At 40.3% G+C, this 60,948-nt stretch overlaps 1 protein-coding gene across 1 annotated transcript; it reads left to right on the top strand.

Moving 5' to 3' along the window:
* Positions 1-17,126: 17,126 nt before the first annotated feature.
* Positions 17,127-60,342, top strand: adamts9 (ADAM metallopeptidase with thrombospondin type 1 motif, 9). The gene is made up of 40 exons (XM_075460425.1): positions 17,127-17,494; positions 17,804-18,210; positions 19,800-19,962; positions 22,596-22,933; positions 23,528-23,611; positions 23,721-23,845; positions 24,057-24,097; positions 24,199-24,304; positions 25,299-25,445; positions 26,029-26,170; positions 26,593-26,697; positions 28,164-28,309; positions 28,716-28,897; positions 29,001-29,137; positions 29,763-29,880; positions 29,957-30,052; positions 31,701-31,867; positions 32,115-32,244; positions 33,580-33,706; positions 33,820-34,030; positions 34,161-34,325; positions 35,059-35,220; positions 36,756-36,875; positions 38,943-39,050; positions 39,133-39,300; positions 40,766-41,014; positions 42,540-42,701; positions 42,875-43,051; positions 47,705-47,875; positions 49,320-49,496; positions 51,688-51,858; positions 52,041-52,235; positions 53,497-53,626; positions 53,989-54,083; positions 54,313-54,407; positions 54,568-54,701; positions 55,083-55,174; positions 55,941-56,045; positions 57,853-57,961; positions 58,176-60,342. The coding sequence occupies exons 1-39, from the start codon at positions 17,398-17,400 to the stop codon at positions 57,946-57,948; spliced, it is 5,841 nt and encodes a 1,946-aa protein (XP_075316540.1). The 5' UTR covers positions 17,127-17,397; the 3' UTR covers positions 57,949-57,961; positions 58,176-60,342.
* Positions 60,343-60,948: the final 606 nt, after the last annotated feature.

The following is a 60,948-nucleotide window of genomic DNA, read 5'->3' on the forward strand; positions in this document are numbered from 1 at the left end:
AGTAATAACCAGGAAACCTAAACTTTATGTCTAAAGTTGCATCCCCTTTCTCTCCTCGAAGGGAAAAAAGGCACAAGGCATTACATCTCTGAAATTCTCCAAAAGATCATGATGCTCATGAACATAAGATTTGCTTGGAGGTATTTTTGTGGAACACATCTGGACTTCTCTCATTTTAAACAACACAGTGTGACCCGAGATGGAAATGATTTGTTCACAGGCAGTGTTGTCAGTCCTTCCTAAAGGTGGGGTTGGGGGTGGAGGGAGGGTTGCAGTAGGTGATGACTCCAGTGAAAGGATATAGCAAGTATAAAGAGTTCCTTTGGCCTTTCGATTCGGTTGTGCTTGAAGATGCAATCTCCTATTTAACTTCCATTCAGAGGGCAGGATGGGAGGGTGCTGGCTGTCGTTCCCCTGGGCTACTACATCCAACCCATATCTGAGACAGGCAGGCTCTCTTATAAACACTGATTAAAACACTGGAAATGACAGTCTATCTTAAAGCTTAAAATGGCAAGTTCCAGGAGAACAAGGTTTATGAAAGACCAGCCTTTAATGAAATTAAACTCTATGATGCACTGTGTCTGCTCTGATTTGATCTGAACTTGATCTCACTTTGTTCACCTTTTTACAGGTATGTTTGATCTCTGTGATCTCTCTCTTTATCTCTACCCCTATTTATTGAAAAGTCTTTTAGCTTTATTAAGAGAATATTGTGTCATGAATTGTTAACTTCATCAAAGCATGTAGTGCACGGCTGTGCTTTCCTGAGTATTTAAAACAGATGCCACAGGTTCAGAGGGTACTTCTAAGTTGATTTCAGCAATTTTATTACAACCAGACAGAGACAGACAAAGGGAGACTGATGTCTACATCTATCGCCCCACATAGAGTGGATTTGGAAAATACTTGGTCGACTGCATTACATGGTTTAATCAGGCAGCACCCAGCACCCTCTTCCATTTTCTAGTTAAAGAATTGTGTGCGACTTTTATACTTTCAGTGTTAGATTGCAGTAAAATGCAAATATGGCTCCGTTGCAGGCTGCATGTAAATATGTAAGCCACTATAGAATCATTTGGGCACTGTCTAGACCATGTCTGATAGACACAGGAAGGTAAGAGACCTAAAACACATGGCTGTTTTTTTTTTTTGGAGCACAAAAAAAAAACAAAAAAACTTTTCCAGAACCATCCCATTAAAAGTATGGAAAAACAAATGTCTAAAAGAAGCACTAAATGACCATTTGCATACAGTGATGAGCCCCTTATACGTGGAAATGCCACAATGGACACTTGAAAACATCAAAATGAAGCTGGTATAGCTGATTTAGATGTCATATTTTGAAAGTCTTTATGTCTGAGTGAGGGTGGGTCATCTTGAATGTGGATGCTGAGCTGCCCTTTTCTCGTCCGGGGTCTTAGTCCCTTATCAGATAAGAAAAAAAAAAAAAAACTGAGGGAATCATCAGGTCAAAAGCTTTAAGCTAATGAGACGGAAATTATGTAATTAGGTTAATCTGCTGCTCATTTGACGGACCAGTCCTCATGCAGCAACTTGGGCACTGTGGGGTGCACTGAGTGGAGTTTGCAAACATTAGTGGGAGAAGAACTGCTTTAAACTGAGCTGCAGTACGAGTGTTTTGTGAAATAAGTATTTTGTAATAAGCTTTGGATTTCAGCTAATAAATAGTCATCTCTTCATAACAGCTTTAAGATTAGAGTAATTCTGATCAGTACTTTATGAGGTCTTAGAAGTGACTACTTGGCTGCGGCCTCGCCGCATATTGCAGTCTTTTTGTGCATCTGATTATTATTTGATTGTTGTTGTTTAAAGTGTTTAAAGCAACTCTCAAACTGACAAATGCAACAGAACAGGAATGTTCATTTTGGACCTGAGTTTCTACCTCGTGTTTTGTTGTTTTTTCTTAATGAAAAAAAGAGGCTGTTGAATTATAGGAGCAACTGAAATACTCATGCCTGTTAAATTAAATGAACAAAGAACAGTTGGAGGTCTGCAGACATAATATAATACATTACATTCTGTGTTAGAGTTGTCGTAATGCTCTGAGGTAGGCAGCAGACTTTGTGAGGCACTTCAGGTCGAGTCAATCAGGGGTTTCTGTCCAAAAGTTTTTTTTTCTTTGTTTTTGTAGAAAATTAATTGATATGATGGACGCATTAGGGACATATCTAAATAGCGGTTTAGTCAAATTAGCTTTGCCCACCTAACTTTTAGTGCAACTTTAAGAATTTCAAATATTGTTCTTAGAAATGTTGCATGCCGGTTACTTTATCTGTGGGGACAGACGTGTGCTGTAACTACACTACATGCCTCTAATTATACTGGCTTCTCTCCAGGATTAGGGGTCAAAGCATTATGTAAAAAGTTGCAAATGATTACTGCACATCCCAAAAACGCACACACCCTCGTCCATTTGATCCAGCTGGAGCTGATCAGATCACAGCTTGTGTCCAGCTTGTTATGTGTAACTCCATGGCTAACGTCTTTCAATTTACAGCCATCCTGAGGTCCTCTCTGCAGCGTAAGTGCTATATGCATGCTCTACTGATTCTCTCTCTTTTGATGTCCACATCACTGAGGACACTGACTAATGAACAGACAACAAGATTTAGCTTCCAACCCTCCCTAGGAGATCCCTCAGTTTTCATTTAAACTTCTGACAACCTCAGATCAGCCTTGCATTCTTTGAGAGTTTCTTTCCAAAGGTTTCATCTAGTTTGTTCATACAGTTTGTTTCACCAATACAAGGTTTTCTATTTGTGCTGATCAACACAAATTCTGTCTATTTTTTACGCTTCCCAGCACAAATTTCAAGTACTGATTTTAAGCAGGACGCCTGCTTCACGAGTCCAACACATTTTGTGTGTTTCCCTGAAGGGGTGGGACCCCGAAGCTATTCATCCAGGAAAAGGATATTTGAATGCAATATGCTGTTAGAGACTTAGTTTTAATGCAAACCATGATATTTTCTTGACCTTAAACGTGTAGTTTCTAATGTGTAACCTTAACCTATTAAGTGTAAAACAACAACTCAACAAGTACCGACTGCGTAAAGATACAGCGGCAGGATCCAAAAATGATATTTCAAAGTTACTGTAAAATATCAGTGATTGGGACAGGACAGTCATGTGTTTAACTCCATCCCCGAACCCCTTACACCTCAAAATAAGGATTTTTCTGTAAGATTTGGCCATTCCATGTGACAGTCAGCTTCTACACCATGTGTTTTCTCTGTCCTCAAATCCCCATTAAAGGTAAATAATATTTGTACTCATTTTCAATATCAAACTTTTGTAGGATAGGTCTTATGACCACCGGTGGTCGTGGAGGACGAAACTAAAGATGGCTCCAGAAAATAAATGTCAAAACATCAGATTTAGCTAATTCTATTGAAATAAAGATTCAAATGTTGAACAAATAAAAAAAAACTGTCCAGTAAAGTATTTTCCCTGTAAATAATAGTCCATTAACTAAAAATAATACCATTTTCATCCAATGCAGTTGATTGATAAAATATGGTACTGTGCAAAAGTTTTGATCTACCCCTCATTTTTATTACATAAAAACTGGGAAAAGGTGCAGTGATATAATGCAACATGTGCAAACAAACACAAAATACACTATAAAAACACTAAAACCAAGTTTGTAAAATTCTAACAAGATTAAAAGTCGATATTTGGTATGAGCACCTTTATTCTTAATCACAGTCTGAACCCTCTTAGAAAATCTTCTTGTCACTTCTTTGAGCAGTCTTCAGGAATAGTTCTCCAGGCTTCTTGAAGAACTTTCGAAAGCTCTTCTTTGGATGTTGGCTGCCTTTTGTTCCGTTCTCTTTCAAGATGATCCCACACTGCGTCAATAATGTTGAGGTCAGGGCTCTCGGGAGGATTCATCACTCAATAAGATCTGTTGCCACTGGTTTTCATTCCAGTTCTAGTGTGATTTGACATACCTCAGCCTTTTCTCCCCGTTTCCCTTCCTTAAAAACAGCGTCTTGACAGCCACCCTTCTGTGGAGACCGTTTCTGATGAGGCTTCAGCGAAGATATGAACAAATCATTGTGTCTTTATGAATGACTGCCCGTAACAAAAGACACTATTTAAAGGAGCTTATTTACTTGCTCTATGACGGTCGACTTACTTCACACGGAGTTTGCTGCTGCTAGTTTTGTGCAACATGGCAGGATATTTATCAGATTTTGATGACGTGGACAACGACTTTGAGTACGATGGATGTCCTTACCGGAGTGAATGAGCTGTGCTGCAGCGGCACGCGTTGACGAAGTCATCCCACTAGACACGTGTTTACAAAGGTCCCTATAAGCCCCCTGATAGCCCCGGATAACAATAACACAGCAGCTATGAGCTAACAGTGCAATAGTAAGCGTTCATTCATTCATACGTCTTAAAGTATCTAAGAAATAAAGACAGATAATGCCTTATTTAGCGGCTTTATTGTCAATGCCCTGTTCTCTCCCATTATATGGATTTACGCAGATCTCGCGTGATCTAAATATCTTCCGAAGGACGCCGACTTTCACCAAACTGTTATCGGTGAGTAGATGAACGCATTTTATGTCAGAAATAAGGTCCAGGTTTAAAAAAAACGAACTTCCCTTTTAAAGTTGGTTCTTTGCCAAGTTTTCTGTAAAGTGTTGTCACAACGCTGGTTCATTCCTTGAGTTAGATTCCTTTTTATGCTTGAATGATTATTAGATATGTGTTAAGTGTCTTAATAAAAAAAAAATTTCAGAAAATGGACAGGTACAAGTATTTGACTGAAAATGAGTGTAAAAGCAGCCAGTGTCCAAAGAAATATTTGAAGGACCTTCAGAAAGACTAAAGTCTGACGTAAAAGCAGAACACTTAGAAAAGATGGGTGGACCAAGATTTTCTACAGCACTGTACCTTAGAAAATGCCATCATGAATAGATTCCTGTAGTCACCTTTAACATTAAAACAAGCCCGTTCACATGCATAGAATTTATGACACAAAAGGTTGAGATCTCTATTCAATCTCACAGCAATAAAATGTACATTTCACATGATTTACAGAGATGCTCTTGTTTCAATCTTCTGATATTAAAACTGGTGATGCAGAGATATATCAACCTAATGTCAGTATTGGCTGAAATTCAACTTGTTGATATTCACATTCATTTTGTTACCCACAAAAAGTTTTGTCCAATCATGTAAAGATTAAAGTGGGATGTTTTTATCTGATAGAATACAACAAAGGTTTTTCTGTTGCTTTTTTTTATTTTTACATTAATATGAAAACATGGTGCTCATTCAAAGCATGAATGGCTGGAATACTTGCAGCTTATTTTTCATATTGTCAATCCCAGCCAGGTGACACACCTGGATGAAACTTTAGAATTTGTGAAAACGATCACATTTATCATTTACAGAGGTCAGCTTTTCATGTGGTGCTTAAAGGCAAACACTGCACGAGTGCGAGAAACATTTTCATACATGGAACACACATAGAACATTACTAAATGATTTCCGTTTACAGTTACTAGTGAGAAATGGCACTTGTTCTGCCAGAAAGGATTTCCTTTCTTCTCCCCCTTTTCTACATCTTTTGTACTGTCTCTCTTCCTTCCACTTTTTATCTTTCCCGTTCTTATCACTTCCCTGAGTGCACTCAGTTAGGGAAGATTAGAAACATACTCTGGCTATTGTCCAGTATCATAACCACACTGTGAGTCCCTGAAACATTTGATAGTTACGATGAAAGGCGGCTGCTGAATAGTCCTGGAGGTAACCACTAATTACATTGACCCATTATGAGGATGATGAGGATGGACTGCTGGGTTTAAATAGATGGCAAGGATGAAAATAGTAAGTAACAAAAAATAAAAAAGGGAAAACTTATTTCAATAAAAAGCAAGCCTCAATTTTGTGTTTTTGAAACATAAAAAAAAAAATGCTAATTGCTACTGGTGAAACCAATAAAAACATTTTTTTTTTGGTCAGAGTAATTCCGTCCACAGCAGGGAGACAAAATGAACGAATTCTTTGTTGAGGGCTATACATTATATGAATCCACTTTATTTGTGCCTGTCCTCTTTCCTCAGGCCATGTAGGGAGCAGAGCAGATGCAGATGGCTTGTTTCAGGAAACCACAGGCCCAAAAGGGATCCCTCTCTGCTGTGCATTTAGTATACAAACTACAAAGGCAGGCTGTGGTAAGCACACCCTTATGAAAGGGGCTAAAATAGTGCCAGCAGGATGTCTACCAGACTGCAAGCAAGGAGAGAAGAGAGCAGAGCAGAAACCTACTGAAGGGTGACAAATTAAAGGAGAATCCAACACAAAGTGTTTTGCAAAGGTTTTGAGCAACCGCAAGAAAATTAAGTAAAGACAATCATTTTACGAATGTGTGAACTCAATAGTTGAAATGGAAAACAATTTGAAAATCAATATGAAATCGTCCCTCACACTCGTTGTTTTTGACGATAGTGCAAAGTCCAAAATCTTCCACAGGTTTCCACTTAGGTTGAGAGGCAACAACATATGATCCACATCATCTTCATACTTACTCATTAGGATGAAGATATACGTTACAGCAGGATGAAAGTAATCACTCAGAGCGATATGATATTGATTTGTACTGACCCTTCACTAAGAGATTGAGGTTTTGCTTAAATTTGTCCCCCATCTGCACTCGTGAAGGAGACAAAAGCACATTTTACACAACTAATTTGCCTTCTTCTAAGCATAGGAATGATAGAAAACAAACAAAACAAAAACAACAAACATTTGCTTTAGAATAATCCAAATTAATACGTTTTCTGGCCTCACATTGTGTGTCCCACAGCACAGATGGTAAGACCCATGTGGCCAGTTCACTTTATTTCAGAATGATGTCATGCCTGCTCTGGAAAAGTTTTTTTTACAAATTTACGAACGGTATTAGCTGATAAAATCTGCCAGTGACAGTTGGCTTTTTAGCTGTCATCAAAAAAATGAGAGCCTGTGCTTTTCTGTCCCCAGGAGCCATTGTTTATAGGAGCCCTTATCATATAGTGAACTCCATGTGTGCAACACAAGAGCGGAAAACTTGACAAGCTCAGAAACAGTAATTACGGAGGAAGACATAAAAAGGTTGAACAAGCTGATCGGTTAAATAACAACAGTGAATGCTGATCAATATCCACAAGGGCACACAAACAGTTTGAGGGACTTTTAAGGAAAGCGGGGCATCTTCCTCTGTCACTTCCCCAAGCTGTTTGATCTTACTTATTAATTGGCCTCTGTCATCACCTGGCTCCTTTTAACATGTGGCTGTTTGTCAGTGTTTTGGTCCCAAATACCTCAACTCTCTCATGGTTTCACATTAAATTGTGAGTAAATTGGTTTGTCAGCAGAACTGCTCTGTATGACACTATCTTGGCTCAAATTCACTGCACATCTTTTGCTAAAAAAAAAAACCTAAACAAAACAGTGAAGTTGTTCTTTCTCTGAGGGAGACCATTGAGAAGGCCCAGCTGTCCAGTAGCCTGTCTTGCCTTTGCATACTGATTACAAACCACCTCTCATATGGCCATCATTAGCTTATTGAAGTACACCCCCATTGGCTTGGTCTAAACTTTCATCATTGTAATAATATCTTCAAAATAATCATATTTGTGCATTTGTTATACTTACACTTGGACTGACTAATGTAAAAAAAAAAACCCAGTCCCGTTCCTCCTACACAGGCAATAACAATGCGGGCTCAGCCTCCTCTTAACTCCACACAAACACATGCTGCTTTTAACTTTTAGCATCGTCTTCGTGTCAAAAGTTGGCATTCCCATAATATTAAAACATTCTTCTGCTGCTGCTGTTTTTTTCCCTGACCTGAAAAGCTGTGATTAAGAATGTGGAGCCAAAATGAATTTGAAAATTTGACTCCTCCATGCCTCCTAAACACCACATGCGATGTTCTGCATGTTTTTTGGGGTATGTCCTCACATAACTAAAAACTTGAATATGCAATATTTCTGGAATTCCTTTAAATGCTTTTGTAGTGTAATCTGATCACGCAAAGTTGGATATTTGAATTCTCACAACAGGTATATCCCACTTTCATAATATTTGGATTTAATTGTGCTGTACTGAACTGAACTCTCTTATTCAGCCATAAAAACTGAAGTAATTTTACAACAAGGTGACTCATATTAAATTATCATTCTTAATACTAATATAAGTTGAGAACAGTCTCCAAAGTAATGTGTGATAATGTGACCTCAGCTCTGAGACGCCAACGCTGAAGTAGGTTTGAAATTGAACCTCAGGGCAACCCAAGTGGGAGTAAATGCAAAAAACACAACACAGGCAGCAAACTGAGTTTGAGCAAAGCTGATCTCTTTGTACAGCCTACCTGCTCCTATGTGTCTGTGGGCAAGTGTAATAATACACACAAAGAATGAAGCTGCAGTGATTTCATTTACAGATACAGGATATATTACTCAAAATTATGGGCACCCAAGCTGGTCAAAAATGCACACAGACATCATTTGTCATACAGTAATAACACTTCTGTTGACCTTTGTAAAGTTTTGTAAAAATCTTACTGCAAAGGCCTTACAGTGAAAATCTTTAGAGGGTTGTTTTTATTTTATTTTTATTTTTATTTTTTAAATTTTGTTTTCATTTAAAAAGTAAAACAGACATAGAGGGTTGTTTTTAGTGTACTAAATAACTTAAATCTTGCTTACAACATGCAGTCCTGTCTCCTCTACCCAATTTCCTCCATAGACTGGTCCTCTTACTTTTGTATCTGACTGAGGAATGATCATTTCCACGATATGTGACCTAAAGGAATCCTGGTCACATGACATGGGGTATTTCCTGTATCCTAAACAACAATGTACACAGAAAGATAGGTGCAGTTTGGTTTGAAGATAGAAAAACAGTAAACGCAGAATCAGAAGAGGCCTTAATAGATCTAAAATGTGAATAATTCTAAAACTTTTTGTGTTCATCATTTATGTTTTGTTTATGCGCTTTCAAAGATATAAAATATTACTCAACACTAACTTGTGGCAAATATTAAACTTCTTAACTGGCCAGTGGTTGCTCCAAGGAGAAAAGGGGACACTGCACAGACAAGTGAAGTGGGGTCTCTCAACTCTTGCAGTATCTTGTTTGCATAGCACCATGTCTGCAGTCTGTGTGGTATAGATGAATTAAATGCATTATTACAGCTCATAAGGCACATATTAGTAGTTGCACGGTAATCCAGAGCAATAAGACTGCCAACAAGTCAGACCCACACACACAACAAGAAGAGACCATGATATCTGCTCATGCTCAGACCCACACAACGCTGTACAAGAACCAGACATTACCAACATGTCGAAGGGGCAGGCCTACGTGTTAATACCCTACAGCAAACATTAAAAGCATAAACAATTCACTGGGTGGTCTATGCCTTTACGTACAACCCAGACTAGTATTTCGATCTCCAAAAAAGAAATGCAAAAGATTGTATCATACAAAAGAACTTACCAGTGAGGAACACATTACGGGCAATGTGAGACTCAATATTTTGTCAAAGAACCCTTCAATAGGGTGAGAGCTAACCACCAATCTTCTGATTATCGGATCGCCAATCAGCGGAAGGGGAGCTACAGCCGAACAAAGAAAAGGTTCTTATTACATTATGCTTGGAAAAAACTTGAAATGATTATTGAGGTGACTCACATAAGCTTTCACTAATGCAGTCAATATGATGAGGCAAAGCAAAACTAACAAGAAATTCCTAAATGTGCATCCTTTCCTAATTTGAAAGGCTACATTGTGCATGCCAAATGTCTTTTTGAATGTTGTTGGGTTTCATAATTACAGTGTAGAATACCACATATTGGATTTTTCAGAGGTTCTGTGGTTCTTCCACATCATGCAGTTCCTCTGTTTCAAGGTCTTTGAGCTGTAATCAACAAATTAACTCTACATATTTTCATACAGTTCACTCAATCATAATAATCTAAAAACATCAAAGTATTTAACTTCTCATTTTTACATGACCGTATATATGATCCAAAGTAATGGTCATTTCTGGGGTGCTGGTTAGGGTTAGAGGTTAAGGTGTAAATTGAGGTTAGGTTACAGTTGGGGGTAAGACTTTTGTTTAGGCTGTCAACATTGAATAGAAGTTATTACAATGTACAAGTACAAGTACATGTGCATGTGTATTAGTGTGTGAGTGTCGGTGTGCATATTTGGCCTTGGCCATATTTCTGCCTGTCAAGGCTGTCATAGTCTTTACTTGGTGCCATTCACCCTGCTGTGTTAAATCCATAATGCGATTATTGAGTCAGAAAATCTGATTTGAATAATTTCTTTGTTAAGTGATAATCCTAAATGGCCTCTGAAAGATTAGATGGAGAAAAATGATAAACTTTAATGAGTGAAACAGACTGTCCATTTGGCAGCTTAAACCAGTGACAGAAATATTTCAGAGAACAATTTGAAGTCATTTTCAGATTTTCAACTGTACAGCAAGGAGTTATTTAAAAATATATTTGAAATCCCAGTGATGTGACAGACCATCTGCTTTATCAGAGATTTCTTTCTGCATCTTTAAAAAAAAAAAAGATTGCCAAACATTACTCAATAGAATATTTGTGTCTTTATCTAAAATTTTCTCTGTAAGTACAAGCCCTCGTGTAAGACAGATTTCCCGTCACATCCAGCTGGGTTCTCGTGCACACTGCTGTGTGCCTGTCAGCTATAGTGAGATCGTCGGCTCCTCTTGGACCCAGATGACCCACTTACACAGTGGCCCTGCCAGCAGGACCTGAGCCAGCCTATTCTACAAACCCTGACACCCACAAAATAGAATCCTTGACCCAGAACACTAAACTATATCCAATCTGACAAAGGAGCAGATGAAGCAGAGGGGAAACAGATCTTACTGTGCAGTAATGTGTGGGCTGCAGAAAGAAAAATCCCAGTCACCTAAACTTAGGTACAGTTCATACAGCTTTAAGCTCAAGTGTCTCTCAGCCATAATGACTTACAGAGCAAATCAGCGGTCAAAAACAACTTATTTTTGTGATGTTTCAGATTTTTTTTATTATTCTATTTTTCATGTCCTTCAGGAATATACATTTTGATGTTCAAATGCATGAATCATTTTTCTTTTTCATGCACGAGAAAACACTCGGTGAAAAGACACATGTGCTCTGAATTAACATGTGGGTCCTCATATGTGTGTAAGGCTATACGACCCCTTATTAAACATGTCTGTTTGGTTCTGCATGGAACAGATGGTGAAAGAGAGCCCGAGGACCATGCCTGTCGTATTCAATGAGGAATTTTAAATAACTGTGTTTTCAGCAGAGGAAACCAAAACTTATACTCCACCCCATATAGCCTCAAGTTCCTCAATCAGTTTTTCACTCCAGCTGTGCCGTGTCCACACAAGAAATCAGGTGTTTAAACAGTATCTTTTATCTTTCTATCCTTTTGTTGTTGCTGTTAAATGTTTCTCTTACAGCTGAGAGTGATTAGACTATTATGCTGTGCTTTTGTGAAGCACGGGACGCCAAGCAAGCTAAAGGGAAAGTGTGCTGGGGCAATGGTAGAACCACAGAGATATGACACGGGGACCCTGAGAAACAATGTTCCTACCACAACATATCACTAACACAGCGAGACATGTAACAGGTTGGCTGCACTCTGTAACACAACAGCTTTCTTTGGCCCACACAGCACCCATGATTCTCCAGCCACAAAAAGTGCAGACTTTGACCTTCGCTCAATGTAAGAATTTTATGAGAGAATACATTGCCTTCTTTAGCGGTTTAACAAAGGGAGGGTGACTCAGTAAACCCACTCATCAGTAAACAAAAGAGTTTGTGAAGAAAGAAAAGCTTTGTGGAATTCATATGGCCACAAAGTTTGGTTCTCCGTTGTGTCTGGATATTTCATGGGACATTTGTACCCATGAAAAGCAGTACAACACCACTGATGACTTCCTTCTCCTCCTCCTGTCTTCAGTCTGGGGAGTGATTAATTTAGGCTCTGGCATAAAGTCAATTGTTGCCATTCCACAGAGAGCCAGAGAACCTGGGAAGCATTTGGATTTTGGAGAGACCTGCTGACAGCTGCTGTACGACTTGGGCAGAGTCCAGGCCCCTATCTTGTCCTCTGAGAAAGCTCCTCCAAAGCCCTAATTGCATTTCAGACATTGAGTATTGTTTTTTCTCAGCTCTCACCCAACATAAACTCACCTACGACCATCCTATAAAGCCCATTTACAGAGTTACCTCCCTCTCCAGCCCTCCCTTCTCTAGTAAAGCTCTGAGCTTCTGCTGTCTGCTTTGAAAGCTTAAGCTTTACCTTAAGCTCGAACATGTGTACTTATCTTTATGTGTTTGTGTGCAGTTTTCCATGCATGGCTGCAGATATGAGGGAGCCATTACTACTATTAAGTCCAAGCGGTCCTGTGCTGAAAGATGTGCAGTAATAAGTTGCCAGCCACACATGCTTTTCACCCTGAAATTGTGCTGTACTGCGGCAAAGTAGATACCTTTGGTATGACACTGATGTTCACCTTTGCTCGTTCCTAAGACCTTCCCAGCTTTTTTTTCCTCAACAACTTCCATCTAGGATGAAGGTCTTTAATCTAAATGACACTATTTAGCTCCTTCCCTATTGCAAATTGGTGTGAGAGAAGAGTCTGCAAAGAAAAAGCTGCATGTCCGACTTGTTTTCAATGGTGAATGTTCGTTTTCTTTGAGCGTTAGTTAGCCTGTCTCTCCTGTCAGAATTCCTCTTTTATTCTCCAAAGTGCACTCTCTGCCTGCAGACAGCAGCAAAAATTGGCCCGTTAATATTTCCATTTAAGCATTGCCATTGCAAGAATGTTGATGTTAGCATTTAGCAAAGCACCAGTGTCTACAGGTACAGCTTCATGTAGCCACAGCTGCAGTTAGACAATATTCTATGTTGGGCATGTCATTAGTTCAAATTCCTTCATTCATTTTGCTTCTTTGGTGTACCGTTTGTTTTCAATGAAGTTAATTGAATATCATATGTTGTAGAATATTGCAACAAAACTGTATAAATACTTACTTGCTTTCCAGTCCACAGCACCAGGATATTTCCTTGTAATGAAGCGAGTTCATCAGGCCACAAAGGTCTGTGGGGTGGGGGCTGAGGGTGAGACCAAGTAAAGGGAGATTTTGAAAGCTCAATAATTATACTGCATATCTTTGAAATCTCAGGCCAGGCTCGGCTACTTCATTCAAGTTTTCCGCTCCCCATCAGCCTTGTCTGATCTGGAGGGGGAAGTGAAGTTTACACTGCTGATAGTGACCCTGAATGATACTGCCTGCGTACAACTCGTGAAGGATGACGCTGATGACCTCAAAGGCCACAATCCATTGAGAACACGCTCTCAAACGTATGCAGGCTCCCACCGCTATACTGACTGCTCCATTGAGAAACATGGAATCAAGATAAACTCACTGAAGATGGTGGCAATGCAGTGCAGTTTATGGAAAGGCAAACATTTTCCTTGCTGCACAAAGCTTTAATATCACTAGCTGCTGAAAATGTTGCAAACACCATTGCATTTGACTGTTGCTGACTGCTGTTTGCATTTATAAACACCGCCTGGGGACATTTAAAAGAACAAACTGCAGCGGGGGGGTGAAAAATGGAACAAAAAATGGAACTGCTTTCCATAGTTTTTTTGCGGGTAACGTTTTTAAAGCATTCTCATTGTCACATGTTACAAGTTATTTTATTGCGCGCTGAGGCCATTCATTAAAAGTAGAAGAAGAAGAAAATGACACAGTTATTTCTAGTATAAAAACTGAGGGTGTCTGAAACTACAATAATACATTAAACAGTAAACTGTCCCCTTAAAGTTTTAGTTGCTGCATGTGAAAACCCTGCCAAAGCACAATTTCCCTCAAGTGGTTCAACTGAGCTGTAAAAATATTTGACTGTGAATTCTCTGAAACAGGACTAATTGTGAATGACAGGTTTCATTTAAAGTGGTTTGTGACATCTTGTCTATGTTTATGTTTTGAGTTATACCCTGAAAGGGCATTTCCAAAAAAAACACGAGGAACACGAGAAGAAGAGGACCGCTCCAACATTTTAGTGACCCCTAACATTACACTTAATTTGGTCAATCATGTTGGAAAATAAGCACTAATGGATGCAAATGAGCGGCCTGCAGCTGTTTAGTGTACAATGGCGGTTTTGTGAACAGCTACAAACATAATTACAAAAGCTTGTTTGAATCTATTAAAACTAAGTTGTCTCTGAGAGGTTTAGGACTGTGTACCATACCACAGGCCTGCACATGTAATCACTGTAATGACAGAAGCACCAGACCTTTCTGGCTTTTTTCTTTTTTTTCTTGAGCAAAGTGCCTACAGAGATGCATCATACTCTTTCTCTATTTCTCTATTTCTGAAGTTCTTGATCTGAGTTAGGACATCCTGCAGCCTTTCTTAATAGCAATGCATGTTGATCGCACACATTAAGCTGGAAAGTCATGTCCCAGCTCACTCGTCCAAGTTACTGGGGACAGAACAGAAGATAAGCTTCCATGGTTACGCCTGTATCTCTACTTTTTCTTAATCTTCATCTTCTTCTTTCGTCTCTTGCTTTGGAGTCACAGCAGCTCTGCAAACTATGCCAAAAAGTTTGGAAATTTGGCACAGAAACTGGACAGACTCCCCTGATTATTTTCGATAAACTTCCATGTCATAACCTCAACCACCCTTCTGTCACCAATGGGTTCGGGGTTGGAGATTTGCTAATGCAAATACTTTTTGAACCATACTCAATGCTGGACTTTCAGAAATGATGTTCTGGCAGATTCTTTGAATCGAGTCGAGATCAAAGTAATCTGAAAATCAGTGACCAATATTTTTCATTTATCATAGCTTTTTACACACTAAATGGACTAAATCACTGAATTAAGTAGTAATTGATATCCAAATGAATTATTTTAACCTTGCTTTACATGTTTGTGTTTTGCTTCCCATTCTTTATCATGATTTTGAGCTGGTCATGACAACCGAGCATAAAAACGAACACTTAGAGTCTCAGAAGAAGAATCCTCAGTGTGAAATTGTAAAGACTTTGAATATCACACCATCTACAATACTTAATATGATCAACAGATTTTGAGAATCTGAATGTATTTCAGTGCGTAAGGGACGCGGCTAAAATCAGAATTGGATGCTTGTGATCCTCAGGAACCTCAAGCAGCACTGCATGAAATCAGGAATGATTCTGTCATGGAAGTCTCTGCATGGGCTCAGGGAACACTTCCAGAAATCATTGTCTATGACCACAGTTCACCGTTCCATCCATAAATGCAGGTTAAAGCTCTATCAGGCAAAGAAGAAACCCTATGCAAACATGATACAGAAACAGCACCGTCTTCTCTGGGCTAAAGCTCTTTTTTAAATGGACTGAGGAAAAGTTGAAAACTGTTCTGTGGCTAGTTGACTTGAAATTAATTTTGGAAATCATGAATGATGTATCCTCCCATCTAAGGAGGACTGAGACAACATTCTTCTCCCAAAGGTTCAGCAACTGGTCTCCTCAGCTCCCTGACATGTTAAAAGAAGAAGGGATGCTACACAGTGTTAAGCATGGGCCTGTCCCCACTTTTTTAAAGACCCTTTATCTATTTTTCATGAAACAGTCAAATGTCTTACTTTCAACCTTTTACGTGATTTCTATGTTCTATTGTGAATGAAATACTTGTTGATGAGATTTGCGAATCATTGACATTTCGTCCCAACTCTTTTGGAACAGGGGTTGTAGATGTTGATAATTCAAAAAAGCATCAAAATATATTGCTTCTGTAAAAAGTGTGCCTTTCTTAAAGGCCAGCATAGGGTGCTAATTTAACTTAAGCAAATCATTTTCTGGGCACACTTTAATATCAATAGCTCAATTCACCTGTTAGGCTAAAGCTTACTTTGGTTTCAGGTGGTAGAAAAGAAAACAGTTAGTTAAATCATTGTGTTGACTGACCGTAATGTTGTTGTATATACAATATATTCTCAGAGCATTAAATGTGACATCTTGGGCTATATTGCTTTCACTCTTGATAGTTTCATGTTTGGACAAACATAGCACAGGTGAAATGAATATCTCTGATTAATGACTGCATTCTGTGTACATTCAGTCAATGTGTCGCATAGTTAACTTTATTGTTTCAAATATACAGATACATGATTCCAGGACAAATCTCCATTAGTTATGACATTGTCCGACAGTGTAAAGTCTGACTGAATGTGTCGTTATTGAATTATTCAAAAAGTTTTATATCAAGGGAAAATTAATTTCTTGTCATATAAGTATTTCTCCAAAGAGCTTATACAGACTCAGATATACGGCTGTTTGGGGATATGCCTATTTGGAATACATCACAAAAGGTGTGCTGAACAATTTCTGAATTTGTCTAGAGCTGTGTGTGTATGTATGTGTGTGTACGGGTTGCATGAATGGAGAGAGCGGCATACTGGGTAGACTGCTCTTTGATCCTCCACATAACAAAGGCACCTACAAAGGCTTCCATACAGCTCGCAGCATTGTTCTGCCGAGGGGACTATAGCTCTTAAAACATTACCATTATCCCAACACAATAACATTTCCAACATCTACTTAAAACCTCAAATCACGACTGTATATGTATATACTGCTTGCCAGATTGAATTTTGTCACTCTGTGATCCCATGAACTTCTAAGTATACAGCCATGCCCTGATTATCTCTCTTGTGGCCCCAGGGCAGGCATTTCCTATGGGCCCCACCTCACTGTCATGGTCACTGACCTGTCCTCCACACTGTACTGCCCACCGTTCTAAAAACAAAGGCAAATAAAATCATTCCAGATTGTTAAATTGCAACTTTACAACTGCATCACACATAAAGACTAATTATTAATCATTAGATCAGTTGGTCGGGGACCTTGAGTCTGGACTTGTGCATGTGCTGTTAACAAATCATGACATCTTTCAAATTGGACAAACGTGACCACCCTTGTCACTATGGTATATAACGGAAATGGCTTCACTGTAGCACCAGAGTACCTTGCAGCGCTGATCCCGCCCCTAGCTGGGGAGAGAGCTGGTTCACGGGCTTGCGGAGCCCATCGCAGTTGACTGTTGGAGCAGCCCACCCCTCTGCAGTATGCATGTTCGCCAGGGAATCCGCGAAGCGCTCACGTCCCAGCAGTGTACTTCTCCGGTCAGAGACCATCTACTCAAGAGTTGAGGATAATACAATTGGATGTGGCAGGCGGACCGGAGGCGGAAAGCCCGAAGCGACCGCAGGAATACAATATTACTACAGGAATACACGCTGCCTCTTTACTCTGAACGTGGACAATCATGCATGTGCTCTTCTGGGGCTTGGGGTTTCTACTATTCCCTGATTTCTTGAATGTAGTCGCATCCGCAGGGAGATTGCTTTTGAATTCAAGCTCAGGTAAAGTATGCCATTCTGACAACCCGCGCATTTTTTTCCCCCACTTGAGAGATCATTTTCTCACCCTGTAGGCAGAGAATGAATGAGTTTTTCTATTCTGGCAAGCACATGACTTGCTGCCTTTCTAGATTCCTAAACTTCAATGACTGACTGTCTTTTCCCAGCAGTACTGTAAAACAGAATAACCAAGAACGTGTCTAAATCAAAATCTAACCCTTAACACATCTGGACTCTTTCATTTCTATGGTTTCAGTCGGATTGTTGTTGATTCTGTAAGTGCATTATCGTTCTTCTGCCTTTATTCCGCAGTCAAAGAGGAGCTCGTCGCTTATGAGATTGTAACACCGGTGCGAGTGAATGAAGCCGGTGACAAGTTTCCAACCAGCGTGCACTTCAAGAGGAAAAGACGAAGTTTGGAAGAGGGAGCCATTAATACTACGGACCACTGGGCCTCGCCAAATATCCACTACAGGATATCTGCTTTCGGACAAAACTATCACCTCAATCTCACGCTGGATTCGGGATTTATTGCGCCTCTCTACACTGTGACATTACTTGGAGTGCCTCAAGGAGATAACACAACGGACTTTTCAGCAGATGCAGAGGGAGAGGAGGAGGAGGAGGAGGAGGACACAGAGTTAAGGCACTGCTTCTATAGAGGACATGTAAATGCACATGCACATCACGCCGCAGTCATCAGTTTGTGCTCCGGACTGGTGAGTTTTTACGCACGGTCAGAAGTCGCTTTACGTACAACGAATTTACGACCAGCTGTTTTACTTTTCCACCTTGAGTGTTCATGAGCTACTGCTGCGTACACAAGGCTTGAATAATAGCTGCCTAAACATTGCCTTGATTTTTTTTACTTCCAGCCTTGCGCGCAACCCGCTTGTACCGTTGACTGTCCAAATATCCAGATTTGCATTTTTTTATGTTGCTAGTTTAAACATGTTTGTATATAGCTAAGACTGCATAATTTCATACATAAGGCCAAACATAATACATTGTATAAATGTCCTGACCACATTTAAGTGGAATTGTAAGATATTAAGAAACATTTTAAGAAAAGAAAGCCTAATTTAGTTAATTTGATGTTGAATTATGTTGTAAGCCTCTTTCGGGGCAAATGATATACGCCCGAAATAGCAACACAGCTTCTGGCCTGCGAGGATCCAACGTTTATTTTCTAATGTCAGGTTTAATGGACAGTAGACATCTTCCATTCTCCTCCCCAGTGTCTCGGTAGTGGGTGACGTCTTTACGCACGCTAGTACAGCAGGAGTACGGGTGGTACTGACGTCATCACGAACTGGTCCAACTCTCAGGGCTGCTGAGGCATGACTTTTGGTGGGGATCAAAAGTGCACTCAGAGTTTATTCACAGAGACCACAGTGTAGTTACAGATATGAATCATGGGTCAGATCCTTCCCAAATGAGAAAACATAGAGAAATGCTTTGGATGGTCTCTGCAGGGAGCTTTGGGGAGCTGAGCTGACATTTATGGTGCATATTAGTAATGACCTTTGAAGCCACGTTTATTCTAAACCAGACCATACTGCCTTTTATTGAACTCTATTTCTGTGCATCCTGAAATGATGACCTATTATGGCATAATGTCAGTCAAAGAGTTGCTCCTTGCGCAGTGGTAGAAATTGCTTCGTGTTGATGGAAGTGGTAGCAGAAGGCATCAATTTCAGCAAAGTGTAATGATTTTCTGGTAATAACTTTGGTCCACGTTTATTATCCAGGATTACTGATGCAACTTGCCAAATATATTATACTAACAGTACAAAACTTGTATCAGCCCTATCTCTTTAAGCTGCTATGATGGTTGTCCAGTTGTGCTCGGTTTGGCATGTACCTTATCTTGATCACAGACCTCCAACTCAACTGGTTACACTAAATGTACCTCGTGAAATAAATGTAACAGGGCTTTTGGCATTTTTGCCAAGAACATACATTCCCTGAGTTTTCCGATAGACATCACAAGTGTGCTTTGATTCCTTTACTCCTGTTTAGGGATAATTCGTAAATGCATGCAAATTCACTTATTTCTTCTATTCATGAGAGTACTTCTGTCTCTGCATTGCTTATTGGCTCTCATGGTTTGTATATAAGCCAAATTCCACTGTTGCTTTCTATAAATATTTTCATGTGAAAACTACATTTCCTTAGAGTGGTATGGCAGTGGTGGATTTTGAAACTTCTCGGCTTGCTCATCTTGACTTTTTTCTTTTTAAAGGAGTAAACATTTACAGACTCTGGATTGATGGGGACTAACTGCTGTGTGTTTTTCTGCTTTCAGCTCGGCACTTTCAGGTCTCCAGATGGGGAGTATTTCGTGGAGCCCCTACACAGCTACGAAGGGAAAAACTATGAAGAGGAACACACAAAACCTCATATTGTATACAGGAAGCGTGCATCCAAGCAACAGACAGCTGAGAAGACCTCAGCTTGTGACACTTCAGGTGTGGTATATATCAAAATGAGTGCGCATGCATTCAGTTTTGAAAGACAAGTCCCCGCAATCAAACATAGACGCAGCCTTAACACCTACACATATCTGCTTGAAAAAAAACAAAACAACACACACTGTTTTGTCCCTACAACCGGTGTTATTTCAGACCTCACCACTGTAGTGCTCTCTCCAGTCAGTTGACCTAAATATCTGCTCCAGTCACCCCTCACCCTCTTACCGACACGGCAGCCTCTGAGCAGAGACCTCCCAGTGGCTGTGTTTAAAAGCAGTGTGCATGTGGGGAGTTCATGTGCATGGAAATGTTTTCATGGGGTATGTGTGGCTTGTGAGGAGAGATATTTGCCATATGTGTCTGTAAGTGCATGCAACCTTTACACTGGTTCCCACGGATGTAATCAGGTGTAATCACTGAGTCACCCGTGCAGTCTCCCCTGTCATGTAAAACCGGAGTCTAAAGTTATGTAATAACAGCAGAGTTTTGTCAAACTATTACAGTAGGTGTTCGGTACTAATTGATGAAAAGTAAGCTCCTGAAAATCTTAAGAGGAAAAAAATTCCCTTTTTTTTAGTAATATGAATAAACATTTAATTATTCTTCATTCATAGATGAAATGATGATCTATTGGCCATACTTGATTTAGATATGTTCCCTTGTGCTGGCTACAATCAGGGGTCTGATGACAGAATTAAAGGGAAAGTATGGTGTGCAATATCTTGGCTACAGCCTGTCATAGTGTGCATAGTTCAGTGCTTGCAGCTGCAGCACTGCAGCTCTCACACAGGAAAAATCATTTGGAAGTTCTCCCTTGTATCATCCCATCTCAGTTTACTGGCTGAACTTCCTGTTGACTCTTGTACTTCCTCTGCTTCTTTGATAAGAAAGCTGGGTAGACCCACTGCGATGGCCATGTGGTGTAAACTGTATAATAGCAAAGTGATGCCAACTTGAAACAGTCAAATAATCAAAACTAAGAAAATAAATGTGGAAATATTTGCTCTTTGTCTGCTGGAGATTGCACTACAACTTTTTGGTTTTACTGTATATTTACATGTTAGACTGTGTGTATGTTTTCTCTTTTGATTCCACAGTACAGTAAGTGTGAGGATGTGTGAAAACATAGCCTGAGGGAACATGAATTTGACTAAGCGCCATTTGTAGTATAGAATTATTCAAGCTTCTCAAAGTTATTGTGTAATTCTTCCAGATTCATAAGGTTTTATTTTTTGTCACTAAAGGATTAATGACACTTAAAAAATCTTCACTTGGAAAAACCCATCTAAAATATTTACAAGAAACAGGAAGTTTAATGTTGCTATGGATACAGTAAGTTGTCCTCTTGGCTGTAACTTGAGCCCCGTGTTTACATTTTGTAAAATGAACCTCAATAAATAAGCTGTTAAAAGTTACTTTTTTACTATTTATTATTTGATGTGGTGAAAACTATCTCTGGATTAATTTAATAGGGAAGAAAACATAAAAGCCAAAGGAATCTCAGGCCAGTTCTGATCTGATTTTTTTTCACCACATTTATACAGTAAATTACACCGTGCTGCCCAACTGAGCCAAGTTTACAGCCGATGTGTTTTGAAAGTACGCTGCATTAGCAATAGTTGACAGTTGTAATTTAGAGATCCTAATACCTGCTCTGTGTCAGTAGGGGATAGGGATGGGATAGGAAATTGAGTCTGCCAAAGAATAATCATGTTTTTGCTGTTTCTTATGTATTAATACAGCCCATTGATAACTGTTTATGCCTCCAACAGCACTAAACAAAAAGAGACAATTGTTTGGTAATTTGACTAACTTCATATTTAACAAGTTTAACCAGTTTACCTCACAGTTTAAATTAGTTCCCACAAGTTAAGACTTTTTAATATGACACGTTTTTGGATTTGAAAAATAACAGAACAAAAAGTAAAAGATCGCATCCCCTGCTACCTTATAGGATTTTCATGTAGAGCAAATTGTTATTTTAGGTGCATTCATTTATTCATTTATACTTACAGGACATTCAATGATAAAGGGTAAATATCCTAATCCTAATATCCTGTAGCCTAGGTCACTTTTATTGATGTAACATTGCTGGTGATGCATTAATAACTGTCAAAAAAAAAAAAAAAGGACCGGCATGCAGTAGCTTTGTTGCCATGTCATTATTAAAATTGGTTTTGAGAGGTTTTGCTGCCCTGTTGTTGAGCTGCTTAATTTGTGTATGCGCTAAGCAATTTGTGTACCATTTTCTATGGCTGAAGGCCAGGCTTACCTAACATGAACTCTTTGCCCTCCTCTCCTCCCTCCTCTCAAATTGAACTGAGAGAGAAAAAAAGTACTCCAGCCAGTATTCATCTGTCAACGCAATCCTTGAGCAGCAATAAACACAACAGAGAAAGAGGCAGTAACAAATTTCGATCATACTCTTCTTCATGCAGCCAAATCGCTGCATCTCCACGCATGCAGCTCCATCTTTAGAGCAATAAACCACAAATGTAGCTCAAGTGTAACCACATCCTCTTGGCAATGATTTTTATCTTGTCTTTCTTTTCTGAGTGAATGTACTTCTCTTCAGCTCTGCATCTGTGTATATTTATACATGCCCCATTCCCTCTGGCTTCTCGCTCTAGGACACAAACACAGACATAAGAGACACAAGCTGAAGAGAGTGCCAGCGGCTGAGGTCACCACTGTTTCCAATGCAGCCCCCGTGGTCAGCGCTGACATATTCCTTGACCTGGAGTCACTGAGCGCCAGCCTGGCCAGTAACGCTTTGCTCAGATCAGAGCACGGCAGTGCTAGCACTAGACCGTCAAATGATAGCAGTGGTGACTCAGGACCTCACAGGAGATCAAAGCGCTTCCTGTCCTACCCGCGCTTTGTTGAAGTCATGCTGGTGGCCGACAGCAAAATGGTGGAGCATCACGGCAGTAACCTACAGCACTACATACTCACTTTAATGTCTATAGTAAGTTATTCTCTGGATGTTGGGTTTGTGGAAGTGGTGGGCTGGGAAATCAAAGTGTGCATGTATATCTTTATCCAAGCACTCATTTAAAGTATAGCTGCGTCCGAACACGTGGGTGTATTGAACATATGTACCTGTTCCTCAGTGCTGTTTGTGCTGCTGGTCAGTCAAAAAGTCTTTGAAGGAGGGTTGTGGTAGGGAAAAGGCCAGCCCAGGGCAGGGGTAAACAACTCTTTCAAAAGGCCAGGGCTAAGAGAGGGCATCTTGAGGGACAGGCAGCTTTGATGTATGTTAAAAAAAAAAGTTCAGGTATGTCTCAAAGACATCATACGCTCAGCCACTGGTCCTCCGGGAAAGACTAGGATGACCTATATTTTGTTCTTGGCAAAGACTACTTTCTCCTCAGGGGCTCAAGCTGTTATCAGCTTGATCTTCCAATCAACCAAATTCTTTTGTTGTGAAACTGCAGGCAGACGCTCCATGATAGAGTTAGCAGTAAATGTACTATGTCATTTCTCAGCTGGTTCAGTTTGATAATAAGACTAATATTTTTCCTTTAATTGAAATCATGTTAAGTCTGTTTTCTTTATTCAGGTCTCTTCTATCTACAAAGATCCCAGCATTGGCAACCTGATCAACATTGTGATCGTTAAGTTAGTGATAATAAATAATGAGCTGGTAAGACAGCAAGTTTTGTTCTGATGTCCATTGCTACAAATGTGCACAAATTTGTACACTTCATGAATGAGTTAATGCCTTTTTATATCTATGTTTGCATGCTTCTCAGGATGGTCCAGTCATTTCATTTAATGCACAGACCACTTTAAAGAACTTCTGCATCTGGCAGCAGAGCCAGAACATCCTGGATGATAACCATCACTCCCACCACGACACTGCCATCCTTATAACCAGGTGCATGGAAGTTATCCTTTTTCACATACAGTATATTTAAAACATAATCCTAAATCGAAAATAGTCGATGTCCAATAAAGTAAATGATAAGTATATAAAGAGAGAGAGACTAACTAGAGACGAAAATGTGATCCAGATGAAACTCCCAGTTGCCTTAAGGTTGTCCTACACTGTCTCTGACCCTGACCCATTATCTGTGTCTTCACCACAGGCAGGACATCTGCAGAGCAAGGGATAAGTGTGACACCTTAGGTCAGTGGATTGTTTTTAATGAGTTAACCAGCAATGATTGTAAGGGAAGAAAACAAGATGGTGTTTTGTTAGGAAAAACTGAGAAGTCTCTTATTTCTCAGGACTTGCTGAGTTGGGGACAGTTTGTGATCCATACAGGAGCTGCAGCATCAGTGAGGACAACGGACTCAGCACTGCATTCACCATTGCTCATGAACTGGGTCATGTGTAAGTTTAGCAGACTTCTGCTGATTGTTTACCTCTTTTGGCTTTCATAGAACTTCAAAAGTTTGTCCTTGGGAGCCTTAAAATATGAGCTTTTCTTGCGGTTTGCCTTAGTTTGTGACACTTCTTTTGCATATTCTGACCACATCTCCCAAAGTGAATTGGTGCTCTTCATTTTGAGATGGAAAATAAATTGTCAGAATTGAACAAAAAACACTCTTTCTGCATTGTTCAAAGTCCTGAGTCACCCTGAGCTGGGGTGTTAGCCTTCTACAGTGGAGACTGTTACGGACCTTAACAGCCTTCGTTAACTGTAACAAATGCTCTTTCTTACCACTTAACAAAAGGTGGGATTATTGAATTCCATAAAATATCCGCATCAACCTGTGACAGCATACTTGATAACTGCTTAGAGACAAGGCGCAGAGTTATTTTGTCCCTGTCAGGTGGGCAGCTTAGTAGCAAACAGTGTGACGCTGTACCTAAACACAATGTAGGGGGATTGTATTTGCTAAACTTATATGAGCTTAAATGTGTTCCTTTTTTTCAGTGCACTTATTTTCACTTCAAAAAATTCCCCCAGTGTTCATAAAATTCAATATCATGCTGGTTTCTTTACACACTCCCCCCAGGCAGACAGTACAAATGCTCTGCATTATTTTTAGTGGCAACCATGGATTAGTTTACTAAAACCAAACCAATGACAGAGTAACTGTAGGAATAAATGTTTAGATAAAAAACATGATGATTAAACACACTGAAATCCAAAAAGAATGCCTCTTGTATTTGTCGTTTTGAGAAACACAAACATATTGAATTAAGTCTCATCCAGAAACAGTCCAGATGTATTCATCGTGATGCTGCATCTGGCTTTGGATCTGTCCATGATCAGAAGAGCTATTTCAAAAAAAGGAAGAGAAAAGGCCTAAACTTTTTATCCTTGTTAATGTAACATTTTGTGTCTACAGTGTGTTTTTTTCTGTGTTCTCTCTGCTAGGTTCAACATGCCTCATGATGACAGTAACAAGTGTAAAGAGGATGGAGTAAAGATACAGCAACATGTGATGGCTCCCACGCTTAATTACAACACAAATCCTTGGATGTGGTCCAAGTGTAGCAGGAAGTACATCACAGAGTTCCTTGAGTATGTCATAGTCTTTCTTTCATCACTGTTACAAACATGCATCTTGTGGAATGTAGTAAAATCTCAGAAAAATCAACTTCACAAATCTGGCTTAAGAATCTTTAAAGAATATATTTATTTAAGAGCTGTAGAGATTATGCTTTCATAAACACACACCCTCATGCAGTCAGTGTATATGGTGTGTGGATTTTTCATTTGTACTTGCAACAGTCAACACAGAAGTAATAAAAAGAAGATCAACTGTCCTCATTTCTCAGGGCTGTTGCAGCCTCTAGTCTCCACTCTCACAAAGGCTCCTCCACCTACTGAGAAACACCAGACAACTCCAACTGTAGGAAATAGTACATGGGATGATATTCGATATCATCCTAAATCCTTCCAATGCAGAGTTCTAGCTGCATCCCAGAGATCCTGAGATCATTACTTACTATTTTTAGCTGGTTGAATAAAAGCAGAAGTCTGTCAAGATGTATATGTACAGAAACATAACCACTCCTGCTGTACTGAGTGTGTTTTCTGTCTGTTTGTGTCTCTTGTTTTTCTCTTTTTTCTTTTAAGTCATTTTATTTTTATTTCTTAATAGCACAGGATATGGTGAGTGCTTGCTCGACGAGCCTGTTTCTAGGCCGTACAGTCTCTCGCAGCAGCTGCCTGGACGGATATACAGTGTCAATAAACAGTGTGAATTGATATTTGGGCCGGGGACACAGGTGTGCCCTTATATGGTAAGTGGAGCCAGTGTGAGGGTTTGAAATGTCATGTAGCAAATATGGGTCTCTGAAGCAAACATCCCGAGTTGTGATCAAGTGCTGCCAAAGTTCTCAGCTAAATGTAAGAACCTGTATTAAACAACAAGTCAATAGGTAGTTCTGAAATACATGCAATTAATACTTAAAATACAGTTCTTTCTTGTCATAATAATCTATATTCATAACTTCTATCTAAATGGTTTACTATGTAACCACTAGCTCGGAAAAAAAACATCTATAGGATGGTTGATTCTGTAAATGTTGTGTCATCTTTGGATACATTGGATTTGTGTGAGATAAATTCTGTGTCCGCAAGTGACGTTATTAAACACGGTATATAACGTGCTCCATTTTTAATCTCAGCATTAACACGGACTTGGTTTGTTTGGGTTTAACAGACTCAGTGTCGGAGGCTGTGGTGCACAAGTCCAGAGGGAGCCCAGCGGGGCTGCAGGACGCAGCACATGCCGTGGGCAGATGGCACCGATTGCTCCCCTGGAAAGGTGAGTGTCACGTAGGGGGAAAAACCGATGCTTATAAAGTGGGGCTGTTAATGGAGGGTGCAGGAAACCTAAATTCCAATGATGATAATGACTTGAACTGATTTGAATGATATTGAAGTGGAGCATAAATGTGTACTGTGTAGGAAAAACCATCTGAAGTGTGATAAAGCACACAGTTCATCTTTTACATTATGGTTTAATACTCATGTGGTTCTGTTTTGTGATCCAATAACCCTAACCACATTTCCTTTTTAGTTTAGATTTTACAACTTTTACTGTGACTGAATGAAATTGTTCACAGGTGTTACAATATCAGGTGCAATATGACATAAGAGAGCAAATTTACATACTTTGGCCAAACATGTACACTTAAACATGGCTGGCATGCAAAGGTGGCGTGAGGCGTGGAGTAAGTGACTGTTTTTAAATGTGCGACTGTGCTAGTGCAGCTTTTAATCAGGACTTTCTCACTAACTACTTGCTTCCTGTGAGTAAGAGTGAGGGAACCTGAAATCATGTTGAAAACATGTTGAAACATTTTTGTGTTTAAAATAACCCCTTCCATCCCATATCATACCAGACTGCACCACACAAAACACTTAAGATGAAGTTTATTTGTTGAACACTGTAAGATTATCCTCTTATTTCGAGTTTAGATCCATTAAATGACTGTGTGCTTGACCTTTTTTGTCCCCGGCCTGACACAGCTGTGCTACATCTTTCTCTATTACTCTTCTTTCCATTTGTTGCACTAAGGACATTAACATGACTCCAAAAAAAATTAGATATTGCATTTGTCTTAGAAAAATCTTAGAATGCATGTAAACATGTCAGTCCGACCAAAATCTTACAAAGTCAAGCATCTCAAAACTCTGATCTGATCTGACTGATGATATAGTTGGGGATCTAATCTCTCCGGCCTGTAAATGCTCATCTAGACTAATGACACAGTAAAGCACAAGTGTATATTGATACAACCAATTCCCAATGAAGCTGCTCCCATTCAAATAATTTTCTGTTTCTTTTGTGAGACGGCCTAACTGAGACTGAAAAATCTCCCTGTTAAGACTGTGTGTCAATTCGTGGTTGCTTCAAACATTTCCAGACTGTTGCTCTGCTCTAATAAAATCCCGGTTTTATAACTACATCGTCACATTTTGTCCATCAATGACCTTCCACAGACAAAGTTAGAAGTGAGAGAATCTATGCTTGGGCAAGGACGATGGTCCAATTAAACAGTCGAGTTGTAACCAACAGTGCATGTAACCTTTGCTGACTGTCTAATTCATCCCAGATAAGCATCAAAGAGCAGATACATGTGCTGAAAGATCCATGCATACAATTTTTATTTGAACTGTCTGCTCTTGTGCCTGTTTTGATTTTTCCCAGTTTTTCGCATTCTTATTTTTTTTCTCTCCCTGCCTTTAATCTGGTCTTCATTCTTGTTCCTTTAACCCTTGTTGCAGCACTGCAAACATGGCCTGTGTATAGCCAAAGAGCACGACACCGCACCTGTGGAGGGAGCATGGGGAGTCTGGAGTCCATTTGGTACCTGTTCGCGGACGTGCGGCGGTGGCATAAAGATTGCTATGCGCGAATGCAACCGACCCGTGTAAGTAGTCCACTTCTTTGTAGTCGTGCATACCGGGTGGACTTTGTATCCATCTTAGCTGCCAAAGTCAATGTTCCATAGATCAAACCTCCTTAAGGAGATTCTTTTCATAGCAAGCGTTCATCAAATCAGCCTCTCTGAAGGACCCTACCCTACAGGGTTGTTTCCTGGTAATTCCAGAGATCACTCTGTCTTTTTGACTGTTGTCTTTCATCTGGGTCTATGGACAGAAAGAAAAGAATGGGACATAATGAGAATGAGTGGACATACTCTTCATGCTGAAGAGAAGAGTTGGCAGAGAGATGAATGTTATCAGCGCAAAAGAAATATCCCGACTGATGCATTTACTGAAACAATTTACTAAATTAGGCCAATAATTGTCCTCTTACCTCCGTGTTGATCTCAGGCCCAGGAATGGAGGAATGTATTGCGTCGGTCGTCGGATGAAGTTTCGCTCTTGTAACTCTGAGCCTTGCTCCAACCAGAAGAAGGACTTCAGGGAGGAACAATGTGCCGCATTTGATGGCAGGCATTTCAACATCAACGGTCTACCTCCAAATGTTCGCTGGGTGCCCAAATACAGCGGAAGTGAGATTTCTTTTTTCAGTCACTGGGAAAACAGATTTAATGTAAGCTCTGTATTGACTTCAGCTGGTATTAAGATTTGCCTTTGTTTTCTCCCCACTGTCAGTTCTGATGAAGGACAGGTGTAAGCTGTTCTGCAGGGTGGCAGGCAGCACAGCCTACTATCAGCTCAGGGACAGGGTCATTGATGGCACGCCATGTGGACCCGATACCAACGACATCTGTGTCCAGGGCCTGTGCAGGGTGAGGTTCTTAGCTCTGCACGATTCAAAATCATCAGCTAATTTCTGATCATAGTTTTTAATGGAGACCATTGGTGAACTGTAACTGTGCGGAGTGGATTCACTTATTTCTACAAACTTACAGTAAATATACAATCCCTTACCAAAACAACCTGTTTCCTCAAATCTGCAACTGATGGATTTTTGATTTGAAAGCTTGATGACTAACATAAGCTTTACATCAATTTCCCTCATTAAAGAAGCAGGGAGTGGCTTTGTGTACTATTTGAGCCACTCACATTTTTGATTTAGCTGTGGTTCAGTAAGTTCTCTGCCCCTGAGAAGAGTAGCTTGATCTACATAGTTTTTACAGAAAGCCAAAAATGTCTCACTACATCCAAAGCCCTTCTTTTAATGGACATCTTAAGTATTTTAAATCAATGTGAGTAAAAAGACAATAAGTCAACACATTATAAGTTAAACGACTTTAGGAATCATCAGATTAAATTAGTCTTTTATAATCTATAGTTTTTATTTCTATCATTTAAGAAATAATAAAGTAATGGCTAAGTGGATTACTGTTTGTGTAAATGAAAGAAAATCTTTTCATCTCCTGCACTTTTCCCTCCCGCGTCTCTTCTGAGCAGCAAGCAGGCTGTGATCATGTACTGAACTCTAAAGCCAGGAGGGACAAGTGTGGCGTGTGTGGGGGTGATAACTCTTCCTGCAAAACCGTGGCAGGAACCTTCAACACTGTACGCTACGGTGAGCATCATCCTCTTTTATTATCCTATCATTCTATGAATACTAATGATCTAAACACACTGCATGACAATTGCAGGCTATAATGAAGTTGTGCGAATACCCAGTGGTGCTACAAACATAGATGTACGTCAACACAGCTACTCAGGGAAACCGGAGGATGACAACTACCTCGGTAAGAAGTCCAAGATTTTTTGAAAGGAAACATATAATTCCCCTTTTTCAACTCGTTGACACAATTACCTGCAGTCTAAATTAAATCTTTGTGAGATGCTTTAGGGAAAATACCACAGATCTTTAGTCTTTAGCAAATCTTTAGTCAGTCCTGTCTTAAAACCTGTGTTCACAAAAGAGTGGAGCTCACAGTAGCACACACAGCAAAGTGAGTTCACACTACCACATACCAACCTAATAAAAAAGTACTGGACTAATTATTTCATTCTCAAATACTCACACACCCTTTATCTGCCATGTGGACACGGGCATCTAGTACTGATAATTTGCTTAGCCACGATATTGTAGTGAGTTATGTGTTGAACTGACCCGGGCTGTTAAAACACCGCAACACAGATTGAGTAACCTAGCAGGGCGCCAGTTACCACTCCAGACAAAAACTGTGTCTTAATTCTTCTGCCTCTATAAACCCTGGGGTTCACTTTCCATTCCTCCCTGTTTTAAGTTTTTAGAGCCTAATGTTAAGAACGGTTACACCAATGTTCCAAAATGTGTTTTTGTAATGGTCGGTTCTGGAGCCGCAGAACTGATGGTGTGCATTCACAGTAACAGTTTCAACTTCCTGCTTCTGAGGAGCAGCAAATGTTGCATGCTTTGAACTTGAAGTTGGGTGGAAATAATGATGGGGAGACTGGACAAATTTGATACTGTGATGTAACAGTACCCTGCAAATCTGAACAGCTCTCTGAATTACATATATTTAAAACCTGGATCGTCCCAAATATATAACGTCAGAAAGGGATTTATTTTCATTGTGTGTAGCCTTCAATGTTTGTGTTGTATTTTGACATTTCCATGGTGTTTTGTGAAGCAAGGTGCTGTTAAAAAGGCATCCTCTTTTCCTGTCATGTTCTGTTTCTGCCGGCCTGTTCAGGTGAAAAGCAGTGCTCAGCTCATATTGCAAAGTCATTTACTTAGGCATTCAGTATAGTGTGCATGTTAATCTGTTAATGAGCCAGAACTAAACCTGTAGGTGCTTTTCAAAGGTCAGTCAGTTCATAAGCGTTCATGTCTCTTATGTACCTTGATGGCATGTGAATGCACCTTTACTCGGTACTAGGAGGCTGACTTTTAGGTAGAAATTTCTACATTTTGAAATTTCCCTTGTTCTTTTTTAAACGTAATTATTTCTTGACTATATTCCATTTTATAAACGTTGGAACGCAATTTTAGATTTTTTTTCATTTTTGAGGTTTGTATTCATTTGTATATAGGGAAAGTTCTCAATGGCGCTCAAATCTCCTGAGAATGAGATGTAATGTGTGAAATCGCGAGGAAAGGACAGGCAGGAAATTAGCTCTATAATCGTGTTAGAGCAAATAAGTGCAGAGGACTGGTCGGTGAACATAACAGGATGCCCATGAATGGGAATTCTTCATGAACAGAGGATTATTTTAGCCCAATGATGAGGCTTTACCTCTGCCTGCTGCATCTGTCTTACTGTAAATCGGAAGCTTAGCCACTGTGTCCCTAAGCTGTCCTGTTTCAGGCAATCTTAAGTTATTGTTTTTCTTATGTGAGTTACTCAACCTTATAAATAGCATCATTTTCCATCAAATATAACTCAAATGATGTCTGTCTCCCTCTAGCCATATCAAATAGCCGTGGAGAATTCCTGCTTAATGGAGAATTTGTGGTCAGCATGTTCAAAAGGGAAATCAAAGTGGGAAATGCCATCATTGAGTACAGTGGCTCTGACCATGTCATTGAGAGGATCAACTGTACTGACCGCATCGAAGAAGAGATCATTGTTCAGGTAAACTGTCCTTCATGTGACAGCATAGTATCCAAAGCAAAGATGCAAATAAATAGCGTTTGTTTTTAATTAGAGGATCAAGATAGGAATTCAGAAACTTTAATGCTTCTCCTTGCTTGATCTTAAAAGGTTTATATATATAAATACCTTGCTTTATTTTGTATTGTCCATGGTATGCAAACCCATACTCTCACTGTATTGCAACATGTATCACATTGGCTGTGTTTTTTTTTTGTTTTTTTTTCAGGTGCTGTCTGTTGGGAACCTTTACAACCCAGATGTCAGGTACTCCTTTAACATTCCCATAGAGGATAAGCCTCAGCAGTTCTTCTGGGATGCGTATGGGCCCTGGCAGGAGTGCAGTCGCTTGTGCCAAGGTGAGGGGGAGGCACATGTGGTTGGCAGACTCACAGTAGGTGTCAGGAAAGGTCAAAGATAAACAGTGTAGTGAGAGTAAAGATGAAATGAAGAAAAGGAGATGGGGAATCTCAAAACCTCAGATATATTACAGAGAAGACTCTTGCTCAATGTAAAAGCCTCATGCTTGAAATTTAGCTTTTGACCAAGTGATTCAAGTTCAACCTTATAGTAAGCTGTGGCAGATTACCTTAGTTGGCATGACTGTGGGTTTGCGAGAGTATGTGGGCGTGCAGAGGTGGATTGCAGGTAAACTCGAAAACCTGTTATGTGTTATGACTCACTTTGTTCTGTGTAAGAATAGCCTTCTCCATTTTTTGACACGACTCTGCTGGCGAAACTAGCAGTCAATTCCAAGAAAAAAGCAAGAACTGCACAGTTCACAGCAGGATAAAGAGCTGGCATATAATGCCTTCAGCTGGGAAACACTAAGCTCTCATAGCACTGAGATGCTAAACTCGGTAACATGAGGCACTCATCTTATTACCCGGAGCCACATTAGGTTCAGATATCTGTCCTGCACTTTATAGTGTTGCACTTTGATTCAACACAAAAGCCGAGATGAGCCACACACACACACACACACACACATTCCTGCTGGTGTATATTACAATCCTGATAATGTTCTATTTCTATGTTTCGGGAGGATGTTGCATTGATAATTACTCTCAGGATGTTGCAAAAGTTGAAGTCAGGTAGTAGGTAGTAAAATTTAAGGGGGAACAGTTTTGTTAGTTTTGTTAGTTTGCAGCTCAGGTCATGCATATCTGCATTCCATTTTAGTAAGTGAGTAAAGGCTATCATCCATCATCTTCAACCACCTTATCATTGTCAAGTTCGCAGGAGGCAGGAGCCTGGGTCAGCTGACACTGAGATAGGGCACTACGTGGACAGGGTCAGACAGTCCACAGGGACAGACAACCACACATGCTCACACTCACAGTCAATTTAGAATCACCAGTAAACCTTGCATGTATGACTTAGACTCTGGGGAGGGAACAAGAGAAACCAGAGGAAACCCATGCAAATTCAAAACAGAAAGGCTAAGCCAACCAACCGGTTAAAATGCTGAACCTTCTCTTTGTGAGCCAACAGCACTAACCACTGCTTCACCATGAGCAAAACTGGTCATCTCTGATCAAATGCTACACTAGAGTAAACTGCATCTTGAATATCTGTGTACATGGTCAAATGGTGTGAACAAAAGATTACATCATGAATGCTAAATTTTATGAGTATCACATTCTATTGTGAATTTACCTGTTGTTCAAAATTGCATTTTTGTGTCTCCACAGGAGAGCGCAAGCGGAAGATAGTCTGTAGCAGAGAGTTGGACAGGGTGGTGGTGTCAGATCAGAGGTGTCATGGTACAGCTCGACCTGCTGCCATCACTGAGCCCTGCAACACTGAATGTGAACTCAGGTTGGTGTATGCAATGAAATCCACATTCAGTACTTAAATATGATTCAATCAACACGTCGTCTTTTTTGTATTTGATCGTTTTGAACCATTGAAAAGAATTTCTCTTGCCTTAGATGGTACGTGGCTCGTAAAAGCGAGTGTACGGCCCAGTGTGGCGCCGGATATCGTTCTCTGGAAATATATTGTGCCAAAATCAGCCATACAGAGGGGAAGACCCAGAAAGTTGATGACCGCTACTGTAGTGGTCAGCGTAAACCTGATGACAAAGAAGGTTGCCATGGAGACTGTAACCCAGGTGGTTGGGAATACTCACCCTGGTCAGAGGTACGATTGTTGTGGGATGCATTAGTTTGTTTTTTTTGTGAACATAGACCAGACCTTTGCTTAAGAATATATCCCAAAGTTGTTTGCACATGTACTGGTGGTTGCTGATGCTCAAACGTTTGCTCTGCAGTGCTCCATGAGCTGTGGCGGGGGCACCCGTCGCCGAGGGGCGGTTTGTCGAAAGGCATCTATGACCGGTGGTGATGAAAGCAAATGCAGTCAAAGGGACAAACTGACCGTCCAACCCTGCAATGAATTCCTCTGTCCACAATGGAAGACAGGCGACTGGTCTGAGGTGAGTCAAGCCCTTTTATTGTATTCTCTTTGATAGTTTTAGTGACCTGTGGTGGTTATACAGTAGGAAGAAAGATTCTGCAGATGGAAGAACATGTTTATATTGAAATGTTTTTTCTTTAACTTCCAGTCATATATGGTACATAGAGTAGATATTTTGAAAGAATGTTGAATTCTTCATTTGTATGTTTCAGGACAGTTACATAAGGCTTGTGCACACACATTATCATACATTTGCTCACTAGAAAGATGAAGGAGACTCTCGTGTCAATTCTGTATTTATATTTAGAAGTTATCTGGACCGAATCTTATATCCCAGTAGTGCTGATTATGCATGTCTCAGTGTCTTGGACTCGAAAAGTTACTCCCCCCCTCTATGCATTACAAATGGGTGTTGGGAAAGTGGAGATTGTGGGGTAAGGTCATACTGCTGCACTGTTTGTACACTGTAGAGCAAGGAGCTTGCTAAACTGTGGGCTACATTCCAGGAATTTTTTAGATCTCCCATGTGGTGTTGCCAAAACACTTACAACGTTCTATATACATTAGTGTGCTCACACACTTACCACAGGGATTTGCTGTACAGTCCACATATCTTTCTTAATTTTACCCCAAACAACATTCTCTGGAAATGAATTTAAATCCCAAACAATTCAATGCTTATTATAACCAGAGGTAATGGGCTATTCTCTTTATACAGCACTGTAATGTGAAGTGAAACATTTATCTTTCAGTGCCTTGTAACATGCGGGAAAGGCTACAAGCACCGTCAGACATGGTGTCAGTTTGGTGAGGACCGTCTAGATGATCACTTTTGTGGATCATCTAAACCAGAGTCGGTGCAGACATGCCAGCAACAAGAGTGTGCCTCTTGGCAAGTTGGGCCATGGGGACAGGTGAGTCACCCCTGTGTTTGCACGATGTTCAGTGTACAGCAGACACATTTTTCCTTAGGGTTCTCAAAATTTTGGAATTTTGTCTCTCAAGGTTAGAGCTGCTGACATTTGATAAACAAAGGATATGTCAGATTTAGGCAGGATCATATCACCTGATTGACAGTAATGCCTCACCCTCACGGGTTCATCCCGATGCCAAGCATTTACCAGAATAAAAGATAAAACTGGACTGTTGCACATCTTCTGTTGCATCAGGAAATAAGAATTAGACAGAATTGTGTTATAAAGCGTCATTAGCAACCTTTTTCTTTAAAATTAACTCGGTATATTTTCTAACATTGCATTGCATTTAAGATGTCGAAACAAGTTATTGAAGTTTCCCATCAGAGCAGCAGCATGTTTCGTTTTGCATACAGCTTTGCCAACACAACTGTTTCACATTTGAATTACAATATGAAGCAACGTGAGTAAGTCAACTTGTTAGCTACTAGCTAGGAAGGAGTTTGCTGGTTAGTATTTGTGAAAATGTAAAGAAGAATATACTAACTGACAGGGATTGGTGATTTTTCAAACCTGAAAATCACCCTCAGAGTGGGAAAATGAACTACATATGCACAAAAACACAGTGTTTCAGAAAAGTAGTTTTAAGTAATTTGGCTCGCAGTAATATTTACATGCCTCTGCTTCAGCTCTCATCTTGCTGTTGAAAAGAACATATTAACACGACTAAAACTGGGTTGCTTAGTAAATCATAACAACTTAATCAGTTTACTTTATTAATTGCCTGTTCCTACAGAAAATGAAGTGTCAAGAGGACATCTCAGTCGCTTTTTCTTTTAAGAACCCTTACTAGTTGGTGGGAATCAGCACAGCAGATGACATTTGCTGTTATTTCTCTGATTAATTCTTCCCATATGTAAACTGCAGGGAGGACACAGACAAGCAAAGCTCATAAAACAGTCCCGATCCCCCTCCTCTTTAAACACAGAGCGCATCTTGTAGAATTAATAATAGAACAGATATAGGCATCGTGGATAGGCCTGTTTTTTCAGATAGCTTTAAATGAAGATGCATCAGGAGACTGTGTCCTTGCACAGTTTCAGTTTGTGCATTTGCACACAGAACTTAACACCCAAAATATGTGAAATATTTTTGTGCCTCCCATCAGAGGATGTGTGCGTGGTAAGGTGTATTTGAAGTAGTTTAATGAAGCGTGGTCAAATGGTAGCTGAAGTTGCCGCCATACAAGTTTGACCCTGTTTCTCTGAAGGCAATGAGCCAGAAGCAATTGCTGGGTTTTAGCCTTTGACTTAGCTACAGTGGAACAATAACCTGTGTAATGTATATGATATATTCCTTTATTTAATATTTGAGAATCTTATCACTACTGATAGTCTTATTCATACCGCTGTGGAGTTTTATTTATTTTAAATGGCAGCATTCTTGCCTTAATGAACCATCTGCTTTTTGCTTGCCTTCCCTGTCTTTGCTAATGTTTCCCTACCACTCCCTTTTTTTTCTCTCTTTGAACTCAGTGCACTACTTCTTGTGGGCCAGGCTACCAGATGCGAGCTGTGAAGTGTGTTGTCGGCTCTTACGGTGCTGTCATGGAGGACACTGAATGTAATGCTGCCACTCGACCCACTGATACCCAGGTAATCCTTTCTCCTTGTTCAGCATTTCCTCAGCTTCTCGCTGTTAGAGCAACAATTCTCCACGTTGAGCGTGAAGACAGAATCTGTGGCCGTTCACTCACACTGACACCTAAAACAGAGACATATAAATCCTCACATCGGGACGTACAGCTCTCAGACAGATCCTTCAAGCCTCGGACAACACCTAAACCTTCAAAAATAAGATAAACAAAGTCCAACTCTGTTCCCACTAACTTGCACAGAATGCAGGTTTTGAGCCAGGGTTGCAGACTGAAACATCAAAAGCAGTCCTTGGCAGGGATGCCTCAATACCTAATACTGTACTGTACGCAGTTCTTAGAACAATAATGCAGAGCTATCACAGTTCATCGTGATATGTATCTTTCTTTTTTTTATCAATCTTGTTAATCACAAAAATACTCTTATTAGAGGCTGCATGCTGTACAGAGATCCAGTGATTTTCTCTACATGTGGCAAGCTGCAACATGTCCACAAATTTGCTTGTAATTATAGTAAAAGATAGTAATGGTTGAAACTAAACAGTCCAATAATGACAGTAATTATTAAACTATTAACTTGACAGCTTTAACTCTTTTTCTTAGAATAATCACTCAAATTTGAACTTATCAACATACTTTACATTGCACTTGTATCAGCAGCATTTAAGGAAAGAAAATTAAGAAATATCTAAGTCTGAGCACTTAATCCGTATGATGCTATTTTTCTACAATGCTATCTTTTTTTTTTTTAATCAGGGTAATATGGTTGCTGATTACTATTTAGGCGGGTGGCTGCCAGAGATTGTTGTTAAGGCTGCTAGTTATTCTGGACTTCGACAGTTTTTTAGTTATAGGTCTGTATTAATTTACTCTGAGGTCGAATCTGACCCATGTCTAATGAGAAAAATGATCTCTGAGCTGAAAACGATGACCCAGTTTCAGCTTGTTTTGCAACTATCCTCAGCCATCCACCTGAAATTCAGAGATGCGAGTGACGTTGGAAAATTTCACACAGGTTACTTATATGTGTTATTTGTTTGCCTGTTTTCTAGTTCAGTGACACACACACACACAAAGAGGCACACAAACTCCAAAGAAACTTACAGTATTTTGAGCTCAATGTGAATTTTGTTTGGTTAGCGCGGGGCGTAAACCCATTTCAGAGGGCTGAGCATGCAGACTCTGGTTTAGGCCCCCCTCTAGTCGCAGCAGCTCTTAATTCCGGTGCCTGGGCCGGCAGAGACTGGTGACCAGTGACCCTGAAGCAGTTGCCCCACCTCGTTGCGATTCTGATCAGCCAGCCATGAAGTGGGCCACCAGGCCGCTAGTCCCACCACCAGGCAGGACTTAGAAATAGAGAGGGTAGATGGATTGGTTTTTGAGGGCAAGGAGGAGAGGGGTATTATTTCCAAGGTTGGATTGGAGAAATACTCCAAATAAACCATTTGTTTGGTTTTCTCATGTTTGTTACAGCTCTGAGTTTATACATACATTATGAGAGCATGGTGGAAAGCGCGTGACCAAGTACCTCTCGTGCTGCCACGAGACCTATTTGTTTCTTTTAGGAGGCAGAGTGTGGAATGTGTAGTCTACCCAGTCTGTGCAACCTGATTAAGGTCCTCACTCCTACAGACAGGGTCAGAGGGCATGGGGGTGTGGAGAAGAGGAGAGGGTGTAAGGTGAGGGACAAGGGGTTGGAGTAGGGGTGGAGTTTATGACCACACCACCATGGGCATTGGAGCCCTGAATACCACTCCACTATGACCTGTTATGACAGGGATCAGGGCTTTATGCTGAGTGGCTTACTGCCACAATCCATAGTTTGAACTGACAGGGCAGACCCAGTTAATGCTGTTTTAGTAAGGTGGGGGGAAAGAGTTGATGGGAAATATACCTACGTTCAAAAGTTGGGCTGAAGTAATATAGTTTAAATTGCTCTTGATTGTTCCATGGCACAGCAGCTATCTCTGGTATTCATAGTATTTTGTAGTCAGGGGCAGATGTTGTTACAGTACATTCATTTTGTGAATCACTTCATGAAAGGTTGTATGTGTTCAATTTTTCACAGGACTGTGAAATGGCCCAGTGTCCCAGCAGCCACCCTGTTCCACCAGGAACCAATGTCCCTTCTCACCAGGACCACAAAACCCAGTGGCGGTTTGGTTCCTGGACACAGGTTAGTTGTCTTCTCACACTTTCAGCCTTTTTTGTCACTGAAATAGTTTCCTGTTTCTTAACATTTCTTTACCTCCTGACAGTGTAGTGCCAGTTGTGGCAAAGGGACGCGGATGCGGTATGTGAGTTGCCGTGACAACCAGGGTGGCGTGGCAGAGGAGTCAGCATGCGCCCACCTACAGAAACCCCCTGCTAGGGAAGTGTGCTCAGTAGTAGCATGTGGACAGTGGAAGGTGCTGGAATGGACAGCGGTAAGAAGACCACCTCATAATGTTTTAATTCTATCTGATCCCAATCTGAGAAAAGTGTTAGATTCTATTTTATTTTCCTCCGAAATCTGCATCATGTAGTTCTAAATTGTGTCAACAGTACTGCCATGTGGATGTTTTTCTTCTTAGATATTTATTTATCTCAAATATACTTGCTGTGAGCCAGGATGTGAAGACAGGGTGGCAGCTAAAGCATAAGCATTGATCCAGGCCTGGAGGAGAGATGCAGTTAGGGTCAAGAACAAGTGTGTGTGTGTGTGTGTGTGTGTTTCTGTTCGCGTGTGAGAAAAAGGGAGAGAGAGAAGGATTGGGTGTGAGGCACACGTTTTTTGGAGCTGGGAGATGCAAGGGGCTGCAGTCAGGGGCTCTGATCTTGTTTACAGATGTTTCTCATCAGAGTTTTGATGATACAATATAGTCAGAGTGCAGGTCTGGTGACCATACACAAGGCACACAAACACACTTCCATGCAGCTCACTCATATATCACCAAGCCAAAGGTACTACCTGAAAAGGAATTTTTCATCTAAAGGCCAAAGAATATCTCAATTCCTATTGATAGCCACACACGGAGGACACACACACTTGCACTACAGAACAGACGAGACTAGATTTACAAATCCGTAAGAAAATAACCCTCATAATATGACACCCACAGAAGACTGCAGAATTAGAGTTTTTCTCATGACATGGACACCTCACTGTATCTTATTCAACAGCTTCATTCAGTGGCACATCATTTACATCGACCTCATGTGTGTAAAACCATCCTGTAGTCCAGTGTTTAGTCATGTGACAGAGTTGTGTAAACCTCTGGCTAGTGTAATCCCAGTCGGTGCTTTTTAGAAGATGGCTGTTGCATAAGTGTATTAGATTGCTTTATGTAATACAGAAAGTGGACTTAGCTGGGGAGGACCTGAGGGAAATACCAGTAGTGCCAGTGGAAGATCTGCCTTGTGTCATTTTCCTAGAAAGTGTACATGGATTCTTTCAAGAGTTTTCATCTGCTTTGGTCGGTCTGAAATGGAACCTGTTTAATAGGACTGAGCTGTGTTTATATCACTAAAAGAGGCCGTTGCTGAGCTTAGTATTGCTGTGGTTTGCCTTTGTTTTTTTTTGCTTTAATCCTGCTGCAAGCAACATTTTTTTAATCTTATGTAGCAGGTTTAACCGAAGTTTGTTGGCCTTAAGATTTTATAATATGTTTTGGCTATATTTTAGGTCCCGAGCAGGTGGTGTTCCGCAGCTACAGTCATTAGGACATTTTTCCAGAGCAGCGTTGAGAAAAGTTTATCCCACGTTCTTCATTTCACAAAAGCTGAATAGATGATATTAGACTGTAATCATCAGCTCACTGGATGATGAAGGTTCTTCAGTATCTGGAGAAAAAGAAGATATTTATGTCCACCTGCAATTTCTTTACCAACTCTACATGTGTGTCTTTTTAGTGCTCAGTGACCTGTGGACAGGGAAAGACGACACGACAGGTGCTGTGCGTAAATTTCAGTGACCAAGAAGTGAGTGCTAGTGAGTGTGACCCAGACGATCGTCCTACCTCAGAGCAGGACTGTACTATGTCTCAATGCCCGTCCCGTTCCAGTGAGTCCCGACCTTTGCCGTCCTCGCCAAACACCAGCATCAGGAACAACCTGCCTCGTAGCCAACCCCACCAGTGGCGGACTGGACCTTGGGGAGCGGTGAGGCATCCTACACACAAAAGCATCACATCACACTGGTCAGCAAACAGTCACTTCACGAGGTCAAAACCAAAGATTTAGCAAGAAAATGAAGTGTTGTGCATCAAATTTAGCCTTGTTTTGACTGAACCAAAACATGCCAAGACTTAGAAGAGCAACATCATTTTTTGGAGCCATGGCAAGTATTTAGTTTTGGTAATCCATTCAACAAAGTAAGATGTTGATGAGGGAGGCCAAATGTAGGCTAGCTGTTTTCTCCTTCTGCGTAGCCTGACGTGCCAGATGACTTACGTACAAAGAGCCATCTGGGAAGCTTTAGTTGGAAACAGTTTTGAATAGACAGGTCAGTTTGAAAACAGAAATTGATGATGATGATGATGATGATGATTTGATGAACCATTATAGACGAATCCGCAAACAAATATACTGAAATGAAGTTTAAATAAACTTCTGCCAAAGCCAGTAAGGAGAAGAGGGAAAATCATTTCCTCTGTGAAAAGCCAACAGTGTCATTCTTTGCCCCTATTTCATTCAAAAATACTCTCCAGTTTGGTCATCAGCACTGTTGACAGCTGTTGGTACAGGACACTGTTTACCACAATTGCAGTGGCTTGGCTTGGAGCCAAGCAAGATGGACTCTCTCATGATCTCACAAGAATCCAGCCGCCTCTGACATCAGATTTTTGTGCCAAGTGAAGATGACCATCCTCTGGTTGTACTGTTTTTTCCCATGCTGTACGATGAATGGATTTTCTTCCATCTCGCTGCAAGGGAGGAAATAAGCATGGTTATCAAAAATGTGTGACTGTTCCTTTTTTCTCCTCACAATATCAAGTAATCTCAGCTTTCCTCGTGTTGAACGAACGTAGCATAGATTAAGCACTTGTGTAAACTAAATAGTCCAAAAATTCCTTTGAACTCCTTGTGAATCAGTTGTTTTGGCCCTGCAACGGGTTTGCAACCCGATTCAGACTTTGATAACCACTCCAGAAGTGATGCTTAGTTGCCACGAGCTTCACTCTCTCTTCAGGCTCTGGTCTTTTAGATGTATAACACCATATAATAGCACCACCTAAACGCCACCTCAGCAGTCTCTTACTTTCTATTGTGGAGCTGTTTTTTTAAGAGCTATGTTAGTGATAATCTCAGTCCAAAGATAACTTTGACCTTTAAGCCATTCAGGGAAGTGATCATAGCTATTTCTGGTGACTCTTCCTTCCTTCCTGAGGATATGAACTTTAATATAGCTGCAAAAATGTTAAATCATTTGACATGAGATGTCTCTGTGGGAGTTTTGTATCCAAATGACCCATTATATTCTGTGCTGTGTGCATTTGATCTGAAAGGATTTTTTTTTTTGGTGTACACCAAGTTCATTTTGCTGCACGTTAGTATTAGTGTCTACATAAATAAAGTATAGCTAGTACGTCATTAAAGCACTCATTTACACCAGTACACTGAACATTTTTTTTGAAAACCTTTTTCAAAAGTGTGCGCTCTCTCATGTTATTTCTTGTTATAACAGTGCTCCAGCACATGCGCAGGAGGCTTCCAACGACGTGTAGTAGTGTGCCAGGATGAGAACGGTTACCCTGCCAACAGCTGCGAGGATGACAGCCGACCCAACGAGCAACAGTCCTGTGAGTCAGGGCTGTGTCCTCAGTGGATCTATGGCAACTGGGGAGAGGTGAGACAGACCCCACTTCGGTATCCTCAAAACTGCAAAAGCTTGGATGATCATTTACATTTTAATGTAGACTATGTATTAGAATAAGGCCTATGCGTATGAAAAAATGACTTTCTTCCAACGAATTTGACCTCAATGCTGTTAAACACAACCTCTCCTCCTACTGTCCTCAGTGTACTAAGCCATGTGGAGGTGGGATAAAGACAAGGCTGGTGGTGTGTCAGCGTCCAAACGGCGAGCGTTTCAGTGATCTGAGCTGCGAGATCCACGACAAGCCACCAGATCGAGAGCAGTGCAATACTCAGCCGTGCCCTTCTAGTCCCCACTGGAGCACAGACCCATGGAGCTCGGTACGCTCATAAAAAATACTCTCTACTTTGTTCTACAACCTCACATATTTTTAAGTAGTCTTACTTGTTCACAAACAGGCAGGATGACTTTGGTGCTTTTGCACTGGAGATGTTACACTCCAGCTTCTCTATTCTTACCTTTAACCCCCTCCACTTCCTGCTCCCTTTCTGGTGCCTGCGATTGTTCAACGTTTCTTCAAGACAATCAGAAAGTTTATTTCTGTTGCACTTGAATGACAAAGACAGCACTCACCTGTGATATGCCAAAAAAAAACAAACATCAAAAAAACGTACAACATTAAAAATACTTCAGTGACAGCTGTGACCACAAGAATAGAGGAACATTTTTGTCAGTCTTGGTTATCATAGAACTGTTGTTGTTGAGCCTTGTATTAGTCTTTTAAAGATTCAGGATCACTTTGTATCACAATCAAAGTTAGTTCTGTAAAATAATGTTTTTTAAAGATAATTTATTAAGATATTTTTTCTTTTTATCTCATGTATATAGCATTAACTTTCGAAATTGATTTATTTTTTGTCTCTTAGCTCTTTGTATTCGCACATTTAGCCAATCACTGTTCATATGCAAATACTGATGAATGATTTTGTATATCAGGAATATACAGTACGATGCCTTGTTTTTTATTATCCAAAGAATGGCCCATAGTATTCGTATATGAGGTGCTAACTCAATATAAGTTCTGTAATGAACATTAAACGCACCAACTTACATAGGACATCACCTGGGCTATGTAACATGTAAACATTTATGTTCTGTATACATCTTTGAAATGGCGATTGTATCAAGAATTCAGTTTGTCTCAAGGCACATGTGGTTTTTTTGAGAGGTTACTAATCTTGTTTAGACACTTTATTTTACAGTTTATGTTTTCACCTTCTGCTATGAAACCATCCAAAGTGTTTTCCCAAAATGATATTGACGCTCAAGCCGACATGTAAACTCTTCAGTGGCTGAAACGTCTGGTATCAACTTTAAACATCAGCAAACAGCAGCTGTACAAGCACTGTAAAACAAAGTGTCTCACTGAGTTTGTGGTAATTAGAACTAATAGCCATTGTATTCCAGTTGCGTGGATGGTTTTCACCCAGAATTTCTTAGTGTGGCCAAAACAATAGTTTGAAAGCTCTCTGCTTCAAAGGTGCTTACTATGAGTGTATTTATATTGTGTTAGTTGTTTGCTTTGTTCAGTACTAGGAGTTGCTACATATGTTTTGCTATGCTATGCTCAATAATACCTCACTTGGAACAAAACATAACTCATCTAGCCATTTAACAGTGATAACCTACATTTCAGAGGTGCTTTGGCCAAATAAGGGAGATAAAGGATATAAATATAAAAAATGCATCATCACATTTTTGGTTGGTTAGGTGTTCCTTGTTGTGCATTGCTGCCTCCTCTGTAATTTTGTTTCTTTCATTAAGCAGTTTATGCACCGATCAGATTGATCAGCTAAACGCATGAGTGTGTCACAGATACAATGAAGTAATGTTCAATTGTCTTCGATTGTCCATCAAGTAATTTGCTAAAAGGTTATAGAGAATGGGCTGTTAATGTCGTACTTTGAACATGTGACACCTGTGACCACAGGGGAAGTTAATGGTGTTTTGGATGCAGAGCTCCTATTCTGAGCCAACCTAATGTGTCTACCTCAGTCTCTGTTAGGATTGCCCACCCTACCATATCTGCCTCTCCCTTGCTCTGGAGGGACTTTGGCTGGCTAAGATAAAGCATAAGTTGTTGTGGCTGTCCAGTTCAGTCGATGACCCTAAACACAGATCTGAGGTGTGTGTCATCTCCCACCTTTATTATGCTTCCCCATCCCTTTGGAGGACAGTGGAAACTAATCCAGAATCTTGAGGATTGGGGCAACTTTGCCTGCAGCCCACCCAGTTGACTCCTCCTGGTCATAAATGTCTGTACTGACATCACACCTTATTTTAAGGGCCTGTTAACACAGCAGCAAGTACATTTTTTTACCATACATCATTTACTAATGAGAACTTTTGCATGTAATGACTACCATGTGTGAATGTAAGGCCCTGTAAAATGTCATCTAAGCTGAATGAGTGAAGGAAGGACACAGTATTAACAGATCACAGTAAATTGTCATAGTACTTTTTTTTTTTTGTTTAATTTTTCAGTCGTAGCAGGTTGACCCCTTGTTTTCAATCTCCGGATGCAAATAGCAGTATTGCACATACAAACATATCAACAGGCTCTTGAAATAAGAATACTGTATGTCTCTTATACACAAATGGCAGTATTAGTCTGTTTCAAGATTTTTTTCTGTATATTTATGTAATTACTTGTATTTATTGTTTATTCATCATAATGTTATGTGTCAATATTTAATTTTTTTTTTAATGGATTTGTTGGATTTCTGTTCATTTCCAGAAAAGGTCACGATTAAAGTGAAGTAGAGGTACTATCAAAGGCTTTTTTTCATTCTTACTTGAATAAAACATATTTGTCACATACCGTGACCAGACCAAGATCATGGAAATCAAGGGAAAAAACTTGCTGGCACCTTGCATAGAATCAGGGATAACAACCATCCTTTAACAACATTCATTATCGCTAACAGCCACTCTGCTTGTAACATCGTACTCCTGCTGCTAACCCCGGTGTTGAAATTTTTTAACTGCAAATCACCAGCTCAAGCTTCATGGTAATTACAGTATGTGGATAAGGAAGTGACCTATGTTAATTAGTGCTTAACTTGTGTTTGGGTCTAAAAGCTTTTAAAAGAAGAGGGAGAAGGCAAATAGCTTATAAAGCAGTCCTCCCGGCCAGATGACTCAATGGGGTGTTTTTCCTGAATGAAAACGCACAAGTCACTGAACAATATTCTTGTTGTTTTATGTGGTCAGGGCCTCTTTTGACCTCTTTTTACTATCTGTGTCACTAGTTCAAAGATGTATCCATCAAGTTGAATCTCCTGTGTGACAGGGCCTCAGTATAATTCCCATTTCATTGACTTTGCTCATTCACTCATAAAGGATACCAATGCTTTTTCGGGCGGGGGGCGCAGGCTCTGCAATGAATTTGCTGGCAGATTTGCCCCTTTCTACTAGGCCTCTTTATTCTGGTCTAATGTGTCGGTGAGTGTGCCACTGAGGGGTCAGTGAGAGTGACTGGAATAAGAGGAGGTGTCAGCAAAACAATGCAGGGGTGTACTGGCAGGTCAAAGGTCACTTTTGATCTGGGAAGGGGCCCTCTCCTGCCTCATCCTATCACCATATGTAGTGCTTCTGGGAAATTACCAGTGATCCAGGGTGAAAGAAATGTTTCTAATTAATTTCTAATTACTGTGGTGACCTTGACAGGAGGGTGGTCCAAACCACATAGGGCAAACCAGAGCTTTGCTTCGGTGGATGGATGTGTGTTCTGCGACGTCTTCATAAGTTGCTTTTAGCATTGTCAAATCTAAATAAAATGTTGCGAACTTTATATGATGATGCAACAGGAGTGTGTGTTCAAGTATTGGCTCAATGGATAATGCAGAAGATCAGAGAGCCTGCGAGCAACATTTCATTTCAGTCAAATATTCCGGCAATGTGCCATGGACTGAAAATTACAAACTTTAAAGATTTTAACCTTTATTGGAAAGCCTACTCTGCTGCTTGACAGTTCATCTAAAACATGTAACTTGTGTTGATGTCATTTCTGAACATTAAAGATAGTGCCTTTGGTGTAACTTTCATGGGGCTTCTTTATACTTGGACTCTGAGAGCAATCAGTCACAATAACCATGGAATCAATTATCCTCTTAGATATAATATATATATTTATTTAAACATATATATCGGTATTATCCTAAAAAAAAAAGACATAACTAAAAGTCAGTCATTTTTATTAAGATTTAAGCACAATCTCCTTAAAAACAATCACTTAATATGAATGACTCGTGTTCTTTATGCCTTTATAACAGAAGAAAAAGTGTTTTTTCATTGTTTCACACAATTCAGACAAATCTAGTACATTACAGATTACATTTGGACGTAAAAAAAAGCCATACTGACAAAGAAGAATGAGACTTTTAGCGCTCCCCTTTTTTCACAAGGCTTCCTACCTATTCTCCTCCTGGAACGAGGTGAGAGGTCACAGCATGTTCCTGTCCGGTACAGTCCCTTGCCGGTCAGAACAGAACCACACGCTGAGGAACGTACTCGTTCAACTCTGAGCCTGTCGCTTCCCATCCATCCCCACATGCAACGCCCCCTTTGATTATCCAAGCACAGTCCAGCCCAGCTCCACTCCCTCCTGTAACACTGCTGTCTGTGTGTGTGTGTGTGTGTGTGTGTGTCTACTTGTCACACCGAGTTAGACTTTCAGTAACTCAGTGAACCCGGAGATGAAAGAAACTGCTGCCGGGTGAGCAGGCACACTCTGCTTTCAGACTAGCTACCCGCATATAAATGGATCTCTCTTATTTCATAGTAAAAAAACAAAAAAATCTACCATTTCAGTTATTCGTCACCATGTTTTTACTTCTATTTGCTTTATCACATAGATTCTGTTTCACAGGATTAAAGGTAAAATTCACCCACTTCCCTTGAAAGTGTGATATTTGTAGTTTAAACACAAAGTAAAACTGACTCCTATCCATCTCCTGCTTTCCATGTTACAGTGTTCAGCCTCCTGTGGAAGGGGTTTCAAATCCCGTAAGGTGAGCTGCGTGACCGGGTCAGGCCGTCCTGTCCAGGAGGAAAACTGCCTGCACTCGTCCCCCAAACCCAGCAAGCAGAGGCGCTGCCGAGGTGGACGATGCCCCAAGTGGAAGACTGGCAGCTGGGGCGAGGTAGAACCCTCTGGCCCTGCCTTAAAACACTCCTCTATCTTTAGTTCTCACGCTGCCAGACATGTCACCTTTTTTTCTCTCACTCTTTCCACTTTAATGCTCACCAGCTTGAAGGCAAGTATGCCCACATGTGTGCAACATGTGCAGCTCAGCCTTACTGTTTATATGCACTATGCTCATCTAATAACTAAGGCAGGCTTGTACACAAGGGGATAAAAGCCAGGGCTGTGAGAGGTTGAAATGGTGTGTGCTGTGGCTGTGACACCTCAGTACAGACAGGTTGACAGCTGTAAGGATATGCAACCCTATCTTTGATCTCAAGTCCAGCCAAAAGTAAACCTACCCCTCTCATTTCTACATTTTCTCTTGCTTTGGCCCTCACCTTCCTCTCCTCTCTGTCCCTTTTATCCTCTCTGACTGCTGCCTGTGCCTCCACAATGGGAACCACATGTTGGGCTTTTTCTGTGCATCTGCTACCAGAGGAAATTCACTCACGTCACTGTGCCAGACAAACTCACTAAATGCACCTGGGTGTCTGCCTTGTATTTGTTCCCTTTTTCTTTCACTCTCTTTTCTCCCTCTCTTCTCCCTCTCCTCTTTCTCTGAATTCACCTCACTGCTGCCAGCGCGGAGACACAAATGTGCTCCTTACGTCAGAGGGGATCTGCTGCAAACAGCTGTAGAGTAGGACGTCTGCCAGGAGTAAAGGATGCTTCACACTTGGCTCCTGGTAAAGTTCAGCTATAGAGAACTATGAGGCAGATGATGTGATTTTACAGATTCATGTAGAAATATTAAACTCTTTATTGCAAATTTCCTCGATCATCCATCCTTGCACTTCACTCATGTATAAACGACCTGATATCATACAGTCATAATGTAATCAAGCTGCATTGTATTAAGATCAGTGCACCGCTGGTGGATTTGAAGCAACAGCATCTGTAAGAAAATAGACATGCCTGACATAAGTGTTAATATATATACTTCAAATCATTAAAACAAATTTTTTATGCTCTGCATTAGAGAATAGAATGCATGCTTTCACTTAGTAGTTGCTGCTACAAATAGTCTATAACACCATGCACTATACAGACTCCAAATGATTTCTGCATCCTCTGTGGGAGCCACTTTTTCTTTTAATATGGTATGATTTTTTTTCTGTTACTTGTTTATAATATAATATGCAAGACATCACACTTGCCTTTTAACCACATTATCAGTTGACGTTAAGAACACAAATTATCATCCAATAAAAAGGACAACAGACAACTTCCTGGCTTTAGTTGAGCACATAAACGTGAAAAATACTCTAAATTCTAAATTTCAGCTCATGAAACGCACGAGGCGTTGCGTGTCACCATAGTTACAGTAAAAGGGAAAGCGACTGTCGCCGGTTACAAACCAACTTACACGTAATTGAAAGTTTCAATTGTCCTTATTTCAGTGTTCAGCTTCGTGTGGCGACGGTATCCAGCGACGAGAGGTTTTCTGCCAGATTGGAGACCAACGAAGCCAACTGGAGACCGGCTGTCCACAGCGCTCCCGACCGACTTCCAGCCAGAGCTGTCGCGTCGCCGACTGTCCCACCCGGTACCGGTGGAGAGAAGGGGAGTGGCAGACGGTAAGCTGAGGACAACGTCTTCTTTAATACTACAATCTGTGTGCTGGGACGTGTAGTTTTCCTGCACCGTGTCATCCAACAGCGGAGGAGAAACGTGGTGTGTGGAAACGCTGATGATGTCAGAGGCACTGTTGTCTTTTAGGTGGCCAGAGAAGAGGAGAGGAGAGGGGGTGAGGGGGGGCAAGTTCCTGGTTAAAGTCAGAGCCAGTTTTTTTGATTTCCCCCCCCGCCCTCCCGTTCGCATCAGTCAGGTGATTTATTCTTTGTAGATGCAGAAGAAAGGATGTAAAACTTCACACCTGTGTGACATAACCCTTAATCAGCCCTCCTGCATGTTGCAACTTAAAGCAAAACAAGAAGAAAAAAAAAGTTTCCCAGTTTTTTATTTTGAATGAAGTAGTTTTAGATGTAATTGTTTTTGCAGCTTAAAGAATCCGAACAGCGATTAGTCATTAGACATAAAAAGGTCATTGACAACAGAGTTAACATTCTTTGTTACAGCTGAACAACTGAACATGTCTCATATCTAATATCTGATTGTGATTACTATCCGATTACTTTCTTAATATTACTGTCCATCAATCTAACTTGGGCAGTGTTTGATACTTGCTATTCGGCAGCTTTCTGTAAGCTGGAAGCCACTGATCCTCTCTGTTATTAGGTAAGGAATGTTCAGCGGGAGTTTCCTCTTCACTGTGTTCATTTAATGTTGGATCTGGGTCACCAAGCAGCATGAAATGCATTTCTGAAACAAGAGTGTAATTAGTCTGGAAAACTGTGCTGAGGCCCCTGCCTTTGGGTCCAAATTAACAGATGGGTGTAATTAAAACTGCTCAACCAGCAATGGGTAACATGCCTAGGTGTTTTATGCACTTACTGACTCCACGAATAAGATACGTTGCCTTAAACCAGCGTTATTTATTTTGTATGTGAATGTTCCCCCTATAGATCTAAGGCATTTGCCAGAATGAAGTAGTTTTATATCTTCTGCCAGCTGTTTTACAAAGACATACTAAAACCCAAGTGCCTGTCAGTACAGAGCAGCTTAACGAATAAGTTCAAGATATTTCAGTCTTAACAGTTCAACATATTAAGAGCGATGAAGACCAGCTGGCCGTTGTGACACCACAGTGTTCTCAGTGAGTGTTTCTGACGCAACTGTAGCCCACTCAGTGTCTAAAGTTGGTCATTCTTATAGACTTGAAAGTCATAATATTTGACATTCCGCTTTGGTGTAGTTTTTCATTAGCTCTGTGGATTTATTACCACTAAATATGCTAAAAACACCACTAATGCAATCACAAGAACAGTAGAACCTCCTCTTTTGATTGAACTCTATACTTTAAACAGTATTTATATTATAATGGTTACTCTGCTCATCAGTGTCTGAAGGTTTATAAGGCCATTTCCCAAAGACAATTTGGAGTTCATCATTCTATAGTGAGAAATAATTCCCTCAAGTAGAATACATTCAAGAGAGTTTTCAATCTTTCCAGGACATCCCAGCTTGTTTGAAAAAAGGTCAGAAGATGCAATACTCAGAGAGGTGATGGGAGGGTGATGATTTGGGTTTGTTTTGCAGCTACAGGACCAGGACACCTTTCAGTATTGAGTTTCCACATGCTGCTTCTGCATGTTATCTTAGTTTTTGTTGAATAAATAATGACAGTGTAACTATAATGCATTGTTAATCTGAGGTTACATTTGCTTCGGTAAGACCCAGATGATTTTTTTTTTCTTTAATTTTCCGACACCTCAAACCTTCAAGCTGAAGAAGGGGGCTTTCTTTTAAGCTTTACTGTAGACTCGGGCCCATAACCATGATGAAAGGGAGACTGCCTGCCTGATAGACTGCCGTGTCACTTTTGTACAGGAGTGTCTGGATTTTAAGATTACAGTGAATCTCAGGGCAGTCGTTTCCCTTGACACTCAAGTGATATAAACAGTTTTAGGGGGGAGAAGGTATGTAATCTCTCCTCTTCATATCCTCAGTTCAGGTTCTTCATCTCAGCAACACATTGCTTTCGTCTCTTCTCTTATCTACTGTTTTGACATTGGTGAAAACACTGCTCCCTCCTTGCTCTTGCACTGCTCTGACATATTTACTTTAAGGGTTGATGATTAAGAAATTATTTGTAATTGAAGTTATTCAGGAATGTCTCAATGTGTCCCCTGGTTATCTCCCCAACAGTGCAGTAAGTCATGCGGATCGGGCCACCGACAACGAGCCTTGCATTGTGGGGATCACAGCCAGCAGGAGGTGCACGAAATGTACTGCGTGAACCAGATCCGACCACCAAACATGGAAAGCTGCAACACGCATGCTTGTGAACTAATCTGGATCACAGGGGAATGGACAGAGGTGAGCGGGCAACCAGTGTGCTGTCCAGATGATGTGGTCTAACTGAGGGTTTTGAGATTTTTACTGTGAAAAGGTTCTCAACAGATCTTGTGAAACACCATATTGACTGAAATCGCCCCTGTTTTCAATGATGAATGCTATTGTACCTTCATGACAGTTTTTTGTTCTTATGCTCCCCCCAGTGCTCAGCCAGCTGTGGTCAGGGCTACCGGCAGCGTCTCGTCTCCTGCAGCGAGGTGCATGTGGAGAATGACAACTATGAGTACGGCCATCAGTCTTTGTCCAACTGCCCTGGAACCCCCCCGGAGAGCTACATGCCTTGTAATCTGGACCCGTGCCCATCGCCACAGGAGTGGAGGGTTGGAATCTGGGGACCGGTGAGCGAGTCTGTTCTCCTGAACGTTCTCTAGTCATTTTTCAGCTGCAGTGGAGCGTTAATCTAATATTTACACAAGCTCTATAATTATCGTAATGTAAGTCTTTATTCTTCTTTTAGAAAAATATGAAGTAAAGTAAATACTGTAGTGCAACACTTCCCTATAAAATCCATCTAAACTTAAGGGCTTACATACACCAAAACAACGTGAAGATCCAGCATCGAAGGCGCGCTGCTGGGTCTCATCACTTTGCCAACATCTGAACAAACAAACCTAAATTATTTCTGCTATTCCCTTTCTGATTATTTGAATCATTTTACTGTCCTGTTTCTTCAATCATTTTGAGGTTTGGACTGTTTGTTGGACGTTGTGACGGTTTTACCTTGAGCTCTCTGTAATTTCAAACCAATCAATTGCCTGATAAAGAAAATGATAATCAGATTCATCCTTTGTTAGAAAAATAATAATGATAGTAATAAAATAAGTAAATAACCAAGAGGGGCAGTTGAAAAAAAAAAGTTTAAACTCATATCCACCTACACCAGTAAAATCCTTCTTTTGTATTAATATATGACTGATAATAATCCTCTGATGACACAGTATGTCATAGTACAACCATTAAGAAGGACATTTTTCTGCATAAGTACTTTTACCTGTTATGCACTAAATTGATTTTATGATCATACTTGCCCAATTTTACTTTATTACTTTTATTAACACTTAGGCTATACAGAAAGCTTGTACAGTTCTCTTACTGGAGGGTTTTACTACTTTCACTCAAGCTGAAATTACATACATAAGACATGAGCTGAAAACTTCTTTTACTGCTGCTCATTGGTGTCATCTGAAGTTGAGTCTAAGTCTAAGATTAAAAGTTCTTCGCTCAAAAACTATTCTTTTGTAACTACCCACCTATGTACTAGTAAACTGCTGTAGATCAGTAAACATTCAGCCATGCGGGATCTGCACCCACTTTGTCCTGTGGAGGCTCAGCAACCGTGGGGCCTCTCGCACATATATGCATGACGCACACCTGAAGATATTATATCTGTGTGTTCTCTTGTTCTCTTGTTTGCTTGTTTTTTTTTTTCCATCAACAGAACAACATTTGCTTGATGGCCTTTTAAACCGATGCCATCCACCTCTATACGTGATGAGTGAAAATCAGTGAAAAATGACAAATGAAGATGAAAACATTGATGAAAACAGCTGACGGTCTCTTTTCTCTTGACACTGCTGTGGTTCTCCTCCTTTGCTTTAGTGTTCAGTGAGCTGTGGCGATGGAGCGATGTTGAGGACAGTGCAGTGTGTGTCAGCAGATGGTCATGAAGGCAACACGTGTTCTCGAGATGAAATGCCTGACACAAGAAAACTCTGCAGAAATCCAAGCTGTGAGTGCTTCTTGTTTTTAACATACTGTAGCTTAAAAGGCTACCAAGATAATATACAAGTCAAATAAAAGCACGTCAGAACCAAGTGTTAGGTACAGCACAACAGATTTATCAGGTGAAATATTTATCATCAAAGGCAAATTTACTGGGCAGTATATTTACTACCATACCGTGCCGTGGGACATCAAACACTGAGTTGCTTTCATTTTTTTTTGATTCGATGACGTGATTTGCTGCACATGACTTGACTCATGAAATCTGTTTGTGCAGGTGTGTATATACAGCCTGAGTGCCTGTCCTGCGTTGAATGAACAACCCACTACTGAGTACTCACTTAATGTGAATTTTTTTGTGTATCCCAGGCCGTTTACCTTCTAGCTGTCTGGACATCCAGGGCATGAATGGCCCCATCTCAGACAGCGAACACGTTCTCAGTATTCAAGGAAAAGCTCTCAGGGTAAGACAATATCCTCCTATTGCCTCACAAGTGCACAAATCACAGTTTGTGAAGCTGTAATAGCTTTTATTTGTGATTTGGAAAAGACACTTGACAGGTCTCCCTCTGTACTTTCCCATTTCTATTCTACCTGCATATCACCTCTTTGTCTTTCCTTTGCTCTTGCTTCCCTTCTTATCCATTATTCTTTCACCTCTACCTCACCCCTCCTTCGCCTTTTTTTCCTCAGGTCTATTGTGCAGGAATGCAGACAGAGACTCCACAGGAGTACATCACCTTGACGACCGGAGAAGGGGAGAATTTTTCAGAGATCTTTGGCTTCAGGTAAAGAGCTAACAGGATAACAACGAGAAGAGTCGGTTTTATTATAAAAATCCATATGACTCCTGGCAATGTTCTGTTTAAATGAAGAAATTCCATGGACACGTAAAGTTGTGCTTTGGTTTTCTTTTTGTGTTTATGTGTGTTTGTGTCTGTTTCCCAGGCTCAACGACCCCACCCAATGTCCAACCAATAACTCCAGACGAGAAGACTGTGACTGTCGGAGAGACCACACTGCTGCCGGCATCACCACCTTCTCTAAAGTTTGCCTGGACATTAGAGGCATGAGCATCCTCAGTGAGTTGCCCACACGCACACGCCACTGCATCCAGTGCCAATGTTAATTCCACATTGCTCTCAAATGAAAACTTCCTTTCCCTTTTAATTACGTCTGTGATCTCGAGGGTTAATGGGCTCAAGATGTCTAATTTAAGCAACATTCAATTACAAGGCTTGAGGGGATTGAATGAAACTGCCTTAACTAAACTGAATTGTGCTGACATTACCATTTGGCTGACCTACAAGAAGGCCACGTTTGCTGTATTGTTAAATACAATAAGATTTGCTCTTTTGGCAGATGCAACTGTCATTACAAAGATTGAACTGAGGCCCTTTAGAAAACAGCTTTGAAGCCAGAATTTTCTTTTTTCATCCTAATTGCTTTTTCTTGAAATTAAGCTACAGACTGGCAGTTTGCTTTCACCCGTGAAGGCAAGAGTGTTCCGTTTGCTACAGCTGGAGACTGTTACAGTGCCGCCAGTTGTCCACAGGTGAGGATAAAAGCAGTTATTATAATTATTTTACTTAGTATAACAGAAAAGGTGTAACTAATAATAATAATAAAAACTAAGCCATTCAGCTAAGCAAGAAACCATAAAACGGACTTTGGAACTCAATCTAAAGGATGTACCTGCCATTGGGTTTAGTAACTATACCTATACTTTTGTACAGTGTTCCACAACTGTGACAAATAATACCTAAACATGCCATCTCACTCCTCTAGCTTAGGAGTATGTTCTTTAAAGGTTCCCAAAGCAGAACATTTTTTTTTAAATTTGGCTCTAGTCTGATTTAGAAGGAAACAAGACAGAACACAGCATGGCAGGGACCAGACAGTAAATGTGAAAAAATGACTGCCTTTAAGGTCTACTCTTTGTCTGCAAGGATTAGTCTGTCTTCTGCTCGTTTACACTGTTTTGTCTTACCCTATTTGGTTGTGTTTCCTTGTTAAGTTTTATGCATTTAAAATCCATTTGATGGGATATGTAACACAAATAATTTCATCTGTTGAAGTGATGGCATTCAATGCTTTGAACTTGTCCTTGAGTTATAATTACAAACCATGTAGCTGATCAAGACTTTAACCATAAAGTTAAGGCTTTTGACTTTAAAGGCAGTCATTTTTTCAGATTTTCTGTCTGGTCCCTGACATGCTGTGTATTCATTGTCTTTTATCAGGCTAATCTATTTAGATATACATTACTCCTACTATCTCATCTTATGTCATGTTTTCTGTCCGTCTCTCCTTTTCTTTAGGGCCGGTTTAGGATCAACCTGTCAGGAACAGGTTTCAAGGTGGCTGAGGATGCCTCGTGGATCTTCCAGGGCAACCATGCTGTAGCCAATATACAAAAATCTGAGGTAATCCATCACACAGATATCCATTTTTCTCAGAAGAGAAGTAGTGTGGCTGAGCGGTCTTAAGGCACTGGATTCAGGCTCCAGTCTCTTTGGGGGCGTGGGTTTGAATCCCACCATTGCCAATTAATGTTTTCACTTCCTGAGCTCCTCTATTTTGAACCTCCTCTCTCCATTACCATTATTGGATTTGCACTACTGACATTCTGTAGAGAGGCACAATCATTAGTTTTATTTTATTATTGACTTGTTTTACAATTTTATCCTTCTGTGATTCTTTTCTTCTTGTTAGTATTTTGAGGTCCACAACTCCTCATAAACTTCGTTAATGGACAGCTGCTCTCTTGAGCACCCTCACCCATAACACCACCATCCACTTTTGAAATGGAGAACAGGCAATAGAATGCTTTTTGGCAAGGTAGAAGAGGTGGAGGCGACGCTGTTCACAGTCTGATATCCACAGCCAGCTGGCCCACTTGGGGCACTTCAAGCAGTTTAAATAAAGCCTGGTTGTGACAGTTATATGGAGATGGCACCCCAGTGAAGATCAGACAAACCACTTACAGCGTGCCGTGGCTTGTGGCTTCCATGTCGTGGGATAGTCCTCTTATGTGGGAGTCCGATGCATTTTCCCTTTCTCTTTTTCATATGTTGGTATGATACCACGACTGTGTCACATATCATATGAGGAAAGAAGTGCGTGTGAGCATCTGACTTGTATTTTCTGGACGTGGCTGAGGCTGATTATATCAGTTCATATCTGACAACAGCCTGCTCACAGAGGCTTTTTTCTTTGTTTGCACAAATATAAGAGCCACCGTGGCAACTTTTCAAGCTGGTTAAATACTCAGGCACCTGGCAAGGGGCAGTTCCTTTACTGCCACTTACAAATAACCTCTCAGAATCTTTGGGAACAGTCCTTCGGATGGGTCCTTGGCAACAATTAAATAGTGACTAAAGAAAAAAATGGCCTCCTATAGTTTTTCTGGAGCACTTCTCCTTGTCTTCATTGGAAAACATCTTGAGGTTAATGAAGGACGGCAGGACTAAGGAGCAGAAGCACTGCACCGTAAGGACAATCCAACCACACTTGCACTGAGCTGAGATTTTGATCTGTTGATACTACAATCCTTCAAAGTATATTCCTCAAAAATCACACTAAGTTGTTAGCCGAGCGTGTTCTTATGATGTTGTTTCAAGGAGGCTCACTTGATATTTATATCATATTATTGTAATAGGATATGAAATATTATTTTAATTACGAAGGAAGGCCAACAAAAGTAAACAGCTACTCCCCCTCCAATCCTCATGTGTATTTAAATGAATCCCAGTTGAGTGTGACTGTGTGAAATAATCTAGTGTTTTGTATCTATCTTTTGTTTCATAAAGGATGGTCGAGTGTTTCCTATGACGACGGAGATAAATAAGAAAGCACCGAAATACTACTGTCTTTTATTATAGCTTCCGCTTTGATAAAGTTATCTCATTTCACACAGCTAGGATTCTCCTTTGGGTGGTGCTTGGACACTGGGTGATTATTTGACTCCTGTCCACTTTATCTGGTTGTGTTTATCCAATTTTGAGGCATGCAATTTAGCACGATATCAGTTATATAAACATATTTTACAAAGGTTTTATCTTACTTGAACTAATACAATAATTAGATTTTTTTTTTTAGTGTATTAATGTGAGTTGGGTCTCAACTGGCTGCCTGCTGGTATAATGTTATACATATACTGTATTTCTTGTAATTAATTTCTTTTTAAAAGAGAATTGAACTCCTGAAGTGTTATTCCGCTTGTGTCCATAGGATGGCAGCAGAGTGTCAGGAATGTGTGGAGGCTATTGTGGTAAATGCTTACCTTCCTCTGGTCGCAGTTTGCCTGTAACAGTGGAAAAGAATTAAAACCATCAAACAGGTGAGGAAGGCACGTCTCATATACCTTAATATTTTCTATTTACTATTAGAAAAATAGACAACGTAAATCTGCTTTTCTGCTTACTAAATACACACATTTCCTTTGTGCAGTCCTGATAAAACTCTGCGGGTTTATATCTTTTTAATGGCTGAATGTTCATTCTTATTTGAATTAATTTGTCCTTTTTTGCATCTGTTTCCACTGATGTCCACAGTCATCTTCAGGTGCTCATTGTGTGATTGCGTCTCCCCTCGCTGGTGCTACACACAGCTTGTTCAAACTGATCCCTCACGTCACCTCTTCTACTCCATGTGTGTATAGTGTAAATTAATCTGGTGTAAGTACTGTAAATAACCTGATAAATTGTTTTATTTATTGTACTTTCCATCTATTTTTGTATTGTAATATAATTTAAAGGTTTGTTGTCAAAAATGAGCACTACACAGTTGCCATTTATTCAGCTTTTGTCAAAATATGCCTTCCACTTTTGATATCATTCTATAATTATAATTTAACTTTACAATTACTCTAGCTTGCATGTGCCACAGCTATATGTTTGTTTGTTTTTTAACAGACAGTCTTATAACTTTTCTTTAAATGTTGTGATGGTCACCAGTCCAGAGCAGTGAGGTGTCTCCAGTCTGTGGGTCTTCTCTAAACGCAGTACAGCTTCAAGCAGCTGTTATGGACACAAGCTTAGTACAATGATTGTTAACCACTGAGACTTTGTAAGTCCGGTGCAACTCTGCTACCCTTGCAAGTCCAGTTGTTCTAATTTCCTTCTGCCTGTGGTGTTTGCAGCTGATCAGGTCTAAAACTAGGTGCCTCAAACCAAACGAACTGTGTTCAGGTTGCTCTATCTGGATTTCTCCAGCTGTTACCTGCAGGTGGAGGCTGTTATCCAATGCGGCATGTGAGAGGGGTGTGCAGGCTCATTAAGTGGCAATTAACGAGGTCATGTGCAACAGATAAACTCCAGGGAAAAGCCAAGCGTTGCTGCCATGCTGCCACTTTTCTTTGGTAGTTTGGCTTCTTCTGAATGTCAGCTCCACGAGGACAAAGCAAGATCAGTCAACGAAAAAAAATGATGCGAAAGAGTATAAAATGTTCAGCCCAGATCTGTGGAAAACATTTAGTCATTAACACACACACACATACACACACACTGTCTGGATCATAAGGAAAAAGGGTTTAGGTTACAAGAACCTCAGAGTTTAGGTTGCCAAACATCAGAGAGACCTAAATTCCTCTGTAATCCTGCAAATCTCTTAGGTAGCCTGCAATGACCAGAAAGAGCCATTAGCCTTCAGATTGTACTGAACAGTCAGGCTATCTTATCTGGAGCTACTTGGGAGATTAAAAAGAAAGACTTCACCTCAAGCCAAATAAAATTCCACAGATGCTCTGGGGACACCTCTCCATCTGCTGAGCCCACAGGCCCTGCAGTGTAAGTTCTGTCCAGATGCTGCTTGTAAACCAGTGTCTCCTGTACCTCACATTCTTTTTGCCGTTGTCTCAGATGTTTAAAAGAATCTGTCCAAACTTTACATTTTTATGTGTTTGCTCCTCTTTAGAGCACTCCGACTTGTTGTTGTATGTGAAGATATCAGGGTACTTCGAATTTTGTGTTTGTTTTTGTATCTCTTTAGCCACTTTTATACAGTATTATGAGCTGATTTTGTCAGATTTCAGAGGGTCTACAAGAAACTGAAAAAGTTTAAGTTTAGATGTGATGGGTACATCATTCACAACTGATTAGGCAGCCATATATGCTATAAGAAGCTGTTTTGTATGGTAGTAATTCAGTGCCATGAGCGATAATGCGCACACCTCATCCAAAGGGAACTGACTCTCCCTAAACAAACACTATAGTCACAGGGAAGAAAACATTTTGTGTCTTACTGTTGGTCACAGCTGACAATTGCACTTCTCATTGTGAATGTCAGAAAGTAGATAAATCAACAGAGTTCTCAGGTGTCATAAAGAAGGGATTATTTTATTTGATGTATTTATCCTGTTTTTTTCACGCTTGCCACATGTTTATCAGGCAACCGAACATGTATTTTTCACATTTAATATTGTAAAATGACTCACATTTTCTTTATTTTATATACAAATATTTATTTTACCTTTTTTTTTGTTGTTGTTTTGAATGTACATACATTTTGGCCATGAATGATTTCCACAGTGTTGCCCTAAAAAGAATTGTCTGGCAGCATGTTTCCTGTCTTATGAATACACTTATTTATGTATAGGTCATATATGCATCGATTGTATAAGCAGAGATTTGGTGCTGCCTCATTAAAAGCATGATTTATGTATGAGACCAGATAAGGCAGTGATTGCAGTGTAATAAAATGCCTGATATCCACCACACTTGTCTGTCTACTCTTCACAATAATAAATCATTTCCACAGCTGTTTGTCCTTGACTGTAATACTGGCTGTAAAAATCATGAAAAGATGATAGTCTGGATAATATTTGGAGCATAAAATTCTCGCTCAAGAACACCTCTGCGTAATCATCAGTATACAATATCCACCATCATAGCTGTCTGCCTGTTATGCCTGGCGGATGTGTTTTATGGACCTAAACTAGTTCTGTCAGTGTTGATAAAAGTGAATCATCAGGTTATCTAGGCGGTGTCGGTCCCAATCCTCGTAACGAGAGCCGATTTTCAGGTTGAAAATCTTTGGATCACCTTTGTGAAGTATAAAGATCTGTGACGGACTGTAAAAAATACCCTGATTCAGTCATATTCACTATATTCACTTTTTTTTTCCTTAGCATTCTACACAAATATTTCTTGTAAAAACGATACAAATATTCAACAACACAAATTCTGCATGATTTCTCAAAGAGTCAAGCTCATAAATGATAAAACGTATCACAGTCAAAAGTAATACACTACTTTACTTGTTATACATGTGGTGTGGCAGATCACTGAGATACTGCAGTTACTGACTTTAGTGCATTAATTATTATCT

This window comes from Odontesthes bonariensis, chromosome 3, assembly GCF_027942865.1.
Source record: "Odontesthes bonariensis isolate fOdoBon6 chromosome 3, fOdoBon6.hap1, whole genome shotgun sequence".
In the NCBI taxonomy this organism is placed as follows: domain Eukaryota; kingdom Metazoa; phylum Chordata; class Actinopteri; order Atheriniformes; family Atherinopsidae; genus Odontesthes; species Odontesthes bonariensis.

Excerpts from the sequence above, each read along its gene's own strand:
- adamts9 (XM_075460425.1), top strand. The coding sequence starts at position 17,398 with ATGCATGTGCTCTTCTGGGGCTTGGGGTTTCTACTATTCCCTGATTTC. Across the intron at positions 17,495-17,803 it reads GCTTTTGAATTCAAGCTCAG|TCAAAGAGGAGCTCGTCGCT; the intron begins GTAAAGTATGCC and ends TTTATTCCGCAG. Across the intron at positions 28,898-29,000 it reads GGTGCCCAAATACAGCGGAA|TTCTGATGAAGGACAGGTGT; the intron begins GTGAGATTTCTT and ends CCCCACTGTCAG.